The sequence below is a fragment of the Lepidochelys kempii genome, chromosome 5 (assembly GCF_965140285.1).
Source record: "Lepidochelys kempii isolate rLepKem1 chromosome 5, rLepKem1.hap1, whole genome shotgun sequence".
Taxonomy (NCBI): Eukaryota; Metazoa; Chordata; order Testudines; family Cheloniidae; genus Lepidochelys; species Lepidochelys kempii.
Window position 1 is genome coordinate 57,839,571 of NC_136384.1, and position 72,089 is coordinate 57,911,659.

Sequence of the window (72,089 nt, forward strand, 5' to 3'; positions counted from 1 at the left end):
GCTTGAAAAACTGCAGTGTACCATTCCCTGGTCCCTATGCCTATTACAATCCAGTATTTTCACAAGTTGTTCCTGGCAGGGATTTTTAGCTAAACACATCTTTACAAAGATGAGAGTATAAAACAGAGGGGTGCTTTCACCATGCCTTCATTATTTTCTGAAACAATTTACTTGCAGTGAGAATGAATTCAAAAGAACCAGAGGAATTCAGAAGCAAGAAAGCTCAGGTATGAGCAATATAAGGATCAAGGGTGACATTTTCAAAAGCATCTAGTGCAGAGGCGAATTAGGGATTTGTGGAGCCCTGTGCCAGAGCCATTGGGGGCCCCTCCCCACCCCTTCCTCCTGCAAACCTCCATCCCCAGCCTGCTTCGCCCACCCAGCACTCCTGCAGGGGAGCAGGGTCGGGGTGGGCGAAGTGGGTTGGAGCACAGGGGGCGCCCATATTTCCAGGGGGGCCCAATTGGCCATGGTCCCTGGGCACAAGCCTCATTGACCCAGTGGCTAATCCGCCACTGTCTTAGTGGCATAGGGCATGTCTATTCAGTGCAGCAATGTGCACTATGGAGGTATGATTTCTCAAGCTCACTATATGGTCCGTGTTGACCCTGCTGGTGCGCACGAAAAATTCCTTAGCGTGCTTTCAGATGTATTTCCAATAGTACTAGGTTAAAACCCACTAGGAACCTTTTAGTGTACCCCAGCAGGGCCAATTAGAGTACAACACATTATTGCACTTTAGAAATCACACCCCTGTGGTACACATTGCCATGCCATGAAGACATGCCCTTAGGAGTCTAAGACTCATTGTCAAAAGTGACTTAGGCCTTTAGGACCTTATGCTTGATTGAAAGTCAATGAATCTTAGGCTCCTAAATCAGTTTAGCATTTTTGAAAATGTTACTCCCAGTTATTAGTCCAGCCTATGTAGTTTAGTTGAGCAGACATGTCGGTAGAAAAGTCCACAGAATAGATGCAGAGCTGTTTTTTGAGGGCCTCGAGGGAATTGGGCTTCTGTAATGCAACCACTCATGGTCCGTAGAACGGAAGATTTACTGTAATAATTCACCAATATGACTTAGCTTAACACTTCTATGGAAAGTTTTAGTTAGGTCCATGAGTGAGAAATCTCACCATCAGCAGCAGATGTGAAATACATAGGATGAGAGTCTCTTCTGCACCTGTGCTGTGATCAGAGCAGGAGAGCAAGTAGGTAGCATCAAGGAGCAGGTTATGGCTCCTGATCCTGAGGGATGGTCTGTGTTAGCCATGACTACAACAGTGGTTAGGTAGACTGCTCTAAGGTACATCAATGGCATAGGACGTTTAATCAACTCTACACCAGTGGGGAATTGTCATAATGGAACTCCATTCTGCCACCCTACACTGGGGAAGATGGAAGGTTAGGTGACACAGGACTAAGTCTGGCATGCTTAGGCCTGCAGGGAGTTCTACTCTACCCCAGGACAATTCTATGCTGGCGATCTGCAGCACTTTCGAAAATTTTGGCTTAAATGAATTCATATGTGAAACATATATATTACCCATAATCAGATGCTGGAAAATGAATCTAATCAAGTTAAGCATTGTAAGGAAACTTTCATACCGTACACAATTGCTCCACTCATTTAACAGCCAGATGAATCAAACAAATATAGAAACTAGTGAAGTGGTTTGTGTGGAGAAGTGAGAGAGCTAGTATACTTTTGCCAAGCTTCATCTGCCAAAACCATTGGGAGGCTTCTCTATATCTAATATTAGAGATAGAACTGGACCTCTAGCTACTGTCTCCAGAAACATACTCAGTGGGAACGAATTTATCTCCATATGACATGATGTGACAGTATATGTGTCGTCTTAAGCAATCACCACACTTTTTGGTGAGTTATCAGAGCTGATGCAAAAGGCCAGGTGCTGCCAAAGGTCTTAAGCTACATCCATAGAAGAAGTGGCAGTGTATTGGCACATCCTGAAATAACTTATTGTGATTCTAAAAGAGTCAATCAATGTTACCACGGATGAATATAAGACGATAGTTTACATAAAAAACTGGGATTTTTATAAGATAAAAGTAATTCTAAATTAAAACTGATGCAAACGACAGCGAGGAGAGATTTCAGAGTAACAGCCGTGTTAGTCTGTATTCGCAAAAAGAAAAGGAGTACTTGTGGCACCTTAGAGACTAACCAATTTATTTGAGCATGAGCTTTCGTGAGCTACAGCTCACTTCATCGGATGCATACTGTGGAAACTGCAGCAGACTTTATATACACACAGAGATCATGAAACAATACCTCCTCCCACCCCACTGTCCTGCTGGTAATAGCTTATCTAAAGTGATCATCAAGTTGGGCCATTTCCAGCACAAATCCAGGTTTTCTCACCCTCCACCCCCCTACACACAAACTCACTCTCCTGCTGGTAATAGCCCATCCAAAGTGACAACTCTCTTCACAATGTGCATGATAATCAAGGTGGGCCATTTCCTGCACAAATCCAGGTTCTCTCAGCCCCTCACCCCCCTCCAAAAACCACACACACAAACTCACTCTCCTACTGGTAAAAGCTCATCCAAAGTGACCACTCTCCCTACAATGTGCATGATAATCAAGGTGGGCCATTTCCAGCACAAATCCAGGTTTTCTCACCCCCCACCCCCATACACACACAAACTCACTCTCCTGCTGGTAATAGCTCATCCAAAGTGACCACTCTCCCTACAATGTGCATGGTAATCAAGGTGGGCCATGTCCAGCACAAATCCAGGCTCTCTCACCCCCCCTACCCCCCCCACCCGGGGACACACACACACACACACACACAAACTCACTCTCCTGCTGGCAATAGCTCATCCAAACTGACCACTCTCCAAGTTTAAATCCAAGTTTAACCAGAACGTCTGGGGGGGGGGGGTAGGAAAAAACAAGGGGAAATAGGCTACCTTGCATAATGACTTAGAATCATAGAATCATAGAATATCAGGGTTGGAAGGGACCCCAGAAGGTCATCTAGTCCAACCCCCTGCTCGAAGCAGGACCAATTCCCAGTTAAATCATCCCAGCCAGGGCTTTGTCAAGCCTGACCTTAAAAACCTCTAAGGAAGGAGATTCTACCACCTCCCTAGGTAACGCATTCCAGTGTTTCACCACCCTCTTAGTGAAAAAGTTTTTCCTAATATCCAATCTAAACCTCCCCCACTGCAACTTGAGACCATTACTCCTCGTTCTGTCATCTGCTACCATTGAGAACAGTCTAGAGCCATCCTCTTTGGAACCCCCTTTCAGGTAGTTGAAAGCAGCTATCAAATCCCTCCTCATTCTTCTCTTCTGCAGGCTAAACAATCCCAGCTCCCTCAGCCTCTCCTCATAACTCATGTGTTCCAGTCCCCTAATCATTTTTGTTGCCCTTCGCTGGACTCTCTCCAATTTATCCACATCCTTCTTGAAGTGTGGGGCCCAAAACTGGACACAGTACTCCAGATGAGGCCTCACCAATGTCGAATAGAGGGGAATGATCACGTCCCTCGATCTGCTCGCTATGCCCCTACTTATACATCCCAAAATGCCATTGGCCTTCTTGGCAACAAGGGCACACTGCTGACTCATATCCAGCTTCTCGTCCACTGTCACCCCTAGGTCCTTTTCCGCAGAACTGCTGCCTAGCCATTCGGTCCCTAGTCTGTAGCTGTGCATTGGGTTCTTCCGTCCTAAGTGCAGGACCCTGCACTTATCCTTATTGAACCTCATCAGATTTCTTTTGGCCCAATCCTCCAATTTGTCTAGGTCTTTCTGTATGCTATCCCTCCCCTCCAGCGTATCTACCACTCCTCCCAGTTTAGTATCATCCGCAAATTTGCTGAGAGTGCAATCCACACCATCCTCCAGATCATTTATGAAGATATTGAACAAAACTGGCCCCAGGACCGACCCTTGGGGTACTCCACTTGATACCGGCTGCCAACTAGATATGGAGCCATTGATCACTACCCGTTGAGCCCGACAATCTAGCCAGCTTTCTACCCACCTTGTAGTGCATTCATCCAGCCCATACTTCCTTAAGTTGCTGACAAGAATACTGTGGGAGACCGTGTCAAAAGCTTTGCTAAAGTCAAGAAACAATACATCCACTGCTTTCCCTTCATCCACAGAACCAGTAATCTCATCATAGAAGGCGATTAGATTAGTCAGGCATGACCTTCCCTTGGTGAATCCATGCTGACTGTTCCTGATCACTTTCCTCTCATGTAAGTGCTTCAGGACTTAGCCACTCCCAGTCTCTATTTAAGCCTAAATTAATAGTGTCCAATTTGCAAATGAATTCCAATTCAGCAGTTTCTCGCTGGAGTCTGGATTTGAAGTTTTTTTGTTTTAAGATAGCGACCTTCATGTCTGTGATTGTGTGACCAGAGAGATTGAAGTGTTCTCCGACTGGTTTATGAATGTTATAATTCTTGACATCTGATTTGTTTCCATTTATTCTTTTACGTAGAGACTGTCCAGTTTGACCAATGTAAATGGCAGAGGGGCATTGCTGGCACATGATGGCATATATCACATTGGTGGATGTGCAGGTGAACGAGCCTCTGATAGTGTGGCTGATGTTATTAGGCCCTGTGATGGTGTCCCTGAGAATGATCTGAAAATATAAATCTTATTTCTTTCACTGCAATTCCCTCTCCCCCACTCCCTTTTAAAAAACAAAAACAAAATCAAGTTTCTTGGCTTTTTAAGACTTATCCATACACCTCTATCTGCTTCCCTCTCTTCCACCTCTCACCTCCTCCCCCTCCAATCTGGCTTCCCCACCTCCCTTGGCAGGTTTTTTAGTTTTAATTCAGTAGTTGAAAAGCTATATCAAAAGTTGTATAACCCTTTTGAATCAACTTTTATTGAAAATAAGAAAAGGAGCAGAGATCGAGGCAAACCACACTTCAGTTTAGAGACACCAAGAGCTACAGCACTGAGCTGCCACTGCTTTCCATGCTCACTTATTCACCTTCTGAGAGGCAATATCTGCTCAGTGTAGCAACCACTAGCAGCCCAATCACAAGAAGGGAGCCCCACTTCTCTGACATAATTTTAATCTGAAATATTTGACAACTTCTAGTTCAAGCTATTGTTAGTATCCCATTAAACCTAGAATACCGCTTGTGCAGGAATGAGAGCCAGACCTAAAGGAGTTAAAGAAAGTAGGAGATGGCAGAAGAAAGAAGGGAAACAAGAAACAGAAAGGGAAGAAAGAAGTACAGGAGAATAGGGAAGGAAGAACGGACATGAAGCAGAGGAATAGAGAACGAGGGGCGATCTGAAAGGATCTCAAAATGTTCATAGAATCAGGAAGTTTCAGGAATGTTCCTGTTATCTTCCTGATAACACCATCCTGGCTACTATGGATGTAGAAGCCCTCTACACCAACATTCCACACAAAGATGGACTACAAGCCGTCAAGAACACTATCCCCGATAATGTCACGGCTAACCTGGTGGCTGAACTTTGTGACTTTGTCCTTACCCATAACTATTTCACATTTGGGGACAATGTATACCTTCAGATCAGCGGCACTGCTATGGGTACCCGCATGGCCCCACAGTATGCCAACATTTTTATGGCTGATTTAGAACAACGCTTCCTCAGCTCTCGTCCCCTAAAGCCCCTACTCTACTTGCACTATATTGATGACATCTTCATCATCTGGACCCATGGAAAAGAAGCCCTTGAGGAATTCCACCATGATTTCAACAATTTCCATCCCACCACCAACCTCAGCCTGGTCCAGTCCACACAAGAGATCCACTTCCTGGACACTACAGTGCTAATAAACAATGGCCACATAAACACCACCCTATACCGTAAACCTACTGACCGCTATTCCTACCTGCATGCCTCCAGCTTTCACCCTGACCACACCACACGATCCATCGTCTACAGCCAAGCTCTGCGATACAACCGCATTTGCTCCAACCCCTCAGACAGAGACAAACACCTACAAGATCTCTGTCAAGCTTTCTTACAACTACAATACCCACCTGCAGAAGTAAAGAAACAGATTGATAGAGCCAGAAGAGTTCCCAGAAGTTACCTACTACAGGACAGGCCTAACAAAGAAAATAACAGAACGCCACTAGCCGTCACCTTCAGCCCCCAACTAAAACCCCTCCAACGCATTATTAAGGATCTACAACCTATCCTAAAGGATGACCCAACACTCTCACAAGTCTTGGGAGACAGGCCAGTCCTTGCCTACAGACAGCCCCGCAACCTGAAGCAAATACTCACCAACAACCACATACCACACAACAGAACCACTAACCCAGGAACTTATCCTTGCAACAAAGCCCATTGCCAATTGTGCCCACATATCTATTCAGGGGACACCATCACAGGGCCTAATAACATCAGCCACACTATCAGAGGCTCGTTCACCTGCACATCCACCAATGTGATCTATGCCATCATGTGCCAGCAATGCCCCTCTGCCATGTACATTGGTCAAACTGGACAGTCTCTACGTAAAAGAATAAATGGACACAAATCAGATGTCAAGAATTATAACATTCATAAACCAGTCGGAGAACACTTCAATCTCTCTGGTCACGCAATCACAGACATGAAGGTCGCTATCTTAAAACAAAAAAACTTCAAATCCAGACTCCAGCGAGAAACTGCTGAATTGGAATTCATTTGCAAATTGGATACTATTAATTTAGGCTTAAATAGAGACTGGGAGTGGCTAAGTCATTATGCAAGGTAGCCTGTTTCCTCTTGTTTTTTCCTACCCCCCCCCCCCAGATGTTCTGGTTTAACTTGGATTTAAACCTGGAGAATGGTCAGTTTAGATGAGCTATTACCAGCAGGAGAGTGAGTTTGTGTGTGTATGGGGGTGGGGGGGATGTGAGAAAACCTTGATCTATGCAGGAAATAGCCCGACTTGATTATGTAAAGAGTTGTCACTTTGGATGGGCTAGCACCAGCAGGAGAGTGAATTTGTGTGGGGGGGTGGAGGGTGAGAAAACCTGGATTTGTGCTGGAAATGGCCCACCTGTTGATCACTTTAGATAAGCTATTACCAGCAGGACAGTGGGGTGGGAGGAGGTATTGTTTCATGATTTCTGTGTGTATATAAAGTCTGCTGCAGTTTCCACGGTAAACATCTGATGAAGTGAGCTGTAGCTCACGAAAGCTCATGCTCAAATAAATTGGTTAGTCTCTAAGGTGCCACAAGTACTCCTTTTCTTTTTGCGAATACAGACTAACACGGCTGTTCCTCTGAAATCTGGAGTATTGTGTCCAGTTTTGGGGGCCCAACTACAGAAAAGACAAATTGGAGAGAGTCCAGAAAAGGGCAACAAAAATGATTAGGGGGCTGGGGCATATGACTTATGAGGAGAGGCTGAAGGAACTGGGCTTATTTAGTCTGCAGAAAAGAAGAGTGAGTGGGGATTTGATAGCAGCCTTCAACGACCTGAATGGGGGTTCCGAAGAGGATGGAGTGGCTGTTCTCAGTGGTGGCAGATGACAGAATAAGGAGCAATGGTCTCAAGTTGCACTGGGGGAGGTCTAGGTTGGATATTAGGAAAAACTATTTCACTAGGAGAGTGGTGAAGCACTGGAATTGGTTACCTAGGGTGGTGGTAGAATCTCCATCCTTAGAGGTTTTTAAGGCCCGGCTTGCCAAAGCCCTGGCTGGGATGATTTAGGTGGGGTTGGTCCTGCTTTGAGTAGGGGGTTGGACTGGATGACCTCCTGAGATTTCTTCCAACTCTAATATTCTATGATTCTATGGAAACAAAATGCTTAAGTAAATAAAGAAAAACTCATGTCATTATTACAGGTGGATCAGTAAATTGTTATACTTTCTGTGGAGAGAACGTGACTTTCTAGTGAACTGTTTTCTATATCAAGATTCAGGACATTCATTATCTTTCAATATGCGAAAGTATATTAGTTAAGTTAACATATTTCCTCAGTTCCTGAAGACTTGATTACAATGTATTCTTCCCTGAACAGATTTCATGTACATAAATCTATAAATAAATTGTACTGAATTTAGGGATCAGAAGGGCATGCAAGCAAAATAATACAGTAACATAGGTAAAGATCTGGCACCATTACTCACAGTGAATAGTACTTTACTATCGTGGGCTCTTTGATTTGGTGAGACTACTCATGGGATAATGTACCACTCAACATGAGTAGGGGTAACACCCATAGAGGTCAGCGCTCCATTGTGCTAGACACTGTACAGAGGACAATACAGCCTCTACCCGATGAGTGTACAGTCCAAATAGACCAAAGATAGGAGAGCAGTGACTCACCTAAAGCCACATACCAGGTCACAGTCAGAAGCAAGAAGAGATCCTGGGTTTCCTGAATTTCTTTCTATTGCCCTATTCATTGAACCATACTATTTCCCCTTTGCCAGAGAACCAGGAATTAATTCTATTTGAAAATGGGCCTGTATGTAAATGTAGAAACATTTTGTGTGGGAGAAAGCTGGTTAAAAGGAGTTAAAACAACAAAATATACCATATGTTTCTCTGATTAATTCTGCAAACATATTAAGGTCAACATAAGAGCTAAGAAACACTTGTGATTTGGTGTGTACTTTGACTTGATCCTTGAGATGGTATTTTTGAAAGCAAAGTTGCTAATTTAACCCAGCCCAAAATAAACTGCTCTGTAAATATCTCACAACATAATAATGCTGTACCTTGGGAGCAAAAATGGTGTCTGGTACATGCTGCCTCTTGAGGTTACTAATTCTGGGCATTAATGGCAGTCAATTTAAAGATACAACAGAGGACAAAGAACTTTTTTTTATTTAGCCTCCTCAACACAGTCATCTTCTGAATCTAAACTAACACAGCTTGCTCTGTGAATTGATTATTGAAAGCTAAAATGGATATAAGTGAGGATTCCAAACCAGCAACAAGCTTGTAAGGCAATAGCAATCTAGATGGCAATGGTATATTGGTATTGAACAAGGTTAGCATTCAGATTCTACTGCAGTTTGATACCTAGAACTATTGGTAAGTAAATGGGGGGGAAAGTCTTGAGTTTCTGTGCTGAAACATGCCAGAACATGATCACTCTCTACTGTAAGGAAAAAACTAAACCAAAAATAGAAAAAGAAGGAGAATTGTCCAGAATTAGGAAGACTATGGAAGTGTAGTTTCTTTAAAGTGCACTTCTACTCTGAAAACTGACACTAAATATGACATCATAGTGTTCCAATTACTGACTCCATACTAAATTCACTAGTTTACAAATAAAAAATAAAATTGTTTGTCAGCTTTTTAATAGGCAGCCCTACAAACTCAGCCTTGATTCTTAAAGTCAAATTGAGTTCTTCCAGTCTAATCCATCATCACCAGTAAAAAAGAGATGAGAAGAAAAATCTGTTCTCTTTTACATCTGTGCAACCTTACACTAAGGTTGTGCTACTGATCGCTGTAACAAAGAGCATTATTTGAAGTCAATGGATTTTCACTGAGGGCATAACCCCTTAAAAGTTATTCAAATCACAGAACCACTTCTTTGAAACCTTAAAAGGTTAAAAGGCCTTATTTAAACAGCAGAGAAAGTTGGGTTGTAGAGTGGCTTTTTGTTTACTCAGAAATAGTTTTCTTTTCTTCTTTTTGGGCTCAGTAAAAGAAAATTTAATAAAGCCCACATAATCTCATAATTTAGAGCAAATCTCCACCTTGTATTGTCATTCAAGCCTTTTAATCACAATTACAGCAATCAATTTTGGGAACAATACTAAAGAGAAAAAGGAAAGAAGATCAAGGAAAGGAAACAATTAGGAACAATTAGAAGGAGAGCTGGGCAAAAAATTCCAATTTTCCAGTTTCTGACTAATTTTTTCATCCACAAATTTTTGACCAAAAAACCCCAAACTTCTACCTGATTACTCCAAATCAGAGTTATTATTCTGGAATAAAGTCATTTTAGTCATACATAAAGTCACCCAAGGGAATTACACCAGCATAATTATAGCAAAATAATTTATTCCTTTATATCTGTGCCGTCAGTTTCCCTGTGTAGAAAAGCATCATTCTCCATTCAGGAAGCAGATCTCAGAAGTGCTGATAGGCTGTCAGGCCCAGATCCTCAAAGGCATTTAGGCCCCTAACATCCACTGATTTCAATGTGAGTTAGGCACAAAATACCTTTGAGGACCTGGGCCTCAGAGTCCAGCCAGCCATTCTTTTCTTCTGCACCAATGCAAATCAAGCTGTTTGACTAGTGTTAAAAAGCTGCTCACAGACAGTTCACTGAATTAGAAAACAGGGTCCAGACCATTCCCTTCTGTAGTAAACGTCATGAGAGCAGGCTCTGAGGAATGACAGGGGCGGGGGGGGTTAGTGCAGATCCACTATAAAAAGTATTTACTCCAATAAAGATATTGTTGCTTGGAGTAGGTTTGGAGGAGAGGGGTATTTTTTGTTTTGGGGGGTGGGGGGGCTGCGCTACTGAGCACTGTTGCATTCTCTGTGCAGTTTCAAGCTGGAGTGGCAGGAAATGGGAAGAGCTGGAAACTTCACCATTCAGTTCATGCCATACAGAATGAGGACAAAGGACCCTCTGAAAAGAAGACTCTGGGATAATAAGTGCAAGTGTAAATACACGGAAATGAGAGACAAAACTGAGCAAGTGGGTTTAGAATGGTGCATGTTCTAATAACTGTAAGACAAACTAGAAGTGAGAGGAGATCAGCAGTGGTGAAGGGGAGATTATTAGACAATATGAATGCCGTACATAAAGGCAGAAAGGCAGAAAACACTATCACAGCATGAGCAGGCAATGCCCCACAGGAATGCATATTTTTCTACATTTATGCACTGTATTATTCACCTATGTTGGAAAATGGATAATAATTCAGCATTAAAAACAAAAGGGAAAAAAGAAAGAGTTAGTGCACTACACAACATGTTGCAACAAGCCACTGACCCAGTGTAGCAGCAAAGAAAGTATTAATCACCACCAGCCAGAAATAATTCTGCAAAAATTAAGAGCATGCAAAGACACATTTTATTTTGTAAATGTAATGTCTAATTGCACACCACTTCCAAATTTTAATACTTTTTTCTTTTAAAGTCAACTTGGACCTAACATGGGCCCCAGTTCTGATTAGTTGATCCAAGTGAGTGAATCCCTATGCCAGCATGGAGTCGTTGGAATCAGTGGGGTTCCATCTGAGTGCAGGAGTCCATTTGCCAGGATCACACTGTAAGAGCAGGACCAGGCTTTGTACATGACAATAAGTATATCATGATCTTGCATTATAACCCTTTTCCCCAGAGCCCTGCAATTCTCCCTCCCATCTTTTGCTCAATGCAATCCCTTGCTGTGATAAGTCTCGTTTACATTTATAAGGCTCGTTGGGGCATAGACCTGTCTTTATTTGTCAGTGAAAATCCTTGAACATCTGTAGGGCTATATAAATAATTGATGGCAATTAATTATACCAGTTTGAAAGGAAGACCCTTATAGGTTGTCAAAATGGGAAAATACCAATGGCTTTACTTCAACCAAACTGTCTTAGGAGATATTCATCTTGTCTTGCACTTTTTTCTGCTGGCATGTACCACAAAATAAGAGTATGTACCAAATATCAAAGCTACGTCTACATTAGAGATCTTACAGCGGCACCGCTCTACCGCTGCAGCTGTGCCACTGAAAGGTCTTCTGTGTAGCTGCTCTATGCCAGCATAATTAAACCACCCTTGCTTATTTTTAATTTTGGAATGATCTCAGACACCATAATCATGAGTGCTATATAAGGGCTCCCATTAATGTAGCACCTCTGAGCACCTCACAACAATATAGTGAGGCAGGGAAGTGCTATTAATCCCCGTTTTATGGAAGGGGAACTAAAGCATTTAGAGGCTAAATGACTTGGTCAAAGTTATACAGGAAGTCTAGGGTAGACTAAGGAATTGAACCCAGGTCTCCCAAGGAGGAGGCTAGACCATCCTTCCTCTCCATATAAATATAATATGCTTCAATAAAATAGAATATAAACTTGAATGTCATCTGAATATTGGGATATCAGTCCATCCATAGCTTTTTTTTTTAGATGCCCATAGTCCCTCTCAGCATTGGGTACCCACAAGGTTTATATATGTAAGGGGACTGTTGACCCCTTACTAACATCCAGTGGGGGTGTTTTGGTTGGCTAGCTCCCAGTACTAAAAAGGGGGAAGGGTCGTTGGGGAATCAGGACCCTGAGAGTGACAGCCCCCAGAAACAATGGGGAGAGGCGAATGCTCCAGGTCAGCCTGAATGACAGGGCGAGCAGGCTAATCAGGGAGTCAGGAGGCCAGGGAGGTCCTGTCCTCTGTGTGAGCTGGATTTGCCTGGGTCAGACAGAGTGGGGCCAAGCTAAGGAGAAAGCCGGGGCGCAAGCTAAGCTGGGGAACAGAGCTGGGCCAGATCCAGAGGGACCAGAAAAGCAGCCCAGAGAGAGCAGACCCTGTCCTGGGAGCAGAGCTGCAGCCCCAAAGCCAGAGGCACAGCCCAGAGAGAGCAGACTTGCCCTGGGAGGAGAGCTGCAGCAACCAGAGCCAGAGGGGCCAGGAAAGCAGCCCAGGAAGCAGGTCAGTGTTGGGAGCAGAGTCACAGAAGCAGCCTGCAGAGCAGACCTGTCGTGGGAGCAGAGCTGCAGCAACCAGAGGCAGACAGGCCAAAGAAGCAGCCCAGGGAGCTGGAGGCAGAGCAGCAGCAGTGCAGAGACAGAGTGGTGCAGCTGGGGCTGGAGCAGTCCGGAGCTGAGTGCGGTGAGCAGCTGGGGAGAGCGAGGGGGACCCTGGGCAGCGGGCCCAGTACAGGGAGACGCCTCAGCCAAGAGGCTCTGCAGGCCTGGCGTGGATCATAACCCCGACAGGGCGGGGCGATACTGGGAAGAAGGGTCCTAACACTTAGAGCCTGAGAGCCTGTGGCCATCACCAGAGCAAGTGTCCACAGCATCCCTGCAGCACAGCCCGGGCCTGAGAAGAAGGCCTGAGATGTACAAGGAACAGACTGTGAACTGCCCTGACATTCCAGTGACACTGTTTGTGATGTTCCCTGCTACAGAGCGGGATGATGTGTTTCCTTTAACCTTTCTCATTTTTCCTTATTCTTTTTAAAGTTGATTGTTGATTAAATAACTTGCATTTGCTTTAACTTGTGTGTAATGGTCAGTGGGTCAGAGAAGTGCCCAGTGTAGAGAGAGAGTACCCCGGAGTAGGGACACCCTAGCCCCTGTCCTAGGTGACCACAGCAGGGTTGGGGGTCGAGCCCCCCAGGAATCCTGGGCCCAGCCTTGTTGGGGTTACGAGGACTCTGCCAGACAGGAGAGTGGAAGGGGAGTCCTCAAGGGCAAGGAGGCCACTGAGTAAAGGAAGTGGGAGCGAGGACTCAGATCCTTTCGCTAGCCCACTTGACGGAGGTAGTGCAGAAGCCAGGAAAGTTCCCTGCAAGAGCGGAACTATTCCCCTGCTTACATATATATATTTAAATGTATTTTAATTGTGGGGTGGGGGGAAACCCTCTTTGTGATTTCTTTGTGATACATTTTTTAACAAAATTTCTGCGTTGGTGTTAGGCAGATTTTTCATGCTTCAACAAACCAGATGGCCATCCAAAAATGCGATATGAAATTTTTATATGAGACTCAGAGCTGAATCCATCCAAGGGATAACAAGCAGAGATTTTTTCAGAGATTTCAAACTTTTAAAAATAAATTTATTTCAGTCTTGTGTATCTACATTTGAACTATAATAAATAGCCAGTGATAATTACCTAATTTCTATATTTAGAGAAAACAGAACATGTGTGTAATAAACAATAGCACATTGCGATACTAATGAAGTGACTGCTTTCTCTAAATGTAGAAATTCAGCAATTAGCACTAGAACAGGCATGTATAAAGGTTCTGGTGACAATTTTTAAAAGGCATATTGTTTATTTGATAGACCATAGTGCATACTTTGGATTCATTGTGTTCTGCTATGAAGCCCTATAACTAAGACCAGTCCTCAGCACCAGAGAGTCAGGGAGGGAGGAGCTGACTATAAGTCCTTCTTATACCTCCACCACATCTGGGCTGGCCAGGCATCAAATCGGCCACCAACACAAATCAGAGCAATCATAAGGTTGCTCTGTTTTATGCCCGTAGTATGGTCCCCTAAGGTATGTACCATCATTGGCCAGATGTCAGCAGACGGTGTTGAACTCTGGCCCTGCCCTCTCCAGCCATGATCACATTCCTTCCCTGTTCCAGAGTTCCCCCCTCACAGCCTCAGCCAACTCCACCTCACTCCTTGTATTGGGGGGAAATCAGGATAAAAAACTGATTGCAGCAGCCTGAGATTCTCCCATGTTATGAGAATCCTCAGTTGCCTTTCTAAGGTAGCTTGACAGTCGCTCCAGTGGGAGTAGGATTGACACTGAGAGTCTAGGCCACATCTGCCTCATGCTCACATATCACACACTGACTCTCAGCTTGCCTGCCTATGCATAATTCTTGCCCTATGTTTCTTTTTGATACAAAACACTCCATCATTTCTGCTTTTCACTGGGCATGTCTCCTGTGCAGCTCAGTTTCCTATCATTCAGTTCGAATTTACTCACGAAAAGCAACTTCCAGCAGAAACAAGTTTAGCACAACTTAGGCAGGTGGCAGTTTACCACCGGGTTGCCTATGAACCCTACGGTCTTTGTTTCAGTTTCAGCTGCATTAACATTCAGGATGTACCAAATGCAAGATCAGTCACTAACAGAAGGCCTCAGTTAATCGGTTAAGACTGCTCTAATTCTCTATGAGCACAACACCCTAAGTAGTGGAATATGGTAACTGTGCACTCAGCTGCTATGCAGTAAAACAGTTACTGTGAACAGAGCATTTCTATACAGCTATGCATTAGTGGGTCAGAATTCCAGTAGGGGCACTGAAGGGCCAGAGAGTTTGTGGCCCCCGAAGGTCATCCCTATAAGTGTACAGAAAAGCTCCTTTGTATTTTGGACCTCAGACAAGTATTAGCTGTGCATGGAATATATTAAAAAATAATAATTACTGAATGATTGTAGTGGCCATGTTTCCAAATTAAATACCTCAGTCATTCTTCAACATTATAAACGTGCTTATGTTACGTTATAGATATAATTATTTACTATGGCCCCATTTTGGCAACTGCCTCCTCACAGACATGTTGTACCCACCATTCTGTGAGTTATGCCTCCTTTCTGATGTAAGTTCCACATCTTTGCTCCTTTCCATGGCATAAAAAGGAAACAAGAACAGGACTCCATGAAAGTAATGAGAGATGACAGTAATGACAATGCCAAGTACAGGGATAAGCACAGTGCAAAAACCCAGATAGAGAGACAGATATGCATAGTTCAGTTCTCATGTTATTTCTGAAATACATTAAATAAACCTGCTTAGAAATTACTTAGCAAATGTGAGCCCATAGCACCCAGTTCTAATCCTCTCAAGATGTCAGTGTGCACTGGTCATTTGGGTATTGGATGTGTTTTCCATTCAGCAATCTGATACTTGCTTAAAACAGCAAAATGTATCTTGCTACAAATCAGACCACCGCATGGTTTGCTTGATTTTTCTATTCAGGTTTTCAGCAATGTAAAACACTTGGAATATACACCATCACATGTATCTTTTGTTTCAATCCTCCTAGTGTATTTTACATGTGAATTTCTCCTGCAATGAAAAAAATATGCCCCAGAGGACAAAATGTTAGGCAAATACTATTGAGAGAGAGAGGCCTACTAAAACTTTAAGTACACTTCAATTTGTAGGCAAAGCATTTTTTTAAAAAAGTGAAAAATATTAATTTAAATGTTAAAAATCAAAATTTTCCACAAATTATGGCCCTTATTCTGCATCCATTTATGCACATGCTTAACTTACCAAAAGAGTAGTTCCAGTGATATCATTAGGACTACTAACATGTAAAATTAAGCATGCATGTAAGTTTTTGCAGGAGCAGGTGTTATATGATTATCATAAAGGCCTGATACAAAACCCATTGCAGTGAATGGAAAGACTCCCATGGACTTCAGTAAACTTTCAATCAGACCCATAGTGCACAATGCTTCTCCCTTAATTATGTCTTACATTAATAACAGATTTATATATAAATCTTAAGAAAGTAACTATCTGAAGTTTGCATGTATAGAAATAAAAATCGCAAAGGTATGTTACATTTCTTCTGCTGAGGTTAGATCTATATCAGGAGCACTTTACTAGTATAGGAATACTGGTATGTTATAATGGAAGCACTTCTAGTATGGACACAACTACACTGGCAAAGCTGTGCAATTCTGCTGGTATAGTGAAACCATCCCCCACGAGCTAAACAAGAGGTACCGGTAAGAGTGCAGTCTTCATTAGGGGCTTCTGCTGATACAGTCATGTCACAGAAACCACACCTATTCATACTCCTGACTGATGCCAGCAGAATTGTATAGTGTAGACATAGCCTAAGTTGAAATTACAAAAGACAAATTCAACAATGGCTAAGCAACACAGTTACTATTTCGGAACAGAACCACCTTGTAATGAATCATAGAATCATAGAATATCAGGGTTGGAAGGGACCCCAGAAGGTCATCTAGTCCAACCCCCTGCTCGAAGCAGGACCAATTCCCAGTTAAATCATCCCAGCCAGGGCTTTGTCAAGCCTGACCTTAAAAACCTCTAAGGAAGGAGATTCTACCACCTCCCTAGGTAACGCATTCCAGTGTTTCACCACCCTCTTAGTGAAAAAGTTTTTCCTAATATCCAATCTAAACCTCCCCCACTGCAACTTGAGACCATTACTCCTCGTTCTGTCATCTGCTACCATTGAGAACAGTCTAGAGCCATCCTCTTTGGAACCCCCTTTCAGGTAGTTGAAAGCAGCTATCAAATCCCCCCTCATTCTTCTCTTCTGCAGGCTAAACAATCCCAGCTCCCTCAGCCTCTCCTCATAACTCATGTGTTCCAGACCCCTAATCATTTTTGTTGCCCTTCGCTGGACTCTCTCCAATTTATCCACATCCTTCTTGAAGTGTGGGGCCCAAAACTGCACACAGTACTCCAGATGAGGCCTCACCAATGTCGAATAGAGGGGAACGATCACGTCCCTCGATCTGCTCGCTATGCCCCTACTTATACATCCCAAAATGCCATTGGCCTTCTTGGCAACAAGGGCACACTGCTGACTCATATCCAGCTTCTCGTCCACTGTCACCCCTAGGTCCTTTTCTGCAGAACTGCTGCCTAGCCATTCGGTCCCTAGTCTGTAGCTGTGCATTGGGTTCTTCCGTCCTAAGTGCAGGACCCTGCACTTATCCTTATTGAACCTCATCAGATTCCTTTTGGCCCAATCTTCCAATTGGTCTAGGTCCTTCTGTATCCTATCCCTCCCCTCCAGCGTATCTACCACTCCTCCCAGTTTAGTATCATCCGCAAATTTGCTGAGAGTGCAATCCACACCATCCTCCAGATCATTTATGAAGATATTGAATAAAACCGGCCCCAGGACCGACCCTTGGGGCACTCCACTTGATACCGGCTGCCAACTAGACATGGAGCCATTGATCACTACCCGTTGAGCCCGACAATTTAGCCAGCTTTCTACCCACCTTATAGTGCATTCATCCAGCCCATACTTCCTTAACTTGCTGACAAGAATACTATGGGAGACCGTGTCAAAAGCTTTGCTAAAGTCAAGAAACAGTTTCACTATAAATGGCAATGTGTAGCACATATAGGTTACTGCACAAACAGATGTACAAATACACACTAACAAGACCAAAAACACAAAGACAGACACAGAAGGCCAGGGTGAATACTTGGATAAGACAGGATAAGACAATGAGTAGTGAATGATGTAAGGGAAAAGTGAAAGAAAAGAAATAGATAGGAAAGAAGAGTGGAGGAAATGTAGGGGAACACAGGGAGGGAGGAGGGACAGTGCAAGCAAGGGAAAAGAGGAGAAGAGAAAGTGGAAAGGGAAAGGGAAAGGAGATGGCTGGAGACAGAGCTACCCCTGATGTCACTATTTCATTCCAGGCGGTGTTAGGAATAAATCAGTAGGAAAACAGCAAGTCCATCTGATAAGATTCATGCAAGTAAGCATGCTCTATCTAACACTGCAGTTTATTAGATTTAAGCACACACAGACATAAGCAATAGGTTTAGAACATCCCAGATATTTACCTAACATCTGGAACAGTATTGAGTAATTAACAGCAGGTTCACAGTGGTCACTTGCTCGCCCACCGGGGAGAAAGGGTGTCAGGAAAAATGTCTCTCAAGGTGGCTTCAGAGGACTGCTCCAAAGTGCACTCTATTAGCTAATCTTTTATAACTGACTTCTACAAAACACACAGGTCACAATGACCCCTACTGGATCATCACTTTTCCAACTTTTAATAAACCTTAAATATCAGAGGTGTCTAGACTCAAGGTTTTCCAACCACCAAAGTTTTCAGTCTCAGTCGTTTACTTGTTTGTCCCCTCCTCCCATTCTGATTAGCAGAAACTGTAGCTAGTTTTGACGTTGCTTCTGAAAGCCTGTCTCCAAATGAACCCCTAACTGTGTGGTGTTCTATTTCATTAATTCAAGGTGGCTGAATGCACATAATATGGTTGCAATTCGCTTGATCACATTCTGGGGTATACACACCCCTCAAATTCAGGACAACAGTCCCACCAACCTGAGCACTTTTCACAGGAACCATATAGTAATAAGTAAACCACTGAGTTTGTCTCTATGTCCTTCCACAGTCTGAATGAGCATCATTGCTCTCTCCTGGTTGGAATGTCAGAGTGTGTTCCCAAGTATGCATGTCTGAGTGTGCCACAACTGCACAAGCGATGGTACTGACATTTCTAAAGTTGATCTAAAGTTGATCCTCTGCAGCCTACAGAAGATGGAAGCCCTAAGCATTACTACATAGGCAGGAATGTTTACAGGACGGTCACCATTGTAACTCTACCATGACGACTGATTTATACATTGCTTTCAAACAAAAAATCCCCTGTAGGACAGAACACATGTTGAAGGCTGGATAGGGCAGTTTAGACTTCTCTCATTATTTCCAAGGTATTTTCCTCTGTGGATGTTTTCTTTAAGCAAAACCCATTTTAGCCTATGCAAACAAAAACTTTTTTGCCTTTTTGTTCAGGGGAAGCAGGGTTACCATGGGGTTGTGGTAACAGAGAGAGCAGCTGAGGTGAGTACGACTGGGCCCGTCTCTTCTGCGGTGGCATTGTGGTTTTGCTATGGGGTGCAACCAAATGAAAGAACTTTATGTCTTAATAAATACAGCCCTGTGTAATTCTCACTGTGAACATGTGTAGTATCCTTATGCATAAGTATAAAAGGGGTGCAGCCTACCCGTGGCCATAATTGATTTTCTTGTGTAGTTGTCAACTCCCCTATAGCCTAACCACATACCCTTCTGCACCAATCTTACATCGTGTATTATTTACCATGTGGAATCAGCAAACCCATAACAGTCTAACTCTTGTACAAAACTTGATTTATAGCCACAAAATCACTTTTTAATGAACCGTTACCCAAAATATCAACAGCATGTGTTGATTTCCAGGAGCAGTTTAATATCAAAAACAGAATAAAATACCCTTCTTGATCCTTGACCTAGGAATGCCACAGAGGCTATGTTCTCACCTCTCATTGGATGGTGAGGGTACACCATCATTTTCCACCTCGTGCACAAGTAAGCTCCCTGTACAGTTTGACTCTAGCCTCCAAAGAAGCTGTCCATCCTTCCAGTTGCAGTGTGGTTGCACGTGTTGCAGGGGTGAGAGGATGAAAAAAAAATAAAATGAAGGGGTCAGTGGCTAATATCTCAAACTGCTTCCTTGAGGAAATGAAGGCTCCTGAGGTATAACAACTTGGTGAAGTCTGGAAGAACTAGCTACTCTGATACATAACACCCCTAAAAAATGTTCAAAAAGATTACATTGTAAAATACATTAAAACTCGTAGAAAATAATAAATTGTAATTATTCTATAACTAACTTTTCTTTATGGATGGTAATAATAATAAATAAAGAGTAGCACTTATAGGTCCCAGTCAGAGTCTCATTGTGCTAGGCACTGTACAAGCATATAAGAGGCAGCCCCCAAAGAGCTCAAACTGTAGATTAAGACCAGGGCTCATTGAAAATTACCTGTCAAAACTGTTTTTCCAATGGAAAATTGCAATTTTTGACTGAACTAATTTTTTTGTGAAAAGTGTCTGCTTTCCTTGGGAAATAATAGATTTTTGTCAAAAAACTGAAAGCCCAAAAACCCAAAACGTTTTTGTAGAAAACCAAAATCCTGTGGTTTGGATCTGCTGCCACAGTGCTTCATAGGAACTGAAGTTTGGTTGCCTTATTTCTCCATTCTCCTGTAGGCCGGTATCTTAAGTCAGACTTTGTCTCCCATGATGCATTGTGCCATGGGAGTCCAATGACACACCACCTGTCCATACTAAGATGGGAGACTATGGTGCCTCAGGGACCTGTTGTCCAGATACTGAATCCAGACTATAGAGGAGAATGAGACCATGAGGCACCTGAATTACAACTCTCATGAGGCACCCAGAGAGCATTTCTAAATCAAAATATTTTGGATTTCAGATTTTCACTGAAAAGTTCAAATTTTCCACAGGAAAATAAATTTGAAACAGCTCTCTCTAATTATGAGGGTGCAGGGGGAGGGGGGGAAACAATAAAACTCCCTGGCAACTTCTTCATTGTTTGGAATTAGTACTGCTGCCAAAGGTAGAATGTTTTTTCGTATCTATTTCTGCCTTAAATACCACACCTGTAATATTTCCCGATTTACTGCTGTTGACTATTACACTGACTTGTGTGGGATTCAATATGAACACAACAAATTGCAGGCTCATGGCTTTACTTTTGATACCAGTGAACCAGTGTTTTTTCAATTGACACTATTTGATTTCAAGATCATGTGAAGAATAAGGTCTATTTTGTTTTTATTATCAGGAAACAAAAGTCTTATTTCAATGATTATGTAATCTTTCATTTTTCCTTTGGGATGAAGATTAGCTTCAGTATAGGGCTGGTCAGAAAATTGTGAACATAACATTTTCCGGTTGAAAAATGGGTTTTTTCCACTTGTAACAAAAAAATGCTGGGGGTGGAGGGTAAGAATAAGGCAGAACAGAGATTTGAATCTGTATTTCCTATGTCCCAGAGGAGTGCCCTAATCACTAGGCTACTAGCTATTCTGGGATTGAAGGGTGGGGGGGCTCTCTCTCTCTCCTTTTTTCACAATTTTTTTAAAGGTCTCCCTTTCACTCAGAAGCTAATGAAACCAAATGTAAAAACTTTAAAACATTTCATAAAATAGAATTCTTGTTTTCTGGCCAGCCCTAGTCAAAATATAGGATTTTCCTGTGGGATGGAAATTCTGTTTTTTATCAACTCTACTGAAGAGTAAGGCAGGTAGCTTTTTTACTTTGTTTCCCTTGGTTTTATTTAAAGATGGGCCTAGCTCCCTAGCATAGCTCTGAATCATTTCCGGGACATCTGGCTGCAGGATTTTAGTCCAGCCTATTTATTATAGGGATAAAAGCTAGTTGTAGTATTCAGATATAATTCCAAAATTATATCATCTGTTTTAAGTTCCCATTAAAACCAATGAGAAGTTTGCTAAAATTTATTGGTATAATATAGCACCAAGATATGATCTGCAGCAAATTTTTGATGCCTTTGAATCTGAGATTTTGTATATAGTTATACAAAATAAAATAGTTATATAAAATATAACTATATAGTTATAGTTTTGTCCCTGGTTTTATTAAGACAGGTTAGAGAACGACACAAAATAAAAGTGACTTAGACAACTAGACATCTAAATCCTATTCATTTTCAATTAAACTTAAGCTCTTAAGTACTTAGTCACTTTTGAAAATTTTACTCATGAGCTCATAATGCACATCCACTTTACAGTAATAAAGATTATTCAATCCCAAATTTACAAATCTGGGAACTTGTTGCAACCAGATGGATAGAGAAACATGCTGTCCCAGTTCCATCAGTGTTTTAAAAAGAGTCTGAATGTAGAGCTGGGCAAAATGTTCCTATAATACTTTGGGGGAGGGGGGTTGTTTGTTTGTACAAAAAAATGCCTATTCGGTGACACCAAAACATTTTGTAAATTCATGTTGATTTCACTTAATTCTTTCAGTCAAAAAAAACTTGGAAGAAATTGAAATGTTTCAATTTTTCTATTCAAAATGTGTTTTCATTTGGAAATTTCTTTTTATTTTATTTTTTAAAAATTCAATAATGTCAAAAACGCTCAAAATCTAAATAAAACATTTCATTTTCTGACTCAGCTGTTCCTGAATTCTACTGTGGGCACTATTTCTACATTTTTATAGCACAATCAAAAAGATATAACTTGGGCAAAAAGAGCCATTACAAGAAAAACACTAATATTTTTGAATTTCCAACACATAGAGAAAAGAAAAGGAGTACTTGTGGCACCTTAGAGACTAACCAATTTATTTGAGCATGAGCTTTCGTGAGCTACAGCTCATTCAGCATCCGATGAAGTGAGCTGTAGCTCACGAAAGCTCATGCTCAAATAAATTGGTTAGTCTCTAAGGTGCCACAAGTACTCCTTTTCTTTTTGCGAATACAGACTAACACGGCTGTTACTCTGAAACACATAGAGAGATTCATATCTCCTGTACTGAGACTATTCAATGATTCTGAACTTTGTCCTTCACAGAGTCCCTCTTTCTTTTTCCGTCTCCCTCCCTCTTTCTTTCTTAAAATATTAACAATAACATGTCTCCACCAGAACTGATAGCAATCCGGTCTCTCTTACTTCTCTTCTACAGGGAACTGTGCATTACCACAGGTTCTCTTTCTGCTGGGATAATAGCCAAAATCAATCACCCAGATGGTTTATCTCTATGTCCCTCTTAGACCAACAAAATGCTCTGGAATCACATAATTAACTCTGTCACAAGAAAATGCTGCACATTCTGAAGCAGCACTTCAGTCCCAGTACTTGATGAACCTATCTCAGTTAGCAGTAGCCCTGCTGACTTTGTTTTGAGGTGCAATTACAATCAAGCCTGTAAAGATTACCATCAGAATCATCGGTTACACTAGTGTGAGGTATATTTTAGTGTCACTCACTAAAGTATACAGTCAAAATACCAATGATATCAAACACAGAGTTAGAAAGGATATGGGTAGAAGATCTGTTACATATTGCTTTCCTATTGCTATATTCCAGCCAGTTAATTCTTGTCTCTTGCCTACTTTCCTCTGTAGCTCATTTCTGAAGAAAAAAAATAGTTCCTATTGCATGGAAGAGAGCTTTCTTTTTTAAATGATTGACTGGAAAAAACATGGACATAACTATACATTTATTTACACCAATAATGTTAAAAGTCAGTATATGTTGAGATTATTTCCATACACTATGGTATTATTACATTCAAATTGACATTGTGTAAAAATTAGATGAACATGCAAATGTTTATAGTTTATCATTTTCCTGAGGCTTTTGTAAATCACCTTTTTAACTTTCTTCCCTCTGAAAAGTAAACAGCACCTACTTATATTTGCAAAACACATTTGTTTTGGACAAAGAGCATAACCTGTTGATTAACTACTGGCAATCTGTCAGTTTTGGGATTGAAGCTCTGCACAAACTGTGGTGTCACCTCCCAAAGTGCCCCACTGCGAACCTCAAGTTCATGGGAATGACCAATGCTAACGATCCCTGAACTGTTTCCCACAGCCAAGTGACAGCTGTGATTCTTTAGCCCCAGCACTTCTCCTTAAAGCTGATTCAGTAGTAAATTTATGGCACTTCCTCCACAGTGTCCCATGCTGGTTTTGGACATATATCTCCCAGGCCTATCACTGAAAGATGTGTCTGCCCCATCGTTCACTATCAGGCTCCTAGATGGCAAGTTGCTAGGTGTCAGAAAAAGAGCAGGTGGAGGTTTGGGTGTTCAAAGAACCAATATGACATGTTAAATTGTGTTGTCATCTTGTTTGAATGCTAACTTCACATAACGATGGAGTAACTGTGTGCAAGGTAAGAGAGCACTGCATTTCCCTCTGCAAGAAATTTACATAGAAGTAGGTGTTTATCGGAATGTGAAGAATGTTCAGAAAAATATATAATAAACAAAAGAACTAATTCTTTGAATCTATTTTAGGGTACAGGATTTTAAACTGACTTTCGCAGGCGTCGGGCAGCCCTTATGGAAATATCCTACAGAAGTCTCTCTCACCAAAAGAAGTTGGTCCAGTAAAAGATATTACCTCAGCCACCTTGTCTGTCTATAGAATTTATAGGCATGAAATTTATACAACTCCATGGAAATTAAACTCCAGACCTATAGATGTTAAAAGACAATTCCATAGGTTGGTTTGAAAAGTCCATTGGAAGGTCAGCATTCTCTATTAGATTCCATAGTACTTTTCCAGAAGAGAAATAACTATAATCACCTCTATGCCTCAATTTCCCCCTCTGTGAAATGGAGATAATTGATTCCTCAAAGCAGGACAGTGCTTTTGAACTTGGAATGTAATTTATTATAGACAGTATGACATAATGCAGCAGCTTCATTAGATGGACTGCAGTTCCTTGATTGTAAAATGAACAAGGTACATTTCTTGTGCATATGATATCTGAAAATTAATCTCCAGTATAGACACCTTCCTGACAAGAGAGTCCTCTGTCAAATTAGGATCCACATTTTGATCTTGATTTTGGATGTTTGTTCCACAGTTTGTAGGAGAGTTGGATTTATGCATCTTTTTCAGCCCATTATGGAGATAGGCTCTAATAGCAGAATTTACTTCCAGGCCTTGATTTCAAGATCAGTTTTTCCACACGGTATTAATATAATTTAAAATGTGTGCAAAGAACAGTATTTTTAACTTCAGAACTTATTGTTCAGAAATGACAGCCATCTATGATGGGCTGGTGAGGTACTGTTTATCCTGCAGCCATGCCAACAGAGCAATGCACTCTTGATCTTTCCATATGAGCTGTTATACAGAGAGCAGGTTTTGCAGCAGGTTCTGGGACACAAATATATTGTGATGCAAAAATAATGCTCCAAACAGCTAGACAGATTCTCACTTCTACAAATGTCTTAATAAAAAGGAATGTAAAATTAAGTGGAGTGGCTAAAAACACCCTGATCTGGTATTTCAATTTTTTTTTAAGTAAAACTCTTAACACTAGATTCCGAACTCTGTTATACAAGTACCTATCTTAAGTGCCTCCATTGATTTCAGTGGAGCTATTCTAGATTCTGACAAGAATTTGGCAATTACTTTGGAAAAATCATCAGCATATCCTGCATAGAACAGTCCAAAACACAAAACTGGCCCTTCACCCCAGCAATAGGGAAGGACAGGATTTCTCAAAATAAGAGTCAGTGCTTTTTCAAAGTTCTCTGTGTTACATATTCAAGCATTAGTTTAGATTGTGCAAATGCAAACACATTTCTCATGTTATGAAATATCACCAATGCTGCATTCAAACTATTGATATTCCATCAGGATAATTGGAATTAGAGAAGTAAATCTTCAACTAATCTTAAACAAATCTGATTTTTCCATTTTACTGTGCAAGAAAAAAATCTTAAAATTGCATACAGTGCATAAATCGAAACATTTTGGATTGTAAATTAACAGTTGCCAGTAATACAAGGCCAAGCCAATAAGCATTCTCATTAAGTATCTTTATAGAGGCCATAGATTTAATTATGAGACAGTTGTACAGCTTGTCCTATGACATACTAGTAATGTTTTTCATTTGCACGTTTGGGTATTTAGTGCTGTTTCTTTGCTCTGCCTGTCTACTCTTGTGAGCAGACAGATTACTGAAATGTACAAGAATTCTGCTCAGCAAAGCTTCACCCATGCTTGTCAATCTTGAGTATAGCATGCTTTCCCCTGGCAATATAATGAGGGAGTTTTCAATACTGTGGAGATTTTATATGTTCCATTCTTCAGTAATTATTATTAAATTGTTGGTGAACTGAATACAGACTGTATTTCCTGTTTCTTTTCTATCATCTCCAGTGACAGGCCTACAAGCTTGCACCCTGTTCATTGTGGACATGTGGTGTGGACACAAAAGAAGAGGAAAGAGGAAGTTACAGCCTCAGTCGTCTTGTTAAATAAGAGGCATTGAATGGAATACAAGCTATATTTAGCGTACCTGACTTTTCCTGTTCACTCACCAGACAATACTGATGTTTGGGGCCTGCTGAAAGACATCCAGCATCTAAAATCCTGTTACAGTCTCATCCAAAGGAGGACACAAAACATGTGTGAGTTTAAGTTGCATTTAAAGGCAGAGGGAAAAATAACATTGTCAACTGCAGTGTGCTGAAAAATGCACAAAATTAGGCCATGGAAAGTTCTTCAATATATTTGTGTAATATTTTAATAGGAAAAACGCAAAGTAATATTGTTTATTGGTATGTGGTAACTATCAGATGGACTTCAATAATAAAGTATGTGTCATCTGTACTTCCTCTCAACTCTCCCCCCTCCTATCATTCTGATTATTCCTTTGGGTAATCAGTTTTCTGTAACTTGTATTTCCACTCCTAATCCAAATCAATGTATTACAAGATAAGATTACCCCTTAATTCAATGTAATTGTTGCCTTACAGACTTTGAGTCACTGTCAGCAAAAATCCTTCATGCCATATCTCTGGCCAACGGGCCCTTGGTCCCTTCATCATCTGAACTGCCACAAGACCTTATGCTTGGAGCTAAAATATCCCCTTTCCCTTCCCACAGAGGTAACACTTCTGCCTTTGGTGTCTTCTCTAGACTACAGGACCATGGAAGACAAGCTTCCCCCAGTTTCATATGTGTAATTGAGACAAACTAATGCGTGAACTGGCATGTGTCTGCCTAAAGAAAAGTTCTCAGTGACTGGCTGAAAATATTTCTGCAGATGGTGAATACATAGGCCCTTTTAGGACTTGGTTCAGGGATATTTAACAGGACCAGTCTCAGGATTGTTACAATGTACTCTTTCAGTCTATTATATCCACTGTGGCTAAGACCAAGAGTTCTGCTTTCTCTCCGGTTTCATAGCTTTTGACCTATGTCACCCAAAAAGTCAGGGCATAACTTACAGTAACGATTTGCTGCAAAATTAAGTCATGCAAATTAGGCTCTCTTTTTTTTTCCTTTTCCCTGACATTTACCACCATGCAGGGGACACAGTCAGGATCACAGTGAGGCTATTTTGCTCAGGGCTAATGTTAAATTTATCTTTGGGGCACCATGACTGCATTTTGTCTGCACGGGTCCTTGGTGCCAGCCTCCTATGGTCTGCCTAGTTTCACACTGTGGCGACATTCACTGTGCCAATCTTATATTACATACATTTTTTGTCACCCCATGTGTTTTTAATTTGTTTCTCAAGCACCCACAGCAATACAGCTGCTCTATTTGGCAGCTGCAAGAGCCCACAAACCCCTGTGTCTTCCTCTGCTCCACGGTTTAGGTATTCTCTTTTGGCATTAAAGTGAAAACAGTTGTAATCAGACATAAAATGTAAAAAAGCATATGGAAATCTTGTGGCTTTGATGTTGCAAAAGGAGGAACTTTCTGCAGAAGAAAAAAACTCTTACTGCATTGTATGTGCTTCCCAGCTCACACATGTGATGCTGGCATTCCTCTGTGTGATCTAGTGCAATGCCATTGTGATATATTAAAACAATAATAAGCATAATTATCAGGGATGAGCATGTTCCAGTTGCTAGTCAGGGACTGGGAATCAGGAGACCTGGTTCTTCTGTTTCCAAATCTTAAATTGATTTGCTGTGTGGTATTGATCTCACTTTCCCTGTCTGTAAAATGGGAGTACTGCTACTTGCAATCTTGCAGGGATTGTGAGGTTTAATTAATTTTATAAACACCTTTGAGATTCTTGGATAAAAGGCACTATATTATTGCAGATATCACTCTTGTTAATGTTAAATTTATATGAAGGACTTTTGATCTGGAAGCATCCCCCCAAAATGTTTTATACAAAGCACCACTGACATGCAGCCACCTCTGAGGTGGAACGTTGCAGCTAGCACACAGCAACAAGCAAACCTCCTTGGAAAAGTGTCATTGTATCTTTCATGTCCATATAGAGGAGACCAGGACTTTGCTTTAGTTTATATGGTATCATCTGAAAGGCAGATACACAGTGTGAAATGCATGGTACTCATTTTAACTACCAAGAAAGAATGAAGGGTTGAGCCAAGCTTGCCAACATTTGAACCTGTGGTTCCAGAAAGTCTAGCTTAAACCATTAACCATCCTGAATACAGGCATACAAAATCATGTTTGTATTTCTGTTGTGAACAGGATTCCAAACGGAGAATAGCAATAAAGCTGTTCATCCTGCACTGGATTAATTTAATTAATGTTCAATGTTTTCAGTAGGCATGTATAGTGAGTTTTTTGTGACTTGGGATTGGTAGGCAGGAAGAATGGAAAGTGTACTGTAGGATAATGAAGTCTCAAGCCTCATTTGGGTTCTTCACGGCAAATCCCAATGGAATGGGCTGAAAATTGTTCTGTAGGACAGCTGAATTTCTGCTTAATAAGTCTAAAGGTTGAGGATGCCCCATCCGCTCATGCGAAATCCGTGTCACATTTCTGCTGAATTGTGCTTGCATAGGGGTAGGAAAGAATTCCTACAAAATATGCTGTTCCATTAATTATAAGTTTTCCATCTGACAGTTTAATTAAGAAAAGGAGAAGAGAGTTAGTGTAGGGCTTGCAGAATTCATGATGAATCACACATTCTTACAGACTTCATTTTCATGTTTCAATTATACACATTTCTAACTGATGAACAGCAACATAGCATTTTCTGTTTAATAAATGTGATATCTGTTGGAATTGATAACATTAGTTCAGTAATTACTGAGCCATTATTGTCAGGCATCAGGAAAAAAAATTGTGGAAGGATGCCCTAGTTATTAAAGTTTAGTATCAGCACTAAAAAAATGAAATAAAAATAAATATTAGGTTTTGCTGATACACTTTTAAAGGCACTTTTGCAAGTTTCACTCAGAGGTATAATAGTTATTAGAAGTCGCTGATGCAAGATGCCTATTTTTCTAAGTAGGCAGCAGAGAGGAGCAGGAGCATGGTCTTAGATAAAGCCGTGGATTAGGACTCAGAAGATCTGGGTTTGATTCTTCTGTTACAGATTTCCTGTGGTCAAATCACTTAATTTCAGTATGCTTCTCCTCCCCATCTGTAATATGGGAAAAATAATATCCCTTTCACTCTTTGTCTTGTTCATTTTCATTGCAACCTTTTCAGAGTAGGACTTCTCTGTCCTTCTCTGTGTTTATAATGGCCTGTCATAACAGGACCTGATTTCAGTGGGAGGCACCATAATACAAATAATAGTTGTGGATGCTTTTTAACTCACAAGAAATCACCATTCTATTATTCATATATTAAGAGCATGACATAAAGAGTAGAGGAGGAGGATATCAGCTTTAGGAATCTCTTTAAGAATGGTAGAGTTGAGGGGGGAAAGTGCATAAAGAGGCTCACAAACACTCCAGAGAGAATTTCCTTTTTCTTTTATCCAAACATGGCAAAAAGTAAACAGTTTAATGGTGGGAAATGCCTTACACAGTTCCACTTGCAAAGCTGACAACGAAGGACTCTTCAATTGCAGCCAAACCTTTCAGTTTGTTCCCAAAGCAGGGCTGCTTTCCGAGCTCTGGGAAACAAAAAATCTGCAAGGTCTGGGCATGCGTGTGGATGCCAGCGTTCTTTTCTAATGGCTTTTTTTCCTTTTACAAAAACATCAGCCAAATCAAGTGCAGATGCTTGTTTCCTCAGTGACCAATGCAATGAGAGTCTCTTAAACTATTATAAACACAACTGCTTATGCGTGAAGAGAAGGTTTCTGCTATAATTACTTTTGAATTTATTCATAATTATCTTTCAGGAAATTACTGATCTCAAGTCCTGCCAAAGAGAACAACTGGAAATGGCTCTTTGTTCACATTTCTAAGGAGCTACGGCTGCTTTTATTTTACATGCTGATAGTTGGATCAGAAATAAACTAGGCACTTTACTCCCATTCCAGAAAGAAAAAAAAAATTTACAGTATAGTTTTTACCAGATGAACAGTTCTATTTTGATCAAATGAAAACACAAGAACAATGACTGTGTGGCAAAACACTTACGCTTTTTATAGGTCTCTTCATGGATGCTGAAGAATGTCTTGGCTGATGTTTGGGTGAATCAACAAATGCGTAGGAGAGTTTGGAGTGAGGAAGTGTATACCTGGGAAATATAAGACCGTATATTACCTCATGAAATTAGCATTGTAGGCATGTGAATGCATGGCAATAAGAAGGGAATTGCAAAGGACCCAGATTTATTTGGACCACCATATCATGGCAGTGTTTTAGACAAACAGAATCAGTAATACTAGCGTTGAATACACTCACTGCCTTGGATTGCTCTGGTTAAGTAACAAAACATGGGTCTGCAACATGGTGGTGCAGTTCCAGCACTGGAACCATTCTATAACACAGCATGCCAAGTCTGATTGTTACTAGAGCTAGTCGGAAATTTTCTGATGGAATGTTTTTCCATCAGAAAATGCCAGTTCATTGGAATTGAAAATGTTCTGTGGGAATGTAATGAGCACTTCACGAAATTCTGACAAAAACCAGGCAGTTTTATGATGGAAGTCTGCCTGGTTTCCTGCCAGCTTGCCTACCTGACTCCTTGGCAGCCAACCTGGCGGGAAGCCATGAGCCTGGAAACCCTGGGAGCCCCATCTCCTGGGCTTGTGGCTCCTTGTGGCTCCAGGTTCCTAGCTGTGGGATTCCCTGAGTGTACAGGCTCCCCAAGCTGCCCAGCTCCAGACTTGGCAGGCTGCCCGAGCTCCTCAGAAACATTTTGAAAAGTTCATAACAAAATGTAATTTTGATTTTTTCAAAACAAAATTTTGAAATGTCCATTCTGTGGTAAATTTATAAATTTCATTTTCTGTTCAGTTTTGGAACAATTATTTTTTCTATTTTGGAATTTTCCATGGAACAGGAATAATAGTTTTTGGTTAGCGCTGATTGTTACAATATAGCTCATTGCAATTCAAAATATTTTTTCTCAACAATTAATAATCCATCTGAGGACGTTGAATATCAGCAACATGTTGTGAGTCAATTATGCTAATTTAGATGAAAGGGCGAAACCCAATAATGCAATAATATTTCTTTATTATGTCATTCCAACTGAGGCCTCTGGGTTTTGGGTTTTTTTTTTTAGTAAAGCCCAAATAAGGCTTTATGCTTAGTTGTTTTAGAAATGCTTGAATGAAGAAGAGATTAGACAGATTATTACACTAAAGTTCACTGAACCTAGGGGCTGCCATTTTAATCTCAGGTTATGCAAATACAATAGGATTTAGAATGGTAATTCTATCTATCTATGCTTTTATATAGTGGCCACCTCCATGGTTTTTAAGCAATCGTTCATTTTCCTTGTGGTATTTATAGATTCCAAGATGGCAGCTCTAACTACTTTCTAGGTCTCAGGAAAGAGAAGTAAATCTAAACAGACTGAGAAACTGTTACATTTTTTCCCAAGCTGAACAAACAACATCCTTTTCTATCTTTCTGTTGTTTTTACAGTATTGTTCTGGAAGTTCTTTGCTGCCCATTTATCTTCCATTTCCAGCTTTACACAGAAGAATGTTATGGAAGACACTAAGCTGGATGGTAGGGTTGTTTTGGCTATGCTGCTGCCTTGTGGACTGTCTCTGGTTAGTCGTCACTCTTTCCAATTCTGTCTTTAGCTGGGAGAGTGAGCAATGATGACAAGCCTCCTCTGAAGCTCAGTCATTGCCACACCATGAGTTCCATCAGCACATGGTGATTTTAGAATTGGACACTAGAGATCATGCTCCCTATTCCTCCACCTTCATATCTCCCCTTTTTTGTGGAGGATGTGTTCATTATCTCTAATAACCCCGGGCCTTTCTCCACCCTTCAAATGACAGAGTGAGAAGAGGTGCAGAGACGTCTCCAGGAGAAAAAATATTAAACCCAGCTAATTCAACCAGGTGTGTCTTGCTACCATTCTGCTAGGTGACCTGTTTTACAATAGGTGTCTATAATAAAACAATCTCAGATAGCAGTCATTGACTCATAGGCCTTTAGATTTCTTGAGTGCCTTAAAACAGCAGAACTTTTTCCTTTAAATTATATTTCCAAATTATTTTGAACTCACCAGGAAAGACTGGGTTTACAGGCACAGAAAATCTCTGTCAGATTTTGGTGTTCTTTAAAACTTGAAAGTTAAGGATAAATTGTCAGGCTAAACCCATTCCACTCATCAGCTTACAAAGGTGTTAATTGTTTGTCAGAACACAATGCCAGCCAGCCAGTTTTGTTTAACAACAATCCTAACAGCAAGAGTCCCTGGGGCAGGAAATAAGTAATCAAGCAACCAGGGTTGAAACTTTGCAAATGTAGGCAACATTTTATTTAGAATATGGTCTCACACTGATTGAGCTCTTGCACAAAGGACAAGTAAAAGAAATGGAGCAGAGTTATGGCTTGATCCTGCATCATTACTCATTTGGCTGATCCTTATTCACACAAGTACACCCACAGACTTCAGGAGGAGTATTCACATCAGTAAATATGGGTTTCAGGATCAGGCCTTTGATAAGCTAGGGTTGGGATTTTTAAAAGTGCTCAGCACTGGCCTAGGTCCATTCCTATTGATGTCAATGGGAGTATTACGGTCAACTTCAGTGGAAGCAGAATTAAGCCAAAGATCAGCACTTCTGAAAATCTCACCCTTAGAGTGCTAATCCTTACTCACTCTGAGCAGTACATTAAAGTACTATCCATGTAAGGGTGGCCGCATGAGGCCCTAAAAATTTTTCCTTTTAACATAGAACTGAATTTTGTGGTTTATGTGTGTATGTACATTTTGATCACCTAGTTCCTTATCATCACTTACTATCCTCAGTCACTATACTGAAATTGAATGATTGGGCTGCAACTCTCACCAGAACTGGAATAGCCCTTTAATTTTTTTTTTCTTTTCACTTTCATGTGTGTGTGTGTGTGTGTGAGAGAGAGAGAGAGAGAGAGAGACTACTGAACTTTAAACTTCCTGATAAAATGTAATGTGGGAAAGTGCCATTTTTAGGTTTACATGAAGGAGCTACCTCTGAGAATGGCCTTTTGGCCTATGAAAAAAACTAGAAACATCCCAGGAAGTTACTGAAACATCATAGACTGTGAGAATTTGTATAAAAATAAACATTGGATTATTTCAAGCCTACTCCCTTGAGAAAATGAGACTGAATTACTCAGAAGCACTAGCCTAATCTTGACAGAGCAAGGAAAATTAGGAACTGATGCCAGTTTTTGTTTTGTCCGCCCCTTCCCCCCCTCCTTTCTTTAATGTAATGACTGTATGCAATATTTGGGAGAAGAGAAAAGGGAAGTTAACCATGTGATAAAAACAGCCCCAGAGCTGAGATCAGGAAACTGAGTTCTTGATGAGAAAATGTAGAGTCAGAATGAATGAAAGGTGTAAAGTGGAATTCACAGACACATGAGAGCTTGGAAAGCATACACTGACAGACAAGATCCCAAAGCAGACAAACCATAGTCTCTAGAGGTTGCCTGAGTTTTTAGTGGGGGGGGTATGTTTGTTTGTTTTGTTTTGTTTTTTAAAGCTTTTACTCAAACATTTTTCACAGGAGAAATAAAGTTTTGAAAAGCAGAAGGACTTAAACAGGGTCCCATGTCACTGTGAAAGTTGCTCCCAAGCATTGCCCAGAAAACCCTTCCTTTCATGGAAAAATGATTCCACGTTTAAACTTCTTCCCATCACAAAGGGCTCAGAATACCACATTGCTATAAGCCCTTACTCATTTTATTTATCATCGCTCATATAATTAATAAATAGTGACAAGGAATAGCAGGATGATCAGACTGCAATAAGTGAATTATGTTAGTAGTTTTGCTTTAAACAAAGCATAAGGCTTTGTGAAACTGCAGAGAGAGCAAGGAGCTACCATAAATTCTAATAATGATACAGCATTTTATGCAAAGAAGACAAAAGACTATTTTATACACAGCCCTAACTGCTGTGCACATGCACAAGGGAGGGAAGTGAGGGGCAGAAGAAGCCTTCCCCACTTGCACCTATGGAGCCAGCTACAACTGCAGTCTTTTCACACTCCTGCACACTGGAACTCCCTCCCGATAGCCTCCCACTCCACAACAGCCAGCAGAGTCGGGCGGCCATGTGAGGGAGAATGCTTTGCACCCCTTATGGTGCATCATGCTAGGTATGCATGGCAGGGAACTTTGGGACAGCATAGCTTTGCAGTGTCCCCAATTCAGGGTTGTAGCTAAAGCCAAGTAGAGGCCAGCCTGACAATCATATATTAGCACAACATTCTAGCCCAAGGAATTTCAATGTGACTCAAACATGGTTCCTATCTCCCTGGCTCGCAGGGGCTGGAAGTGCTAGGGAGGGAGCATGTTCAGCCAAAAAAGGAAGAGGTTGGGGTTAGGGGAGCTATGATGGCTGCCATCTTGGTTGACACAAGGAATTGAAACAAGGACATTCAGAGCTAAAACACTTGAGATTCTACAGCCTGAGCTAAAGAACCAGCCATTGTCATTGCTGCTGTATTAGACTCACATCTTCTGTGGATCAGGCACACAAGGAAACTCATACCACACACTTAACAGTAGGTTACAGCTCTCTGCACCAACCCTTGTAGCCAATTCAGGAGCAACACTGCATGGGCTAGGAGGAGGGTCTAGCGCTCTTTTACTGGCAAGATGGTCATCAAGTCAGCGTGCCTAGATAATGTGAAGGAAGGTAGGAGAGTCCCTTGGGGGCAAAACAAAATGTAAGCCCTTGGTTCTATGCACAGAAAGAAATCAATACATTTACCACCAGGAAAAAGATATAGTACATTTTTAAATCAAGTTAATCTAACCCTCAAAAAAAGGTAATAAAATATCATTGTAAAACAGTATAACGTCTACAGTGAAAATTCAATATCTGCTGCCATTAACAATATCATTAATAACAAACGTCTGTTTAATTACTCTTGCTAAGATTAAAAAGGCCATTATTCTTGTAACTTGAGAAATTCATTAGCTGGAAAAGTCTGTTTAATGCCAAGTGCACTCTCCTTAAAAATGCAGGGTCTAATTTTTGAAGGTACTTCTGACATTGAGACATTTGCATTGCTTGAAAAAGTATCACCCAATGCTGAAGAGCATGCTGAGACAAAAAGCAAGCACTGTTACATTTCAACATCTGAAATTAAGCTACAGGACATATCACAAATCAGTGCTGAGTTTGTTCTTTGAAACATATATAGGGGAAAATTTTCAAAAGCACCTACATCACTTAAGAGCCTGTGTCCCAATAGAATTGACTTAGGTGTTTTTGAAAATTAGACATAGAGTCACATTTTTAAAGGTTTGTATGCACCTCATTTCCATTTAAATTAATTAGAGTTCGGTGTATAATATCTTTGAGGCTCAGGGCCTTAGGTTTCTAAGCCACTTAGGCACTTTTGAGAATGTTAACCATAGTCTATTCTTCATCATTCAGTGTCTCTAATTCTGTGATCAAAAGGGTCTTACACCAACAGAGTGCAAACCCTAATGTCACAGAATATAGAGTGTGCACCATCGAATTCTTGCTAAGTGTAATTACTTTTACCTTGATAGCTGCAATGTTTCCCATGAAGTGTAGGAAATACAGCAAATACTGATGGTAAACATCCATTTTTAATGGGCCCACTATATGCACAAGTTCTTTCACTAAAACTGAATCTAGAGACACAAACTGAGCAAATGCCACCTTTTAGGAGCAGTAAGATCTTAAACATGACTCTCCCCTCACAAGTGAGACTGGTCAAGATATGGAGCAGGCAGGGGACTTGGCCTGACAGTGAGGGCAGAGGATCCACTGGATAGAGTCATAGAGGTGCCTCCACCTTCCAAGTTCTGGCATCACTACTCACAATTTGCATAAAGATAGTAGAGGGATAATTATTGCTGCTTGCATTAGCAGTTACTTTGAGATGCATTTAGCACAGAAAGTTACACTGCCCAGAGAGGAGAACATGGTGTACAGGAGCTGATTCCCAACTCTTCTTCCTCTCCAACTGGCCAGGCTCCATACCATGTGAATCTCAGTTTGCATACTGCAGCCACTCTAGGGATAGGGAAAGACAGCGGTAGTGAACTGATGTTTCCTAATTTATGGATATGGTGCCTGGATGATACAGCAATAGGGGCAATAGAAATTCCTAGACAGAAGAAAACACACATACACACACACACACGAGTAAGAGTAAGGAGAAGGTAAAGAGGGAGTGGGCAGATCTTGGGTCCTCTATCCCAATCTGATAGCCTAGCTGAGCTGGACAAATGGGGGAAATACACTATATCTGGTAAGAGCTGTAGCAAATTATTCTCTCTCTCTCTCTCTCTCTCTCTCTCTCTCACACACACACACGCACACACCGCCAAAGCACGGAGAAGGCATATTACTTCATGGTGCTCCTCCTGGGATGGCACATTAACATGCTACCCTATACTTGAGGCTTTGAGCAAATGCTCAATCTAACCCTTAGAAAGCAAGATTTGATACAGCATTTGATTTTTTTTTTTTTAATTCACGGCATAAGTCCAATACATTTCATTGGAATTTAATTTACTGTTTCAGCCCAATGCATTTTTAATTTTATGCTGCTGGGAAGCAGTGAAAATTACTAAAATTGTGAGATTTTTCACCATCAGTTAATGTATTGGTATAGTTTCAAAGTGGTAGCTGTGTTAGTCTGTATCAGCAAAAACAACGAGGAGTCCTTTTGGCACCTTAGAGACTAACAAATTTATTTGGGCATAAGCTTTTGTGGGCTAAAACCCACTTCATCAGATGCATGGAGTGAAAAATACAGTAAGCAGTATATATATTACAGCACATGAAAAGATGGGAGTTGCCTTACCAAGTGGGGGGGTCAGTGCTAATGAGGACAATTCAATTAAGGTGGAAGTGGCCTATTCTCAACAGTTGACAAGAAGGGGTGAATATCAGAGGGAAAATTACTTTTGTAGTACTAATGAGGCCAATGCAATCAAGGTGGACGTCACCCATTCCCAACAGTTGACAAGAAGGGGTGAGTATCAACAGAGGGAAAATTACTTTTTGTAGTGATCCATCCACTCCCAGTCTTTATTCAGGCCTAATTTGATGGTGTCCAGTTGAAAATTAATTCTAGTTCTGCAGTTTCTCATTGAAGTCTGTTTTTGAATTTTTTTTTTTGAAGAATTGCTATTTTTAAGTCTGTTATTGAGTGTCCAGGGAGATTGAAGTGTTCTCCTACTGGTTTCTGAATGTTACAATTCTTGATGTCTGATTTGTGTCCATTTATTCTTTTGTGTAGAGACTGTCTGGTTGGCAGAGGGGCATTACTGGCACATGATGGCATATATCACATTGGTAAATGTGCAGGTGAATGAGCCCCTGATAGTGTGGCTGATGTGGTTAGCTCCTATGACGGTGTCCCTTGAATAGATATGCAGACAGAGTTGGCAACAGGGTTTGTTGCAGGGATTGGTTCCTGGGTTAGTGTTTTTGTTGTGTGGTGTGTAGCTGCTGGTGAGTATTTGCTTCAGGTTGGGGGGCTGTCTGTAAGCAAGGACTGGCCTGTCTTCCAAGGTCTGTGAGAGTGAGGGATCATCCTTCAGGATAGGTTGTAAGTCCTTGATGATGCGCTGGAGAGGTTTTAGTTGGGGGCTGTAAGTGATGGCTAGTGGCATTCTGTTACTTTCTTTGTTGGGCCTGTCCTGTAGCAGGTGACTTCTGGGTACCCTTCTGGCTCTGTCAAACTGTATTGTAGTTTTAAGAATGCTTGATCGAGATCTTGTAGGTGTTTGTTTCTGTCTGAGGGATTGGAGCAAATGTGGTTGTATCTTAGAGCTTGGTGTAGACGATGGATCGTGTGATGTGGTCTGGATGAAAGCTGGAGGAATATAGGTAAGTATAGCGGTCAATAGGTTTCTGGTATAGGGTGGTGTTTATATGACCATCGCTTATTTGCACTGTAGTGTCCAGGAAGTGGATCTCTTGTGTGGACTGGTCCAGGCTGAGGTTGGAAAAGTAATTTTCCCTCTGATATTCACCCCTTCTTGTCAACTGTTGAGAATAGGCCACTTCCACCTTAATTGTCCTTGTTTGCACTGACCCCCCACTTGGTAAGGCAACTCCTATCTTTTCATGTGCTATAATATATACACTGCTTACTGTATTTTTCACTCCATGCATCTGATGAAGTGGGTTTTAGCCCACAAAAGCTTATGCCCAAATAAATTTGTTAGTCTCTAAGATGCCACAAGGACTCCTCGTTGTTTTTGTAATGGTATGGTCTCTTTCATGCATTTTCTTATACAGCTTACAGTCCCACAAGAATTTACAGTAACCAGTTACTTTTTAACTTGTGCAGAGACAAGCTATGGAGAGCTGCACCACTACAGGACATGAAGATATAAGTACAATGTCAAAGTCTGGTAGCTGCATTCTAAAAAGATCATTAGCAGCATCTCAGATCCTAGTTGTTCCTTGGTGATTCCAGCCTCCCTCATTTGCCTGAAGTCTATCAGTCACCCTCTTCCAGGCAGCGACTCTCTCTTTATACAGTGAAGCCCAGCTCTTTCCATTCCCCCAGCCCCCCAACCCTTCTCTTATGTTGGTATTATTTCCAATCCTTATTTGTTGAGATATAATCACTTCTATTCCTTCTGGCATTTCTGCCTGCCCATTCTCTAGGACCTGTTTCTATGAAGAAAGTCAGTAACTTTTCACTCAAGTGGTATTGTAGCAAATTTCCACAAGAATAAGAATATATAGAAAATGAAAACATACCTATTCAGGAATAGCCATATATTCCTGGGGTGGTGCAGACACTTTTACAGGGTCATAAGAAATTCTACAGAGTTATTAAGGCCAAAATTCTGAAACTTGGGCCTGAACACTAACAGCAGTTCTGAAGGGGGAAAAAACAGCTTTTATTTACATGTCTAAATAAGAACCTAGGTGGCTAACTTTTGTCACCCAAGTTTGAAAGCTTTGGCCTAACTTTCTAGGTCAGATTCTAGTAACGTATAAGTGTCTCCTTCATGTTGTACTTTAGTATACTGAACTTCTATCAGACAGTCACAAGTATTTGTTCGATGTTTCAAAGATCTCTATGAGCATTTCTCCTCCATCCCTAGATCATGCATAAAGGTACACTGATTTAGTGTTAGTTACAGTGGTACTGTGGGCCAGTAATTATGTTAATACAGATAATGATATGTTGCTGTGCTACAAATGCTCCTTATGATTTATTTTATACTTAAGCAGTTGCATTGCTCTTTTTGGTTTTACATTTGGTGAGCAAGTGAAGTGAAATTACAGATATACTTTTGTACCCTGTGGAATACCACATTGGAGAAGTAGTTTTCTATGAACATGGGGCCTTAGACAATTTTATTTTCAGTTCTGCTCTGTGCTACCTTGGTTGACTTACTGAGTCTCTGTGTACACTACAGACTCTGATATTTTATATTCAAGGTGTTGATTCTGCTTATCCAAAGTATATTTTGTAAGAAGCAAAAGTTGCAACTGCCCAATAGTGCAAAATAATGCAGTGAACATAATATCTACAGTTTAACTAGTCTCTGATCTTGCTTCTTTTTCACCACACTCAAAAAGGTGAAACACGCACAAGTGTTAAAGTGGCTATCACAGACAAGAAAAAGTATAATGTGTACTGGCATGTGGTTTGGGCCATGGATTAGAAGCCATATGGTACAATTCATTTAAAAATTAATATACTGTGTAGCCTGTTGTGTGGGTTTTAATAAATGAGAAATCTGAGCCAGCATTGCTTCTGAACAATCGATCAGCTGTTATATCCAAAATGTGCAAGTCGGGTTGTCTAGGATTTATTTTTAACCTGCAAAGCTTAAACTTGAATATCATTAGCAAACACCAAGCTAAACTGAATTTAAAAAATCATTCTCCGTTATTAGAGATAAGTGTGTGGAATAAGCATTATATATTGGAGGTAGAATTAGGCAGAAATGAACAAATAGTGTATTTACATATCACTTGCCACATTCATTTTCCAGTAAGTAAAATTAGTGTACATATCCATCTGTCATACGCAGTGGATTAAATTTATCCCCAGTACAGCACCATTAGTTTCCCAAGGATCAGTTTGGCCATCTGTAACTGTGCCTTCTTGGGTCACAACTGTGAATGCCAAATTCAGGACAAACATCTGATACACCCCAAGACTAGTGGCTAATCCTCCAAAGAATATACCAAACCAGCAACAAAAGTAAACTTCTGTTTCACCATATTGGCTAACAAGAAGTCATAAAAGCAGTTTCCTTAGGCATTCCAGTCCTTGTATTGCCACCAAAAACACCAGACTTAGAGATGAATGGTTCTTTAAAACCAATCTCTTCAAACAAAAGGTTCTTCTGATCCCAAAGGACCAGCCACACACCAGGTCAATATATAACTTAGATCTTACCCAAAAATCTCGCTGATGCCATTTTTTAGTATCTAAAATCTAAAGGTTTATAGAAAGAAAGAAAGAAAGAAAGAAAGAAAGAAAGAAAGAAAGAAAGAAAGAAAGAAAGAAAGAAAGAAAGAAAGAAAGAAAGAAAGAAAGAAAGAAAGGTGAGAGTTAAAATTGGTTAAAGGAATCAAATACATACAGTAATTGTAAAGTTCTTGATTCACGCTTATAGCAGTGATGGAATAAACTGCTGGCTTAAGTCAAACCTCTGACTGCTTCCAAATCATTGGAAGGTCCTCAGTCCATTGGTTAGAATGCTCCCATTAATATAAGTCCATAGTCCAGAGGTTTGGGATGGAAAGAGGCAAAATAGAGTAGTTTCCAGGGCCTTTTATATCTTCTGCCATGTCGAGGGAATCCCATTGTTCTTACTGTGGGAAAGTACAGTAACAAGATGGTGGTTAGAGTCACATGGACAAGTCACATATCCATGCATTTTTCCTAGTCATTGCAGGAAGCCATTACCTATGCTTCAGACAGCACATTTGCAAGACAGTCCATTCAGTGTAGATGGGCGTTTCCCGTGGTCCATTCATTGTCAGTTAAGTGTTTCTTGATGAACCACTTAATTTGAATAGTCCCTCCAAGATGTGCAGGCTAACAACTTTGTGGATGTGCAGGCTAACAACCTTGCATTACCCCAGGAGCAAACATTTGAAATCCAGGTATAGAGCCAATATTCATAACTTCAAATACAAAAATGATATATGAATACAGATAACATAATCATAACCAGAAAATCATAATCTTTTCATGGACATCTTACATGCCACATTTTGTACATGATTTGTTGCCAATATATAACAGTGATTGCAACAAATATCATATTTTAATCAGATAATGTCATATCATCACATACTAATTACATCCCTGACAAGTCATACCTAATCTATTTTTTAAAAAGGTAAATAGTCTTTCTGAAATAATTTTTTTAATACAGAAAACAGGCTTGTTTGTTTTTTCAAGAAAAGTACATATTCCAGAGTCCCTAGACTTTCCATGCTGTTACAAGTTGCATCTGGTTTTCTCCACTGGAGTTGTTCAAGCCAGAAACTTTAAAGGTACGGCTGAGCCAAATCAAGCCAATGATCTGGCTTAACTCTATAAGACAAGAACAGGCCAAGCCACAGAGAATACTTGAGCATTATACTCATGGCTACAGCACAGTGCTGCAATGTTGTGTAATGCACCATGATTGTCTTACAACTTTGAAAAGTCTGGTGACAGCTGCAGAACCTTAGCTTCAACCTAAAATGCTTAAACATTCTTTCCAGCTTGGTTTGTTCCTGACTCGATTTTAATCAGATACAGAGACCTGGAACCAGGATCAAGTGCTGGACTTCAGCCAAAGTTGACCTCTCAGTGGCTCACCTGCCACCAATATCAGCCTTATTAAAGCTGTCAGGTCATCATAGGATGGGGTTGAGAGTAGGGATAGGCAAACTTCCTGGAGTTCAAGGCTTTGCAAACACTGATTCTTTCCTGGGGTCACAAAACTAAGAATTTATGCACCCTTTAAAAAAAAAAATTAAATGCATGTTTTTTTCAAGGCCCAAGAACTTTAAAACGGCATGTTTTTCCAGTTAAAAGGAAGACTGAGCTAGGTACTAGCAGCCCCTAAAAGTTAGGCTGGCAGAAGTTGGTGACTTGTATGTAATATATTTAATACACTGATATTACATTACATTATTATTTTCATTATAATTTTTCTCTTGCCTTACTCTGTACTCCTTTATTTCAGAGTGTCTAAGTGTAACCCAAGCCTCACAATGCTTCAGTTCATATTGATTTTCTTAACCCACAGGGTGAAATCTTGACCCAAAAAGGAAATTTTGACGTTGACTTCAGAGGGGCCAGGATTTCATTCAGTGTTTGAATGCCACAAACTTCAGCATTAGTTTTCTCATCCCTAATCAGGAGAAGTGATTTTAAGTATATCAGGTTTCACTATCATCAGCATCTTTACATATTGTAACTATGGATACAGAAATACCAGGCCTTGTCATATCTATAGGGCAGAATTTCAATGCATGTAAAATCCTCTTTTTTCCCACTATAATGACCACAGGATGAAGGCAATTGAATGTGCAATATGAATATTTTCAGGATAATAAACTAACAGCAATGTGTTGCAATGCTGTCTTATCTTATTGTCACACTGCCTGGTATGCAACACAGCTTAGAGCGCCAATCTCAGGTCAGACTGCCAGAATACAGGGCATTTACCCCAGACTAGTGGTGTATCCTATCATAAGACTTCACCTAGCCCCTCAGGCATCACCAAGACAAACCAGATGTATGTGATAAATTATTATTAAAACCAGAAATCACATATATTAGGTTCTTTCAGTTCCAAAGAACCAGACACCCATCTCAGGTCAATATGTACTTTAGCATCTTACCAAATACTACACTTCAGTCAATCTTTAGTAAACTAACTAAAGATTTATTTTTAAAAAAAGAAAAGAACAGTTATTCAAAGGTTAAAATGAATCATATACATTACAGTTGATTTCAGAGTCTGTAGATCAGGATAATAGCAGTAATGTTAAATAATAAGTCTTTCTGGTACATCCAAAAGATTGGAGTCCTCAGTCCATTGTGTAAAACTCTCTCTGTTCGAAATCAGAGTCCAGAGATGTGGAGCAGTAAAAGGCAAAGGGATGATTTCACAGTCTCCATTTATATCCTCAGCCCATGTGCATGGAAAGTTACTGTCTCAGCATGGAGTCACAGATCACATGTTCTAGGTCCCCAGCTGAGTCACTGGGCCTCCACTCCTCAGCTTGAAGAGAGACAGAAATGGAGAAGCTGGAGTGATTTGAAGGTATTTGGAAGTCCCTTTTCATGATGCTAACAGAGGAACCACACTGTTCTCTTCTTTCTTTGTCTTCTGTTTGCCACATCTTCCCTCTAACTCAATGGCGTACCTGTCAGCATCTGTTTCCTCTCTGTTCTTCTCACCTCTCCACTGCCTTTTTAGCAGCCTTTCAGTTCGCAACCAAATAGTAGTTACTGAATTTATAAAAAGCCTCACCTATTGATGAGTGGATTTTCCTCAAGTATCTATTTTCTTGTAGCTCTTTTGAATTCAGTAAGGCTGTTTCACTTCCTTAAGTACTAGTACCTATTCCCTTCCCACTCCCCATCCAGGGGATCCACTCCAGCTTTATCTACTCTTTAAGTGCCTATCACAGATCTCCCTAGGAGAGTCTCTAAGTCAAATAATCTACCTCCATTTCCTCCCTTGCCACCACCCCTTCTCTTCACTTCCTTTACTTGTCATACGCACTTTTCATCTCTTGTCCTTTCAATAATTCCTGATTTATGCTTTGTGAAGGTAACCCTGTTACCCTGTTGGTGGATATCACTTTTGTTTAACTTACACAGAATAGCCATGTTCTCCCATGGATTCAGCCACAATTCTCCCATGTAATTCAAACAAATGGCAAACTAGTCATTGGTAAATAGGAGCACCTTCCCTTTTAAGAAACAAGAACCAGAGAGATTGACTTAAAGCAGTCTCTCTCCATTTTGATCAAATAGATATATCCTATTTAATAGTGACATCAAAATTGGATCTCTAGACCCTGTCTAGAAATCACTTTTCATGCAGTTGGGAGAACTAAGTCATGCTTCAAAGATGAACTGAAAACAATTCAAGAACTTTAGGAACATATTAGAAATGTATGTGCCTTTTCCAACATGTTAGTTTTTCAGTGTCTAAATATCTAGCTTACATTTCAATAATGTGCTTTAAACTAGTTTTCTTAACCTTTTTTTAACAAAAGATTTAAAACAACATCGATAATTTAAAATTAAACCTAAATTTATTAAATACTTTGTGCCTCTTGCATTTCCTTTTTTTTAAAATTAAGAAGATTCTAGCAGTCATTTCTGACTTCTGTGGCATCTTTCTGAAAATCCTTTCTGAAACTCTGCTGCACCGAGGTTCATTTGTGTCACTCAAATCTTTGCTCTTTAAATATCCTCTTATAAATTTATTATGGCAATACAGTCATATCTTTAAGTCTAATACGAAACTCTGATAACAAGCAGGAGATGGAATAAATGAGTAGCAAGGAGACCAGACAAAAATTAAAATACTGTTCTGTCATTGCCCACATAAACTATTAGCGACACTGACAGGATGGTATTTTAATTTTGTCCTGTTCTCCCTCCCATCTTCACTTTTCCATCTTCAGCTTGTTACCAAACCTCCTGATTAAAGCCATGAACACAGTGCCACACACACAATCCTAAGAGCATATTTAAAAAGCAAAGATCTTCATGACAGTAGATGAACTTCAGCTTGCAGCACTGCAGCAGAAAGGATCTCTCCTTTTATTAATTAAGGTGAGTTTCCAATAGTCTTGAATAAAACACCATTATCATATCATTAATTAATCTGTTCTCCCCACAAAAATCTGACAAGTGATTTAACAAAGGGTGGGAGGGGGAAGGGGCGGAGGGTGAGAAAACCTGGATTTGTGCTGGAAATGGCCCAACTTGATTATCATACACATTGTAAGGAGAGTGATCACTTTAGATAAGCTATTACCAGCAGGAGAGTGGGGTGGGAGAAGGTATTGTTTCATGGTCTCTGTGTATATAATGTCTTCTGCAGTTTCCACAGTATACATCCGATGAAGTGAGCTGTAGCTCACGAAAGCTTATGCTCAAATAAATTGGTTAGTCTCTAAGGTGCCACAAGTACTCCTTTTCTTTTTGCGAATACAGACTAACACGGCTGTTACTCTAAAAGAATCTGAATGTTAGGGGGTTTGCATTCAAGTATGGCTATTTCCTCTCTTCTTCAGTTAGAGAACAAGAAAACAAGGGGTTTTTTTCAGTGTTCTTATTTGTTGAGTATCCAGGTAACTACCTACTTAAAATCAAGCAAACAAAACTTGATAATTGCCCCCATCCCTATCTGAGCCACAGAAGCAGTACCCATAGCAACCTGTAGTTTAGAGTAGACAATCTCATGTACCTTTCAGAATTTAAGCTTGTTAGAATCTATCCATTCTTAAGTAGAATTTTATCTTTCAGGGCACAGTTTGTTCTTTATTTTAAAGGATGGATGAAGTCCCATAAATAGTCCCTGATAAGATGTCCAGGTGGAAAAGATGAACTTGACGCAAAGTTACACATAAAAAACCCACAAGCCAAAGTTCCCTACGCTGAGGAACAAACAGGAATGAACACTGCAAAAGACAATAATTAAGGATAAGGTGACTCAGGCACAAGGGTTGTCACAAAGTTCGGCTGTAAATGTCAGGTTTCAGAGTAACAGCCGTGTTAGTCTGTATTCGCAAAAAGAAAAGGAGTACTTGTGGCACCTTAGAGACTAACCAATTTATTTGAGCATAAGCTTTCATAAGCTACAGCTCACTTCATCAGATGCATTCAGTGAAATATACAGTGGGGAGATTTATATACACAGAGAACATGAAACAATGGGTGTTACCTTACACACTGTAACGAGAGTGATCACTTAAGGTGAGCTATTACCAGCAGGAGAGCCGGGGGGGGGGGGGGGGGGGCCACCGGGTGAGTCCTATTGCAGCCACAAGGTCTAGCTTGTCTATTCTCACTTTGGGTAGCTGGTACCATAAAGTAAGGGATACATTGAAGTCAAAAATACCTATGTCAGTGAAACAAGGTCAAAATTATTTGCAATTTGGCTACCTCTTCTCAATCATGCTGATTCAGATACTTAAGCAGCCCAGCCACCTAACTGATCATTCTTTGTGCCTTACTGATCCATTACATCATACTGAAGTGTAGTCGGTTTTCTCTAGCTGTGCAACACACCTGTAATATTTCATTCTTATATGATTATAAGCAACAACTTCTCAGTGTTTAGTGACTGTATTTATATAACTATATACCTTATTTCCTTTCTAGTCTGTCTTTCTAAATTAAAATTTATTTTTCACTTTTTTGTTAAAGTTTGGTTTGAGATTAAATCCATTGTGTTAATATGGATAAGCATTTTTAATTTCCCTTTTGAAACAGAAACCATGAGCTGTCTCTTTGTACATAAGAATGGTTTTATTCGTTGACTGGTGTTTGATTAAAAGTGGTGATCTATAGGCAATGCTACTTAAATGGTGGATGAGGGGCTGACTGATTGTGCTACAAAGGTATCTAAAGTAAATGAAGCTAGAAGAAACCATCAAGAGATCTTTCATCAAGAGATGAAAGTCAGCTGGAGTGAGAAAAAAGAGCAAACCCAGATTAGGAAGTAGTTAGATCTGAGTAAGAGTAGAAGATGGCACACATTCCTATACATTCTCAATTTACCACATGGCTCTTCAATTCATCACATGCAAATCACCACTACACATAGCCTTTATATTACGACTGGGTGCCATTCTAAAAATTAAAGTCTAGTTTCATTGCAAGTTTTTGGGCTTGATGCAGGAATTGTTGGGTGAAATTCTATGGCCTCTGTTATGAAGGAGGTCAGACTAGGTGATCAAAATGGTTCCTTCTGACCTTGAAATCAATGAATCTGTGAATGTGAAAAATGTATACACACACACTTCTTCTGATACAATGAGCATAGCTAACATTATTCACATTGAGCACAACTCACTTCCTTCTACTGACACATTACAGCCCCTGGATTTCTTTTTCCCTTCTGTGGTCTCCTGGGCATAGATGGCCACTTCCATCTGCATCCCTAAAGCTGTTAATGTAATTTAGAAATAAACTAGTGTGATTTTCCTATATATAATCTTAGAAATGGGCCAAGATCCAAGGTTTGGATTTTGAAAGACCTCATCAATAGGGTTTTGTGTTTGCAAAATCAAGGATTCAATGTTGTTCCTTTGGATAAAATATTCTGGCTTTCACCTGTTATTAACAATAAAAATACACACTTTTGTTCAAAGAAAAAACAGACATTTATCAACAAGTAAAATTGCTTGCTACTAAACTTTATCCTCAGAGAATTTTACATCTTGCACATTTTGATAGAAATATAAGCTCATTAACAGAATATATTTTAGCCAGACCATTACAACTTCATTTGGAATCACAGCTCATTAAAACAATTATAATCAAATGTTTCATTTTCTTTTTCCCTTGTGAGGAACAGCTGAAAAGGTTATGTTTGTTTTTCTTTATCTGAATCCCCAGGGCTATATAAACAGACTACATGGACTTGTTTGTGCTGTTTTTCCTTATATATAAGTGTGTACTGAGTAATGTATGGCTGAGTTTTAGTGCTGTTCTCAGTGTCACCTATTAAGAGCTTTAGAGCAACACAGTGAAATCCTGACCCCACTGATATCCACAGGAATTTTGCTTTTGTATTCAGTAGGGCCAGAATATCACTCAAGGTATGGCGAGTGGGGTTTACCATATTGTACCCTGTATAACAGATTCTGACTGGTCTGGTGAGCGTCCATCTCCTTGCACCACATGCAGAGACCAGTTACGATCAAAGTCAGAGACACGAAGGATTTATGACCAATGGAACTGAAGTGGCACGAATGCTGGAGCACAGAGGGTGGCAGAAGTCCTACTATATTGTGCATTTTTTCATAGTCCCATGAGGAGTTCTGGCTGCTGCACAACCGTCTGCATTTACACAGGCATGACTGTGGCTTAGAAACTACAAGCAACTCATTTTTATAGTGTGTCTGAATTATATCTACAGCTGATGTTGAGGTTAATTCCGCTACAGAAACCAAGTTGAAGCCTACGTTTGCAAAACACAAAAGGTTACTCTTTTGGGGCAGAGACTGTCTTTAGTTTTTCTGGTACACCAAGCACATTGTCATCAGTTAATAACAACATTAATTAGAAATAATTCCATGTGCTGTAGAAAATATACAAATACAATCCATTATATTATTGCAGTGCATCCCTAAGTACTCTACAATTCACAGAGAAAACATCCAAAAACAATTGAAACCAATTCTACCAAAGCAAATAATTCAAATTGCACATCAACAGGATTCACACAGACCGTTAGCGTGCAGCACTAAATTTACACCCCAGTTTTCCATGCAGTAGGTGCTTGTGTAGACATACCCCAAGTGTTCAGAGTCATGATTCAGGTCCTCAGAATCATAAGATTCACTTACAAATCATGAGATTATTTGTTTTTAAATATTATTTTTTAATTTGTCTTGTGGTTTTTGAGCCTTGAGGTCACATTTTTAACTTTCTCTCTGCAACCATTAGGGCTAGAAACTTACTTTTATTTTTTAAATGAAAGATGAGATATGCAGATCATTAACTAACGGTAGCTGGGATCTTAATAAAAAAGCATCAAATATCACAATGAAAATCACAAAAGTTAGCCACACTGATTTGCAGATCCCCAGGTAGGAATCCCTCCCCTTGTAGTGATAAGTGTAATATAAATGCCTAGATATATGATTAATATCAGGTGAATCCGATTATCAATCTATTCACCCAGCCCGACTAGATATATTTTTCCTGTTCAGTTCACAGATCATTTTCTAAATTGTGAACCTTTGTGTAAACACAGAATTCAGTTTGTGTGTTCTTCTAGTAAGAAATAGGAAGGCTCTTTTAAATAGGCTTTTCATGTCTGCACTTGAGAATTGTTTATAATATGTGTGAGTATTTCTGAATTCTGAAAACTACTCCCAACAATCTAGTTTCCTACAGAGTCAGCCTGCTTTCAAATACCCTTGCATCCATATGTAAAATATATTTTGAGTTTGATCAGGAAGATCACTGTCTCTTGGCTTTTCTTTTTTCTTTTTTTTTTTTTAATTGTAGAAGAAACCAAGGGATCTCTGAAGGGCAACTCAATGGTTCATATGACTGCCATTGAAACTAATGGAATTGGCAGTTCTATTCATTTTGGGTGGCAGCAAACCTGACTGGTTTTGTATAGATATCTTTTACACTGACAACAGGTTAAAGCTTTGTTGGAAAAGTAACACACTATTAATGGACAGCAACTGAACATTAAAAATTGTACTATCTCTAAGAATAACCCAGCCAATCCATTATCATAAAACCAAATACAAAATCCAAGCATTAGGATTGCTGACACTAAAATGAATAGAAATGATACTTTGCAATTAGAATGAATTTCCTCTGACACCTTCCAGCTGCAAACCTGTGAACTAGTGGACATTAAACTTATTTCAAATTTGAATTAGTTTAACTATCAGGGTAAAGCTGTCAGTTAAGCTGTCAGTCATCCTGACTAGGCTGTCAGGGGAGATATGAGAAACAACTACAGACATGGGGAAGGAGAAGTGAAGCTCTGAGGCATAGTGCTATTGGTTCTGCACAGTGAGCAAGTCAATTTCCCATGGTCATATGGATATGTGATACATACTCTGTGAAACGCCATGTTGTGTTGCATGATGCAGTATGTGTAGATTTCCTAGTGTCCTTATCTAGGAGGGGTGACAAGCCTCATCAAGGGGTGTTCCAAGAGGGTCAAGAAGAATGACTATTGCTCCCCTTCCGAGACTTTGATGCTGCTTTGTATTCACTATGGCAGTCACAGAGCTGCAGCAGCATCTGCATGTGCCATAGTCCCCCTCTGCAAGGCAATGGTAGATGGACCTGAGTAGTCACTGACCGACTGGCTTCTCCCTGCCCAGGCCCACTCCGAAAGTGTCTCTATGGCAGTGCAAAAGGAGCCTCTCTACTCCCTATGCAGTAGGTGTTATTCTGTAAGGATGTGGATGGACCTGCAAGGACCTAAGTCATCCTCCATATTGGAAGCTGGACAGCAGGGAGCTGCAGGCTGAAGTCAATGCCTGGCTGTGTGCAGCTGTATTAGAGTCAAGTAATCTTGGAATAACACAACACAAGTGTTAAATACAAGCTCTCTGTGCCTTAATAAAGAGGGCAACACACATGGGGTGTGCAGAACCCCTGTACAGCATTCTGCCACTCATTCACACGTGCATTCAGGGCCCTCTGTGCCTGCAGAGGGATGGGATTTGCCTCATAGCAATTAGCTTTACCTTCAGAATATCGGTCTCGCTCGTCTTTTCTCGGTTTTGAGAAATGTAGCATAGCATTCACAAACACTGAGATTATTTAAAAACATAAAATGCAAGTATTGCGAAGCCTGAGTGTTTAAAACTCAGGACTCAAGCCATACAAAATCATGAGACTGGCTTATACAAAAGACTTTTAAATATTGTAATAAAAGTTGGGTTGTTTTTACTCACCTTCAGGTTTTAGTGTATTTAAGATACACTTCAGGTAAAATTCTCTGAAACCTTGAGGCCTTGAAAAAAAAATTTTAATGAAAGCTCAGTCTCACAAAATTATGTGGTTCCAGAAGTTGGCAATACTGTAAGGTAATATCCATATATTGAAATATTTTGTTCTGTCTCAAGAACTCTAATGCACACATACACAGTCAACCAAGGACCCTTGTACCAGCCAGACTGACCAAGGATGATAGGGTGACACCAGAATAATACTTGCACATTTCATATCCTATTGGCACTTTAATTAAAACTAGACTCCACATCTTGGTTTTGAAATAGCACAAGCAATTCAACACTGCAAGTAAGAAAGCAAGCAAGCAAGCAAGAAATTTAGCTTTCTATTCAACAAAGTTTATAATGGTGGGTATAAAATATATCATAATCAAGATTTATTTGTACAAACCATTTTAGTGGGAAAATGGGACCTCTAAAGTGTGGATTCAGTTAAGAGGCATGGAAGACTTTGTTATCCTTGTGTTAGACCTGACTAGCATCTATATGCATTGTTAGTCAAACATAATATCATAATCGTAAATAATTGTCATTCCTCATGGAAGGCTGATTCCAACCTAAGCCATTGGCTCTCTGTGCTTCTTCTCTATTTGCAACTGCTTGATAGCCAAAGTAGCATTAGTATAGATTAAATTGCAGACAAATACGAACTTATGAACTCTCTTCGTACTGCACTAGCTTGTGTGGCATTTTTGCCTCTTATCTAGAAGCCTTAATAATGCATTAGATGACCAAAGTTTCAAAAGAATTTGTTTGAGCTTTCTTTGGCTTCATCTGCGGTTCCCAATGAGCAATGCATCATCCAAACACATTATAGAAATTAGACCTTGCATTCCATTATGTATTCAGACATTTATAGTAGTATGATAAACCTGTCTGTACCTCTGGGAGTTGGCTTTATAAATCAATGCTTTCTGTAAAAAGATTATGTTCCCATTTGAAATTATTGGGGTTCTATATCTTGTTTCTGCACTATATTTGAAGAAACACTGCGGGGAGGTCGGGAAAGGAAAATTCAAATGTTTTGATTAAGACAAAATATGTTTTTGAAAGAAAAGTGAAATTGCTAGATTTTATACTAGAATTCTTCACTACTCGGGTGATTTTGACAGAATATTTGGCTCTTTGTAACCTCTCAGATACTACAGTAAAGGATGAGTATCTGAGCACCGCACAGTCATTAATGTATTTATTCTCCAGACAACCCTGTGAGGTAAAGTAGTAGTAGTTAGAATGCTCCCATTAGTATAAATTCAGAGTCCAGTGGCTTGAGCAGGAAAGAAGCAAAATGGAGGTGTTTCCAAGGCTTTTTATAGCTTCTTCCATTTGTGAGGAAACTCATTTTTTTCAAACAAAGCTCTGTATGGAAATTTACAGGTAAAAGATGGGGTTTGGAATCACATGGGCAAGCCACATGTCCATGCATAATTTTGCTTAGTCACAGCAGGAAATCATTACCTATACCTCAGACAGTACATTTGCAGGACAGTCCATTCAGTGTTGATGGGTGTCTCCCATGGTCCATTGTCAGTTATGTGTTTCTTAATTTGAATAGTCCCTCCAAGATGTTCAGGCTAAATACCTTGTGGGCGTTACCCCAGGAGCAAACATTTGAAATCCAGGTATAGAGACGATACTCATAACTTCAAATATAAAAATGATACATGCATACAAATAGCAATCATATTCAGCAAATCATAATCTTTCCATGGACACCTTACTTGAAAACCTTTGTACAAGATTTGTTGCAAATATATAACAGTGGTTGCAACAATGATCTATATGGTCATATTTTAATCAGATAATGTCACACATGAGATGGGAAGAGCGGGCAAAGATACTCCTTTTTACTCCTAATAAGGAATAAGCATCTTGTTCCCCAGCAGCAGGGCAGGGCACTCTCCCAGAACTCTCTTGAATGCTAGGAAAAGGCCTGGCTAGTACACTTGCTGGTGCACTAAGGTTTCAAGGCTGGTTGGTGGGTCTGGTCTCCTAGTCCTCCTATGCGTATACTGTGATGTGCAGCACACACTAAAGGGGCCATACACTGCCCCTGCTTTGTTTGGAGCAGAACTAAGGTGTATCCCTTTAAAATTATTGTAATATAATTTGATAGACCCAGGACTGCAGAAAGTTAATCTAATGCACAAACTGTTAGAGTGTGAAGCAGGCAGCTGTTTTGCCCTATATTGTTTGAATTTTTGGATTACCTCAGATTACTAAAGGATGCTTTAAAAATTACTTCTGCCTACAGTGCAATGGGGAGGTGGGTGTTTGTCTGTTAGCTCCCTCTTGGGGAGCTGCACCAACTTCACTCAGTCCCCTTTATATCATCACACGCAACTCTGTGCTGGTCAATCCTTGTTAAGACCCAAGCCTTGCTAGCCATGTCCTCACTAGTCTCTATCACCTTAAAGATGGTGGGGAGTCAGTAGTTCCATGGCTTTAGCAAGGGGGCTAATCATCCCTACGTCTTCTCCCAAAGCCCCTGGCTGGAGCAGGTGGGGAACCCAGGCCCACCCTCTGCAGTAGATTCCCACTCAGGGCCCTTTTTTTGAGCAGGCAGAGGCAATCCTTCTCAGTCCCTTGCTGCTCCCTTGGCTACTTCCTACATTTCCTCTTCTGTAGGCTCCAGCCTCTTGTCCTGCTTCTGTCTCTTTCCAGTGTTGGTTTGTGTCATAAATATAAAGGGAAGGGTAACCACCTTTCTGTATACAGAACTATAAAATCCCTCCTGGCCAGAGGCAAAATCCTTTCATCTGTAAAGGGTTAAGAAGCTAGGATAACCTCGCTGGCACCTGACCAAAATGACCAATGAGGAGACAAATTACTTTCAAAGCTGGAGGGGTTGGGGGGAAACAAAGGCTTTGTCTGTCTGTGTGATGCTTTTGCTGGGAACAGAAAAGGAAGGGAGTCTTAGAACTTAGTAAGTAATCTAGCTAGATATGCGTTAGATTTCTGTTTTGTTTAAATGGCTGGTAAAATAGCTGTGCTGAATGGAATGTATATTCCTGTTTTTGTGTCTTTTTGTAACTTAAGGTTTTGCCTAGAGGGATTCTCTATGTTTTGAATCTGATTACCCTGTAAGGTATTTACCATCCTGATTTTACAGAGGTGATTCTTTACTTTTTCTTCAATTAAAATTCTTCTTTTAAGAACCTGTTTGCTTTTTCATTGTTCTTAAGATCCAAGGGTTTGGGTCTGTGTTCACCTATACAAATTGGTGAGGATTTTTATCAAGCCTTCCCCTGGAAAGGGGGTGTAGGGCTTGGGGGGATATTTTGTGGGGAAGACGTCGCCAAGTGGGCTCTTTCCCTGTTCTTTGTTTAACACACTTGGTGGTGGCAGCATAAGGTCCAAGGACAAAAGATAAAAGTTTGTACCTTGGGGAAGTTTCAACCTAAGCTGGTAAGAAGAAGCTTAGGGGGTCTTTCATGCAGGTCCCCACATCTGTACCCTAGAGTTCAGAGTGGGGAAGGAACCTTGACAGTTTGTCTGGCAGCTTCTCACCAGTCTGTTGAAGACATCCTCTCTGCAGTCCCTCTGCCTCTGTGGCAACCACACTGCCCTCCTGCCTTGCAGCCCTTTTATCATTTTATCAGACAGTACATTTGCAGGACAGTCCATTCAGTGTTGATGGGTGTCTCCCATGGTCCATTGTCAGTTATGTGTTTCTTAATTTGAATAGTCCCTCCAAGATGTTCAGGCTAAATACCTTGTGGGCGTTACCCCAGGAGCAAACATTTGAAATCCAGGTATAGAGACGATACTCATAACTTCAAATATAAAAATGATACATGCATACAAATAGCAATCATATTCAGCAAATCATAATCTTTCCATGGACACCTTACTTGAAAACCTTTGTACAAGATTTGTTGCAAATATATAACAGTGGTTGCAACAATGATCTATATGGTCATATTTTAATCAGATAATGTCACACATGAGATGGGAAGAGCGGGCAAAGATACTCCTTTTTACTCCTAATAAGGAATAAGCATCTTGTTCCCCAGCAGCAGGGCAGGGCACTCTCCCAGAACTCTCTTGAATGCTAGGAAAAGGCCTGGCTAGTACACTTGCTGGTGCACTAAGGTTTCAAGGCTGGTTGGTGGGTCTGGTCTCCTAGTCCTCCTATGCGTATACTGTGATGTGCAGCACACACTAAAGGGGCCATACACTGCCCCTGCTTTGTTTGGAGCAGAACTAAGGTGTATCCCTTTAAAATTATTGTAATATAATTTGATAGACCCAGGACTGCAGAAAGTTAATCTAATGCACAAACTGTTAGAGTGTGAAGCAGGCAGCTGTTTTGCCCTATATTGTTTGAATTTTTGGATTACCTCAGATTACTAAAGGATGCTTTAAAAATTACTTCTGCCTACAGTGCAATGGGGAGGTGGGTGTTTGTCTGTTAGCTCCCTCTTGGGGAGCTGCACCAACTTCACTCAGTCCCCTTTATATCATCACACGCAACTCTGTGCTGGTCAATCCTTGTTAAGACCCAAGCCTTGCTAGCCATGTCCTCACTAGTCTCTATCACCTTAAAGATGGTGGGGAGTCAGTAGTTCCATGGCTTTAGCAAGGGGGCTAATCATCCCTACGTCTTCTCCCAAAGCCCCTGGCTGGAGCAGGTGGGGAACCCAGGCCCACCCTCTGCAGTAGATTCCCACTCAGGGCCCTTTTTTTGAGCAGGCAGAGGCAATCCTTCTCAGTCCCTTGCTGCTCCCTTGGCTACTTCCTACATTTCCTCTTCTGTAGGCTCCAGCCTCTTGTCCTGCTTCTGTCTCTTTCCAGTGTTGGTTTGTGTCATAAATATAAAGGGAAGGGTAACCACCTTTCTGTATACAGAACTATAAAATCCCTCCTGGCCAGAGGCAAAATCCTTTCATCTGTAAAGGGTTAAGAAGCTAGGATAACCTCGCTGGCACCTGACCAAAATGACCAATGAGGAGACAAATTACTTTCAAAGCTGGAGGGGTTGGGGGGAAACAAAGGCTTTGTCTGTCTGTGTGATGCTTTTGCTGGGAACAGAAAAGGAAGGGAGTCTTAGAACTTAGTAAGTAATCTAGCTAGATATGCGTTAGATTTCTGTTTTGTTTAAATGGCTGGTAAAATAGCTGTGCTGAATGGAATGTATATTCCTGTTTTTGTGTCTTTTTGTAACTTAAGGTTTTGCCTAGAGGGATTCTCTATGTTTTGAATCTGATTACCCTGTAAGGTATTTACCATCCTGATTTTACAGAGGTGATTCTTTACTTTTTCTTCAATTAAAATTCTTCTTTTAAGAACCTGTTTGCTTTTTCATTGTTCTTAAGATCCAAGGGTTTGGGTCTGTGTTCACCTATACAAATTGGTGAGGATTTTTATCAAGCCTTCCCCTGGAAAGGGGGTGTAGGGCTTGGGGGGATATTTTGTGGGGAAGACGTCGCCAAGTGGGCTCTTTCCCTGTTCTTTGTTTAACACACTTGGTGGTGGCAGCATAAGGTCCAAGGACAAAAGATAAAAGTTTGTACCTTGGGGAAGTTTCAACCTAAGCTGGTAAGAAGAAGCTTAGGGGGTCTTTCATGCAGGTCCCCACATCTGTACCCTAGAGTTCAGAGTGGGGAAGGAACCTTGACAGTTTGTCTGGCAGCTTCTCACCAGTCTGTTGAAGACATCCTCTCTGCAGTCCCTCTGCCTCTGTGGCAACCACACTGCCCTCCTGCCTTGCAGCCCTTTTATCCTTATAGCTACTGTGGGGCTGCCAACCAGCATGGCTGAGCAGGCAGGCAGTTGCTTCATTAACCCTTTGGCTGCTGAACCAGCATGTCCTGTACAGATCCCATGACAGACCTCCCCTCTTTGAATGTAAGCAGGAGTGTTTCCTGTAAAAGTGTTGCTCCATCCTTCCTGGTGGAAGAAATCCACATTCTTATTCTGATGGCTGGAGCAATATTCCCCTAAAAAGGAGTAAGGCTGCTGGCTGATATACTATCTCAGAATTCTTCATATGGCCCTTCATATGGTTCCGCCACTTCAGTGGAGTTACCAATCGGAAGGGGTTGCCTAGTGAATAACAGCATAGTGCAGAGGTGGGCAAACTATGGCCCGCAGGACCATCCTTCCTGGCCCTTGAGCTCCCAGCCGGGGAGGCTAGCCTCGGGCCAAAAAGTTTGCCCACCTCTGATGTAGTGTCTCAATAACCCACTTTATCACAAGACACTCCTCAATTATCACGTAGGTTCTTTTGCCAGGAAGTAACTTCTGGCTTAAGTATAACAGCAGATGTTCCTCTTTGTCATAGTCTATGGGAATGTCTGAGGCATCACTGTGGAGTATAAAGGGCCTCTTGAAGTCTGGGTTGTGTAAGACAGGTTGGCTGCATAGAATCTCATTACCGTGTTTGGAATGCTACAATGAGCTGCCAAATGCCATGCATTTTACTTAATCTGTAAGAGGTGTCGCTAACATGGCAAACACTGGTATGAATTTTCTATAATATCCCGCTAGGCCTAAAAGGGACCGGTTTTTTTGGTTGGGGGTGTGTGAGACAGCCTCTCAAGCCCTGCGCTTCATCGACTAAGAGTCTGATCATCCCATGTCCCAGGAGATACTCTAGGAATCGTGTCTCCTACTTGCCAATAGCACATTTGGTTGGGTTTTCCATCAGCCTGACAGCCTTTAAAGAGTGTAGAACAGCTGTCACTTTCTCTAAGTGTCACTCCTAGTCTTGGCTGAATATTATTACATCATCTGAAAAGATGGCCTGAGATTAAATCTGGTTTCATTTATAAATTAGATGAATTTGATAGTCTCAGCGTAGTGTCCAGCAGACACTAATTTGCAACTAAAAACCACCACAAAATCCAGCACTATTGGCATCCAGGGAATGCCCAGTGACGGAATGAGAACCAAGAACTTACAGCTCAAGGTGGAGATGCACAAAAATATTGAAAACACAAGTGGAAAAAACCTGCTAGCTCATCTAACTTAAAGGTCCACACTCTGTGAAGTGAATGCACAAATGGGTAAACTTTCACTGTGTTTTATACCCACAATGACAAAATGCTTCTTTTGAGTGGCACAGCCAACAAAAGCACCCAGAAATACTCAGGCCAAGAGAAATAAAAAGGTCATCTCTCTCTCCCACAGTGACTTTGGCTTCAACAAATTTTTGTCTCCACATGAACTTTACTTAATCAACTGGTTTGAACAAAGTTCTTTAAGACTAAAATGGCCCCAGTACTGCAATTCCATCCTAGGCCAAGCATATGGCAGCTGAGGGACACTCAATGGATCTGGACCCCTCCGCAAAGTTGAGGTAGAACATTGATATGTTTATGATACAAGGCCATCAACGTGAAGGATAAAAGCTTCAGATACATATATAACCACCTTATATTTCACTGTATCACAATATGTTCAATGGTTTTACTTGGAGAGAAATCTTTTTTGTATTCTTCTACTTAGAAAAGAAAGGCTTCACATGCTATTACTAATCTCCTTAGATCTTCAGTCCCTTGTTCACGTAGTTATTGTTTTCTGCCTACATTTTACATTTTGAATATAAGCTATTTACTATTCTAGCATTAGGAACCCATCAGTGCCTAAATTTGATAGGTTAATTTGATCAAACAGATTTCTCTTACACTGTTCATTCAGTCTGAGATTTAAATGCAGGAAGTCTTGGAAATAAAACCTGCAATCTGAATCCTATTTGAAAATCAATAATCTTTACTCTTTGTGCCAGTTCATTACAATTAGAGATGTAGCACAATATGGATAAGGACTCAGGAGGTTTAACATCTGTGATATCAATTCCCTTTCATGCCTTTTTTTAACTTTTTATTTTATATTACTAAATACTCCCAAGAGATACAAACCAATACTAAACAGGCCAGACCGGGATGCTGTACCAGCACTATGGCACAAAAGTAATTCTATGTGTGCAGCCTTAAAACCATAAACATTAACCATTTGATACAATACATCTCTGAATATGGATTCATAAGGCATATAATAAAGTGAGGCTGTAAGGAGAGCCCTCTCTCTTAGAAGCAGCCTGAAGAAAGACTGAAAAGGATAGAAATCCAAACAGGCTTCTCCAGGGACAAGGTAGAGGCCTAGCCAGAGTCTCTCTGAACCCCTCAGGAGGGGAAGTGTGGCCAGCCTCTGGATCGTGAGGTGGACCGAGTCACAGAAGGACAATCTAAAGCTCAACAAAATGGCTGCCAGCTGAGCCCAGCCAGACTGAAGGTTTGGCTTTTGTGTTCATTAGTGTAGGACTTTGGGAAGGGACTCCGTGTTCTCAGAAGGGGCAGGACAAAGCTATGTCCACAGTAGGCCAAAGGACAGTGGGGGAAACTGAGGCAAGGGTGCTGTATGACATATCCAGCACCGTTGCCTCAGTTCACCCTCCCCGTCCTTTGGCCTACTCTGACCACATCCAGCAGAGAGGAGAGGGGGGATTTGGGATGGCAGCTTGAGACATGAGACCTTTCCTCTGAAAAGCTCTAGCATCCCTATTCTTTGGTGCACAGCCAGCCTTAAAGGTGGGCTACATGCGCGACTGCTCAGGGCACTGTGGTTAGAGGGTGTCGTTTGAGTGCCACAAGTTGACAGGCCTGGGCTGCTGGAGCAGAGAGGTGAGTGCGGGCTAGCCCGGGTCTGGAAACTTGGCAGGGGCCAGGTGATTCTGCCCTGAGCTGCCAGGCTGGCGGGGAGGCGCAGCCACCAGGGTTTGCCCCTTCAAAGCTAGCGGGCCAGCCCCAGGTCCCCCTTTCCCATGGGCACGGTAGTGACGGGGCGTATGACCGGGGGAGTCCTTGGGCTCAGAAACTCCTCCCCAGCAAGCCCAGCAGCTGCCACTCTCCCACTCGGCTGCCCAGTTCTGAAGACAGTGCTGCTGCCAGCACCACCACAGACATAAGGGTGGCAATGCACCCTACCATGCCAACCTTCTGCACTGCTGCTGGTAGCAGTACTGTCTTCCGACCTGGGCACCACCACTTTCTGGCTGTCCAACTGGCACTTAATATTTGCCGGAGCTTGCTGGGGCTGAGCCCCGGCTCCTCTTTCATTACAAATTAAGCGCAAAGGGAAGACCGTGGGGGCCTGGGAGATGGACAAGTGTGCCTGGGGACCCTGCGAGGTCCAGAGGAGCCGAAATACAAGTTTGCCCAGGGCATCCTTTTCCATGAGTCTGGCCCTGCTTTGAGTCATGGAAGTGAAATTTGACAATAGGGAGATCTTTGCATTAGGCCTTTTGCCAGCCCCAGGAAATCTGCCCAAGTTTGGCCAAGTTATATGCCTTTGAAAAATCACAGAGTGCATATGTTCAGTGGTCATTTCTTTGGTTCTAGCAGCATAAAATCTCCAAAGATTCCAACCTCATTGAGCAAACATGACGCCTCTCCACAGTTCTTATTGCTGACCAGACTGCACATGCGCCATCTCCCCTATGTTCCATCTAGTCCAGGGCTATAGGGTAAAGAGGAATATACCTTCTGAGGTACATTTCTACCTTTACTATGAAATCCTGATTCACCCCCAGCACAGAGTCCATCCTGGGTTCTGAATGAGACAGGAGTGTCCTGTGGAAAAAATAGCATGTGATCATGTAACTAAACACTGTATCACACTGTATATGCACAAGAAGGCCAAGTTAAGTGGTGCTCACTTTGTTCTATTTTTTAGGAGCTGCTGCAGCAGTATGTATGTAACCAGGACTTTCATGTTTGTATATACGTAATAAACTTGGTTATTTGGGACCCAGCTGTGCCTCTGTGGTTTTTTCATATTTTTGTTAAATAAAGATCAAAAGACACAACATATATTGTACATGGTAAAGAAAGGATATAAGGAGAAGAAATGTAGATGTTGTAAAAATCTCACGGGCACTTTTCCAAGACACAAAGCACAAGTTTAGAGATTTCTTATGTCCCTGAAAATAACATTATGTACCTTCTGCAGAGCCAGAATAATGCCAGGGTTTGGCTTATGTTACTTAAATGTCTAGATAGTGGAATTATCTCACTTAGTAGTGGCTTTCACAGTTTTTATTATCTTCAGTACCTTCAGCTACAAGGGCCTCAAGAAGCAATTTTAACTTTCAAATGACTTATGTAACCATTTAACTCTAAAGGGGCCTTTTGTTTTTCATATCTGCATATGAAGAGGTTTTTCTTTTAATCTTCTTCCCCCAACGTTAGAGATTTTTGGCAGACAGGTGGAGGAGGTTGTTATTTTTTTCTGAAGAGTTAAGATCCCATTGTCTAATGGGTGGAGTGTCTCTGGATAGAAGAATATTATTTCTGAGGTCAGAACTTGTTCCAGGGAATTTTAACAACTATAACACAGATAAATTGGACACAGATCATATTTTCTGTTCATTGTCTTCTACACAGATCTAATCAGTCAGCAAAAATTAAGGGTGCATTTTAGCAGTGCAAAGACATCAGGAGCTGACTATGAGAGATGCTTTCAATACCATATTAATTTCCATTGGATTGTAATATATAAGTGAAATGAGGGGCTGCATTGACATACCTGCCTAGAAAATATAAACATAGTTGTCAAAAAATTTCATTTTTCTTAGAAAACCCCCAAACTACTCTTTTTAATAAAAAGCTGAAAAATTTGACAAAACAGAAAAAAAAATGTTTTGTTAAAATATTTTCATGGGAAAAAATAGTTTCCTGACCAGCTCTACCGAAGACAATTTCTTTGAGGCAAATGATGAAATCTCCACACAGGCAAAATTCTCGTTGGCTTCAATGGAAGTTTTGCTTCAGTAAAAACTGAAGCCAAATTCTGCTTTTGGTAACCCTGGTGTAAATTATTCAGAACACAATTTAACCCAGAATACAGAACTAATTTAGTTTGGCTCCCCACAACAAAGTGCAATGAAACATACACTATTCCCAATGCACAAAAACACTTTTAAAAGATTAATATTTCAAAAAACCACTATCAAATCTCCTGGTATCTACTAATCTTTACAGATTGGAAAATAATCATCTGGTTCAGTATGATCCCATGTACTGCAAAAAAATAAAAATATCTTCCCATCTGTCAGTTAAAAATGCTAGCTTGAAATGAGAAGTTCACTTGCAGGTAGTTCTGCTTATACTTATTTCTTATATATAGCTGAACATATTTACTTGTCTGTCATAAATACAAAATCAATTGCATGCAACAACCTATGTGAAATCATAAAAAAGTTGAATTAATAATTCCTTTATCAGATATTGCTTAACAGTTCTCCATATGCACACATATGCCGTTGATAGCAGTCTGAATCCATTTATTCTTTTAAAACTTTTATCCCTTTATCAGTTGTTGGCTAATGGAGTATTTCATTTAACATATATCATTTGCAAGACCTTACAATAAAAGTATTCTTTTCACCAATTTAGTCTTTTTAGAAGGTAATAATTTCTGTATGTTTCTGTAGTTAGCAATTACTGATACCTTTAGTATTAATCTAATCAGGCTTCAGTTAGATATTATGTAATCATTTCTTTTGCTTCAAGCATTCAGTGAGACACTGCCTTTTGCATATTTTACTTAGTCATATTAACATGCGGAAGATAAAATATAACAAAAGACAAAATGTGCTTCCAGTGTTTGCTTTTCTCTCCCTATTTTCCCAAACACAGACTATGAAACAAAAAATACTTATACTCTAATCATGTCCATATTTAGCATATAGTGAACAGTAAATTTAGATGACATTAAATATTCATATAGCCTGTTGTTTTAAAACCCCTTTTTCTCCAATGCTTTGTTTCAACTGCTAAATCAAAATACTTTGTTTTAAGAAGGCTTTTGGTCACTGTATCACTGGTCACGGGTGTGACAGACTGACAATATCTTGTTATATTATGGTATTAAGATAAAGTTTAACTTAAATTTGATAAACTTTCAGATTTGAGTTAATACCTTTAAGGTACGTTATTTTAAAAATGCAATTGTGTATGTGTTACTGTGGCATTGTGTGTACCTTCTCTACTAGGGAGGGAGGATGCTAATGTACTTCCTCTGATATCAACACTTTGAAGCCACCCCCTGCAGAGCTATGCATATACTAGTTCAAACTGGACACTTCAGGGATCAATGGACAAAGAAAGGTTTTCTGGATAAATAGTCTGGTTTTAAACTGTCTAAGGGGCCTTCTTCCTGATCCAGCCAATAGACAGGACGTCTGGTCCACGGAGGGCCTCAATCCTTTGGGAAGGGGTAGAAGGGCTGGGCCTACTGAGGCCTCATAAGACTCTGCTGTTCTAAGCTGAAGCTGTGATGAAATTGTAACCAAAAGGAATCCCCTTGTGTGGGAAGGGGTTGAAGGACTGCTCCCGCCAGAATCCATGTTAGGGTGAACTTTGGTAAATTCATTAGCATGTGTAGATTCTCTTATTGGTTTTAATATGTTTTCTCTTCAATGCTTTTTATCTTAAGAATAAAGTAAACTTGCTTAGGAAGTGCTGTGTGGTACCTTATAACTGCAGCAATTACACCTGTTAACAGTCTCTGAAGAGAAACCAAGCAGGTCTCTTTGGGCTACCTGTCTGCACTGGGAAATACACAGTGAAGGCAGAGACCTGTGCAGCCTGGAAATACCCCAATCAGAAGGGAGAAGAACACATTTCTCCACCCCAGAGAGGCAACAGCTGGGGCCCTGAGAGGGGGTACCCTTGCTGTGCCACTGAGGGGAAATATGGGTGCAGTTGCTCTGAATTTGTGGCCCTTATCACATTCCAGGAACTGCAGCCTCTTTTTCGTGACTCAGCTTTCCAGCCTCTTAGGGGGATCCAGGGAGGATATGTTTAGTTTTCCCAAGTTTCTGAGTGGGGGCACAAAATGGTTTGGTGATTTATCATGGGATCCTAGATCATATTGCTGCCATGGCCAGCTGGCAGAGGGTTATGTTAGTGAGACGATTCTCTGGGATCGGCCCCAGACTTAAATGGGTTGCTTTACATAAAAAATTGGGGAAGGGATTCTCAGGTCATGCTGCACATTCCTTTCATTCAGAATTACTGGTGAAAATCAGTTCAGTTTTTTTGTGCTTCCGCTCAGTGTTAAAACACTTTCAAGTGTGCCAGTGAGGAGAGTCCCCATTTATTCAGTGGATTTAGAGCCTCAGACTACGCTTTATCAGCCACAGCTCCCTCCCCATCTACAAGGTTTAATTTCAGAAGACAGTTTTGTTGCCAAACGCTAGCCCTTATTATTAAATCTTGCTATAGAGAGGTAAAGGCATGGGTGCTGACCCTATGGGTGCTCCACAACTGGAGCACCCACAGAAAAAAAAATTAGCGGGTGCTTAGCACCCACCAGCAGCCAAACTTCCCCTGCCAGCACCTCCTGCCTGCTGGCTGCCCTGATGATCAACTCCTTCCCCTCCCTCCCAGTGCCTCCTGCCTGCCACAGAGCAGCTGTTCCCTGGAGTACAGGAGATGCTGGGAGGGAGGAGGACCATGGACAGGGCACATTCAGGGGAGGGAACTGGGCAGGAAGAGACAGGGAAGAGGCAGAGAGGGGGCAGAGCGGAGGTTAGAAGGGGTAGGGGTGGGAGGTTGGGGGAAGGGGTGGAGTGGGAGCAGGGCCTGGGGCTGAGTGGGGGTTGAGCACCCCCGGGGAAAGTTGGAAGCAGCCCCTGTAGATATAGGCCATCCCATATATGCAAGACTCTAATCTCTTTTCTCTTGAAATAAGTGTCTGTGCCAAACTTTGTAGGATTTTTACAGGGACAGCAGTGTGTCATCAAACGGAGAGTCAAGAGGCCACCTTCCTAATACCACTTAGATAGTCCTGATATTAGATAGATAGATTGCTTTGTAACAGAGATCAGATCAGAGAAAGCCTTGAACCATCATCTATATGTTTTATCTTTGTGAATAGAGATTTAAATACCCTCTGTTCTATTTCTGTATAAAATAAGGCTAAGTTACCTTTGCCTTGCAGATATAATTCTATAAAAGAGAAAAATGTATACATTCTAAAGTAAATATAACATCTTTTGACATAGTTTTGGACCACCTACCCAGTGAGCTATGGGACTCAATACTCTAAACCCAAGATGTGTTTAGATCACTGAATAAAGCTTTTGCCTTTTTACACATTTTGCATTGTTTAATAGAAGCAATATGAGCTGGTTTTGGACTACCTAGAATTCTTTGGTTTGCTCTTGCTCATCCAGCCTATGATGCAGTTATTGTTTTTCCTGATATAAAATCCATTTTAAGTAGAAGGATACAATCTAATAATGTATTTCTGAAAACAGACGTCCAATTTAGTAAAGGAAAGAATGTTGTCTATTTTTAGTGCTACATAACTTTTTAGTACCTGATATTAGGTCCAAAACTGCCCTGAAGTGTAGAATTGTTAAACAGAGTAATACAAGAACCTTTTTATTAGAACCTGCTTTTCTTCCTTACCTAAAAATCAGAATTGCTGTCAACCTGATCTTGTAGATACTTGATTCTGACCCTAGAACTTATTACTGCAAAAGTGGTCCCATGTTCTTACAATACTAAGGCCTATGTTTAGCCTTAAATGTTTGAAGGATCAGGCCATATGTAAGCTTATTATTGCTTAGTGTCACTCTCTGATGGGCTCTGCAAGAATGATCTCAATAGTTCTGGCAGGTGAATTCAAGTCTAGTGTCATGCAGACCGGATGGGTAATTATAGTTTAGGGCCTGATCCAAAATCTGTTCAAGTCCATAGAAAGACTCCACAGACTTCAAATGGGCTTTGGATCAGGTTCCTAGACACTGAAGAAGTGTGAAAAGTCAATAAAAGAGCACCATTTATTTACATATTTGTGCATTTTTGTTAAAATATAAATTAATTCTGGATGACAAATATCTGTATTCATCCCAGTGCTGTGAACGTGATTCCATTGCTTAGGGTTAGATTCTGATACTCTAAGGATCAGTCTACACTTCAAGCTGGGGGAGTAATTCCCAATTTAAAGAGACTTACCCATGCTTGCTCTGATCCAGCTAGTGTGCTTAAAATAACAGGCCCAGATTAAAGAATGAAAGCTCTGTGCACTATGGAAATTGGTGGGCATCTACCTCCCTTAAAGCCCCCCACCCCATACATACTATGTCCCAAACAGATCCCCGAATGACCCTCTATCACCACTCCACACACAGATCCTTATATGCCCCTCCCACCCAACCTATAACCCAACCCCACTTATCCAGACAGCCCTCACACACGTCCCAGCAGCCCTGACATACATTCCACTCATCGCAGCACCTCAGCCCCACCAGCCACAGAATTCAACATCCACCACTCACTCCAACCTCTCACCCTGCAGTCTTCCAACACTCTCCACCCACCATCCCCAGCACCTTCCTGGCTACTCTGCCTTACCCCCCCCAGCTCAGTTCTCCGCTCCCATCCCAAATTATGGTGGCTCCTCCCAATTCTGGCCACCTGGTTATGCTCATTCCCATCACCTGCCCCACAGTCACATGGCCTCAGGACACTTAGGTTTGGCCCAGACAACCCTCCATCATGATGGAAGGGCTGCTGGACTAAGTTTGAGCGAGAGGAATTGCTACTTGGCAAATGGAGTCACAGCACCACTCAGTTCTGTTTTTTTCCCAATGCTCAGGGGCCTTCCTGAGATGGGGGCCCTGTGCAAGTGCACAAAGTACATATTGACTAATCCGGGCCGAAACATAGTGTAGCCCCAGCAGCCTGAGTAGTGAGAGTGTGTGCCCATCAAAGAGCTAGATACATCAAAGCTGCTGGCTCCTCCTGCTGCTTGCACTGCCATTGCTTCATTTTATTTTTAGCCTACCAACTCAGTCAGAGCTAGCACAGATATGTCTTCTTGACCTATGTATTATACCACCAGCTCAAAGTGTAGACATACTCTTTTCCCACTGATTAGTACTTTACTCCGCAAGTAGTCCCGTTGGTTTCCATAGGGCTATTTGTGAAACTATGTCCAAGGCAAAATCAACAAGGATAGTGGAATCAGACCCTACTGTCTTTTTTTTCTTCTCTGCATTATAAGCTTCCTCTACGTTTGTCTATGGAGAATTTATACTCCAGTATAATGGACTGTCAGGACTGAGGAGAGCAACTGTCTTATTTTTATTTTTTCCCTCTTTGTTACTGGTGTAATATTAAATGTAATTTCAATAATAATAATAATAACAATAGCAATAATTAATATCAAAATGCTTCTGAGATAATGACTGAACACCAAAAATGAACTTAGCCTGGAAAATATTTTTGCTTGCCAATGTTGTGGTTTTGCATAAACTAAAGAGACTTGTGCTCCCTGCAGTTTCTTCATTATCAGTGCTTTGATTCAGTCCATCACCAGTTTGACTCCAAAATGATGATTAAGTTTTGCTTAAAATGTGAAAATAATACTAAATCTCCATAAATTCAATCCAACGAGTGGAATGAAAAAATAAATCTTCCCCTAATAAAAAAAAATTATGAGCTTTTTAAATGGAGCTTAAAACAAGTAGTCTGAATTAGGTTTTAGTTGTGACCTCAGGTATTGCGCTTTTCCTTTGTAAAGACTGGGATTTGCAAATTATTTGGCTAAAATTTCATTGACAGTCTGAATAAACCAGATTCTCTGACTCAAGTTTTTATTAAGGAGACCCCCCACTTTAAAAGTGAGCAGGCAAGTATAAAATTCGGAAGAAGGAGAGGAGAACCAGTACAAAATAGATGCTAAAATTATCTCACTTTTTGCGTTCCTCTTCAATTATTTGTTATACTGCAAATGAGAGAAGCAACAAAAAAACAAGAGATGGAGATCAATCATGTGGTGGACAGCTTATTTATTCTGGGAGGGTATATTTCAGTTCTCGCCTTACTCTACCCTTATTGTCTTCTATATGGTGAAAGCAAATGCATTATAACAGGACATTAGGCATTATCAATGCTGTGTGTCTAACTTTTCATCAACCACAGTCCAAATAACTGGCAACTTGCCCACAGTGTAAGAGCTGTTCCTCATTTGCATAAAAGAAAAAAATACTACATCTGCCCTAATCTTTAATACAGAAACACTGCCCATGGAGACCTGTGGTTTCTGTGAACGGCAACTCACTATTTTTAAAGATGGGAGAGACCACAGGATTCATTTTAGAGTTTGATGAGCAGCGTCTGGCTATACTTTGGACATCTCTGCTTTAAGTGTAAATAAAAGAGGTGAACTTGAGTGAAACAGATCTGTTTCGAATACTATGAGCTACATCCTCAGCCGGGCTTGAGCCCCTTTGTGCCACCACAAGTAGGGATCAGAAAGCAACTTACCTGGCCAGCTGAGGATTCCCTGGTGTGGGAGACTCCCCAGGTATTGTGCAATCAGCATGACCACTGGGGCCACTTTACAGTCTCCCGGTGTTGGACACGTTACTTACTCAGTAATTGATACAATGCTCATTGAAGTCTATGGGAATCTTTGACTTCATTAGCTTCCATGATCTTTAGATTAGGCTCATAGACTGGGAGGAGCACAGCCTCTATCATAGCACAAATTCATATCATGAATTTACTCATGAAACAAGAGAACGCTACTACATGATTTTTTTTTAAATTATTTTTGATCTCCAGAGAAAAGAACTGTAAATGAAGCAAAATGTCTCAATCAAAGTAGATTTTTTTTATCCAGTCTTTTATTTCCCCTGCTTCTCAGTTCCATGGTCCCTTGAGAAGAGGCAGAGTTTATGCTCCACATTGCTTTTCATCTTATTTATTCACTTTTGTTTTATAATCGTAACAGCAAAGTTAGCTTGCTAGATGCCTTTGTTGTGATGGGATAGTTATGGTTGTAGTAGGACAAGACCCTAACACATAAGCCCTTGTTTCAGAGGCCTGGTATGAGGCAGGACCTGCTCACAGAATCTGGCAAGAACAGAAATACACATTCCTAAAAACTGGTAAGTACAGAGTACTCATGCAAACACATCTCGATATCAATTGGTATCAAAACATCCAAATATCAAGGATGGCACAAAAACATTCCCCAAGAATAACAAACTGACCTCTCCTAAAAGATAAGGTCAGGATAACAGCACATAGCTTGTTTACATCAGGGTATAAAGACGTATCTTAAAGAAAGTATCTTTGGCCAGCCAGGAGGGGCAGTGGAAAGTCCCACCACTGACTGAGCTGTGTCCATTGTCACAGGCATGCATGTCTTAGTATCCTCATAGAGTCTGCCAGGTGCTATTACTGTGCTTCGTCAACAATAAACCTGACTGGGTGCCTTCGTACCTTAATGACCTTGTGGTCATTGGGCGGTTCACTCAAGGTTTGCTGTGCCAACTGCCTGTGCAGAGCTTGGACAGCACACAGGGAAAATCCACATGCAGCCAAACATCTAACCACAATGGTTTTGTGTCCCTAAGCTTTCTCAGACCTTTTAAGGGTAAGCTTAATTTTGAAAATATTTGTTCAGTGATCCTGAATATACTGCTAGGTATCCTTCCCTCTCCCACTGCCAAGCCATGGCAGGAACTTACTCAGCTTAGCTCACCTTTCTGTAGAGGAGTCAAGGTCCATTCATGCTAAGCAGCCACACAGTCATGAGCAGTGGATATAATAAATTAGGGGAGGCTCTGTCTCCCCTACCGCTGCTGCTGCCACCGGATGCCTGGTTGCATGGTTTTGGGGAGAAGTTTTTGATTTCTTTTGCCCCATGCAGGTTCCGGGGCAGCTGAGGAGGCGGTATGTGCTATTCAGCTTCCTGGATTCATCAGATATCTCCCTGGACTCCAGAGAGATTACTGATGAACCCAGGAAGCTGAGTAACACATGCTGCCTCCCTCCTCAGCCAGAACCTGCATGGAGCATATCAAAGCTTCTTTGGAGGAGACTGTGACGTTATTGACTTGAACTGGGACCATATAGAACACTGTTGCAACCAAGGTGCTATAGTGGCACCAAATCTTGTATAAAGGGGGTCAAATAAGGTGTTTAAGATAAGGTTATGGTTTGCTGGTTATGATTATTTATCTGTATGTGTATCATTTTTGTAGTTGAAGTTATGAACATTGGCGCTGTACTGTCTGTCGTTCAAACTTGTGCTATGCTTCTGGGTGACACCCCAGACAAGTTGGTGTCAGCTCTGCCTAGCCTGCTTGATGGCCCATTAAGGACCATCAGCTATACAATTGACCCATTGAGAGAAGGCAGAAATGCCTTGTGACTCAGCAAGGTATGCAGGGACATGCCTATGGACAGAACTCTGAGGTTTTTCCAGGCCATGTGATGGACAGCTTGTCTTTGGAACAAAGAAAGAAATACCACATGGCAAGAGACTATAAAAAACTGCTGCAGCTCCTCCATCTTGTCTTCAATCCTGCTTCTTACCTCTGGAGGAACTTTGCTACACTGAAGCTTTGAACGAAGGACTGAAAGACCCATCCCAGCTGCAGATGTACTCCAGAGACTTGATCTGAACCTGCAGTTTATTCTATCACTGCTGCAGGCCTGAACCAAGAACTTTGCCATTACTGTATGTAATTGATTCCATTTAACCAATTCTAGCTCTCATCTATATTTCTTTCCTTTTATGAATAAACCTTTAGATTTTAGTTTCTAAGGGATTGGCAACAGCGTGATTTGTGGGTAAGATCTGATTTGTATATTGACTTGGGTCTGGGGCTTGATCCTTTGGGATCGAGAGAACCTTTTTTCTGTTACTGGGGTATTGGTTTTTATAACCATTTATCCCCATAACGAGTGGCACTGGTGAAGATACTGGGAAACTGAAGTGTCTAAGGGAATTGCTCGTGTTACTTGTGGTTAGCCAGTGGGGTGAGACCAAAGTCTGCTCTGTTTGGCTGGTTTGGTTTGCCTTAAAGGTGGAAAAACCCCAACCTTGGGCTGAAACTGCCCTGCTTTAAGCAATTTGTCCTGTATTGGCACTCTCAGGTTGGGTCCCGCCAGAACCAGCATCATTACAGAGAGTGAGAGACTTTTCCTCACAGAGGCTTGGCGTCTGGGATGGGGAGGTGTGGCGCGACTGTGGCTGGCCCAAGGCAGCTCTGGGGAGGTTGCGGGAGGCTCGGGAATTCAGCTGGCCCAGGACTTCTCCGGGAAGGGGGAACTTGTGGCCCTGGCCAGGGGGAAAGGGCGGGGGTCTCAGGGCTCCAGCTGCTGGAGAGGGATGCGAGCAGAAGGAGAAAAGCTGGGGGCTAGCCTCCCCTAAGGGGGGCTCCATCCACCACCCATGCACATGGTGCTCTAAAAACTCCAAATTTGATCAGAGCTTCAAATCCAGCAAGGCACGTTAGCTATAAGCACCTGAATAGTCACATTGACTTCCATGGGTCACATGCTTAAAGTTAAACATGTGCTTAAATGCTTTGCTCCTGGGGCTTAGATGCATAAACCTTTCCCTTGCCTTAGAGGTGAGGTTCAGGAGGAAAACCCTCCCCCACTGCACTGTTCCTGACCTCCACATTCCACTGTATACCCAACATACATGGCTGCCATCAAAACATATTATCTCTGTCCAGGAAGGTGTAGCAATGTGCTTCTGTAATTAGAGAAGTTTATCCCAAATGGTGGAATGACTAAGGGAATACTCCAATGTCAATTCAAGTCAATGGAAAAATTCCCATTTATTTGAATATTCATAGGTACAGGCCCTAGCAGAGGTACATTAAGAAAGAGCAAGCATGGCTCCGAAACTTAAGATCGGAGGAGATACATCTTTCTGCAAGGTTAAGCCATGCTCTGGAACATTTCGTGTTGAAGCAACACTGTGTGACTGAAGTATTAAAGGGACTGCATCCAAATAGAGACAAAATATGCTGAACTTCTAATCCCCAGATATAAGAAGATGACCTCCAGTTTGTAGGCCCATGATCAATTTGCCTCATTTCTGTCGAACATCTGGTCTTTCTTGGTCCATGGAGCAAGAATCCTGAGAATACTCACAAACACAGATTTCTTGCCTGCTTTTCACCTGCCACTTCTTAAACACTGAGAGCAGAAAGAGTTGCTTGTGTGTGTATCCCCATGGACCCACATAGATTCAAAGCATTCTAACAGCATATTGTAGTTTTTACCTATTACTCTACATTTTTGAAATAGGACAATGCAGCTCTGGAAATAGTGAGGTTTTAGGGTAGA